The following is a 72,089-nucleotide window of genomic DNA, read 5'->3' on the forward strand; positions in this document are numbered from 1 at the left end:
TTTGGGGCATTTCCTGTCACCGGCACTAGGCCTACCCACTCAGGTGAGATACCATTTTTATCGGGAGACCTGGGGGAATTCTGGGTGGAAGGACGTTTGTGGCTTCTCTCAGATTCCACAACTTTGCAGCACCAAAATCTGAGGGAAAAGTGTTTTTTTTGCCAAGTTTTGAGGTTTGTAGAGGATTCTGGGTACCAGAACCTGGTGAAAGTCCCCACAAGTCACCTCATTCTGAATTCCCCTCAATGTATAGTTTCCAGTGATATATGTAGGTTTGCTAGGTTTCCCTAGGTGTCGGCTGAGCTAGAGGCCAAAATCCACAGCTAGGCACTTTGAAAAAACACGTCCGTTTTCAGTGGAAAAATGTGATGTGTCCATGTTGGGTTTTGGGGCATTTCCTGTCGCCAGCACTAGGCTTACCCAAACAAGTGCGGTACCCTTTTTATTGGAAAACTTGGGGAAATTCTGGGGATAAGAAGTTTGTGGCTTCTCTCAGATTCCACAACTTTGCAGCACCGAAATCTGAGGGAAAAGTGTTTTTTTGCCAAACGTTTAGGTTTGCAAAGGATTCTGGGTAACAGAATCTGGTGAGAACCCCAAAAGTCACCCCATCCTGGATTCTTCTAGGTTTCTAGTTGTTTTAAAACATGCACAGGGTTGGTAGGTTTCCCTAGGTGCCGGCTGAGCTAGAGGCCAAAATCCATAGCTATGCACTTTCCAAAAAACTCGTTATATTTCAATTTAAAAATGTGATGTGTCCATGTTGTGTTTCCTCTCAGGGGCATTAGGCCTACCCACACAAGTAAGGTACCATTTTTATCAGGAGACTTGAGGGAACAGAACAAGTGTTATTGCCTGTTATCTTTTCTAAATTTGTTCCTTCCAAATGTAAGACACTGTGTAAAAAAGGCATCTATTTCAGAAATGCCCTGTAATTCACATGCTAGTATGGGCACCCTGGAATTCAGAGATGTGCAAATAACTACAGCTTCTCAACACCTTATCTTGTGCCCATTTTGGAAATACAAAGGTTTCCTTGATACCTATTTTTCACTCTTTATATTTCACCAAATGAATTGCTGTACACCCGGTATAGAATGAAAACCCATTGCAAGGTGTAGCTCAGTAATTGGTTCTGGGTACCTAGGGTTCTTGATGAACCTACAAGCCCTATATATCCCCGCAACAGAAAGAGTTTATCAGACATAATGGTATATTACTTTTGAAAATATGACACTGCAGGAAAAAGTTACAGAGTAAAGCATGGAGAAAAATGGCTGTTTTTTCACCTCAATTTCAATATTTTTTTATTTCAGCTGTTAGTTTCTGTAGAATACCTTGTAGGATCTACACAAATGACCCCTTGCAGAATTCAGAAGTTTGTCTACTTTTCAGACATGTTTAGCTGTCTGGGATCCAGCATTGGTTTCACATCCATTTCTGTCACTAACTGGAATGAGGCTAAAAGCACAATAAATAGTAAAAATGGGGTATGTCCCAGTAAAATGCCAAGATTGTGCTGAAAAATGTGGTTTTCTGATTCAAGTCTGCCTGTTCCTGAAAGCTGGGAAGATGGTGATTTTAGCACCACAAACCCTTAATTTATGCCGTTTTCATGAGAAAAAAAAAACACGCTTTCCTCTGCAGGCCTTTTTTCTAATTTTTCTGAAAAAACAACATTAGCTGTATTTTGGTTAATTTTTTGGTTTCCTCCAGGGGAACACACAAACTCTGGGTACCTTTAGAATCCCTAGGATGGATAGCTTATGTGGACAAAAATTTATGAAGGCCTAACCGCGAACCACCCCAAATAACCAAAAAAGGGTTCAGCACGGGGGGAGGGCCCAGCAGCTAAGGGGTTAACAGTACTAGGCATATCATTGACATGTTTACAAACAATATGTACCATGTATATGGTGTGAGGAAGGTAAGTGGCTAGCCTACTGATCCCTTAGGCCATGTATCTTGTCCATGCTACATTAGGATGTACCACACCTATAGGGGTGCAACATACACTGTTTTGTGCCTACATCATGTCAATTGTAATGTCTTGCCTATTGTTATGTTGAGGCCTCTACTTTGCTAGACTTACCTTTGCTAATCTGAGGTAATTGGGACAGATTTTGCAATGGATCAGCTCATTTCTACCTCACTTTATAGTGTAGCTGGGGTTTCATTTGACAAACAAATGTTGGATGCAATGGGATGTTTTGTGAGTCAATTAGCTGCACTCTAGGTGTGTGTGTCTATCATGGTTATATTTCTAGTGGATAATGCCAGAGTTTCTTCAGTCCCAAGGTGTTAGGTTACACATCTGTACCTTTGTAAGTGATGTAGGTATTGCGATGTATTCATGTTAAAGTTTATACTCATCATGAGTATAGGACTAGTATGTAGCTTTAATGCACATGATTAGTGTCCATTATATTGAAGGTTTTAGCATGCTCCTTGTGGTTATCTGTGGGTATTTCCTGTGTGCTAAATAGGCCCATATTGCTGGACATGACATTTATGTGTCAACAGGTAACATTAGTGTGTTGCCAAACTCTTTATATCCCTTTTAAAGTCACTTTTGCTAGAAGTTTGTATGACATGCAATGTTGTATTATGAGGCTCACAATTTGGGTATGCCACATGTAATGATTTCATCTGAGGTATTTGACAATGTGCATGTTATGGACAGTGCCACATGTTCAGTATATGAATGCATGCAGAGGTACATGCTGTATAGTACTAGAAGTGAGATGAGTTTACTTTAAAAAATGTGCCAATCTACAACAGTACCAGGTAAGAGCGTGCACTTAAGGGTGCTGTCGTCGTCGCAGATTCTGGAGTCTTTGGGTGAGCAGGAGCAGGGGGAAGACTTGTAGTTCAGGTTCCATGGCACCTTGGGACTAGTATTGCTTCCTGAAGGTGAGTGTCTCCTTTTATGCAGTTGGTTTCTGCCAGAGTTTCTGTGGTGGTCCGACCACAGCAGAAACCTTGGCAGCGTGCAACCTCGTAATCTGTCCAGCGGAAACATGGGCTTCGCCGGCCTGCAAGTGGCAACCATTGTCTGTGGTGGCCAGATCGCAGTGGCCGGGATGGCGATGCTTTGGCTGTATTATGTTGTGAATATCGCCATGGTCATAATTTGGTGGTCTTCTCCGCCAGTCTGTTAGTAGTCTGACCGCCACCGCCAACACAGGTCCGACAAACTCATAACGAGGCCCAAACTCTATATATGCAGGTTACCAAAGATCTTCTTCTCGTTAACATGGTTTATGCATTTTCTGCAAGAAGCATATATTGCCTTGGTGAGGATGACAATGCTTAATAGTGGTGAACAAGAAAAAAAAAAAAAAAAAAAACATAACCACTTATGATGACCAACACAAGATAGCAACAGTCATGAACTGTGTTACCTTCACTCTTGATGTTTACAGGCTAAACAGATGAATGAGGCGTAGTTTTTTCAACTCTTCAACTTCTTTTGATAATCATTTTTTTTATTTTGTGTGGAATTTAAAGGTATGAATAGCTGTACACCCTCCACCATTTGACATTGGTGATCTTTTTAAAAACATATAATATGAAACCATTTTGCGTTTCACACTAGTATCTGATGGGTAGGTAAGCCATTGTTTCTGCTACGTAGGGCTATCCACCTGTTACCTTTAATTTACATTGAGGGCAGCTTGTTCCATCATATGCTAATATTCTAAAACAATTTGAGAATATTTGCGACCAGGAGATATAAAAGTCTCTGTTCAGTGCTCTCATCAGTTTATAGTATAACATGTTTCAAGCACTGTTTCAGAGTAACTTCATCTATGTGGTCTTTTTTTAAAAGAGAACTACCTCTCTGTGTCTTATGAGATCTATGAAAATTGACCATTCTAGTTTGTGCTCAAGACAACTGAAACAGAAGGTGGCACTCAGTGAAACACTGAAATCGTATGTCCTGAGTAAGAGATGTCAGCAGATATAGGGGGTGATTCTGACCCCGGCGGTCAAGGACCGCCGGGGCCGGGGTCGGCGGGAGCACCGCCAACAGGCTGGCGGTGCTCCGCCGGGCATTCTGACCGCGGCGGTACAGCCGTGGCCAGAAACGGAAAGTCGGCGGTGTACCGCCGACTTTCCGCTGCCCATGGGAATCCTCCATGGCGGCGCAGCTTGCTGCGCCGCCATGGGGATTCCGACCCCCTCACCGCCATCCTGTCCCTGGCGGTTTCGACCGCCAGGAACAGGATGGCGGTGAGGGGTGTCGTGGGGCCCCTGGGGGCTCCTGCAGTGCCCATGCCAGTGGCATGGGCACTGCAGGGGCCCCCATAAGAGGGCCCCACTTTGAATTTCAGTGTCTGCTTAGCAGACACTGAAATTCGCGACGGGTGCAACTGCACCCGTCGCACCTTCCCACTCCGCCGGCTCCATTCGGAGCCGGCTTCCTCGTGGGAAGGGGTTTCCCGCTGGGCTGGCGGGCGGCCTTCTGGCGGTCGCCCGCCAGCCCAGCAGGAAACACAGAATCACCGCGGCGGTCTTCAGACCGCGGAGCGGTGTTCTGTCGGGGGAACTCTGGCGGGCGGCCTCCGCCGCCCGCCAGAGTTAGAATGACCCCCATAGTTTTTTTTTACAATGGAAACAAATGCTTCCGAACTATTTCATAAGAATACACAAACTAAATGGAACACCCGGTCCACAGCTCAAATAAACCCTATTACCTGGTGTACCCATAAATCACATTGGGCTCATGCAAGGATTGGTTTGGGAATTTTTACTGTATTATTTTCGTGACTGTAGGATTGTTAGTGCTGCCTGGATTTAACATACACTTCCAGGGTTGAGCAAAGTTTTTCTTAGAACTATGTTGTGACCTCACCAGGACTACTTCCTCCCCAAATCAAAGGACACTTTCTGGTATAAGCCAAATAATCTAATTATATCAATCAATTTACTGAGGTAGATAATAAAAAAGAAACGTGAGAACAGAGAACTCTGATTTGTGGTATACAGTGGATAAAGTAGTTTGTAAGTGAAAGAGGAAACTGCTAAATTACCATTTAATAATTAGAAGATACACCACTCTAAGATTTTCCCCCGGATGCCTAAGCAAGGATATGGTGAAGCAAAATAGAATGGTTGTCTATATAAAAAGTAACAAATAGTTTTAGCTACAACAAAGGAGGTGCTATTGTGTTGATTAGAATCTCCTCTTTACTTGTCCATAATGGTTACCACAACTGGCTAACCTCTTTTATGTGAACATAATCTGCTTGGAAAGGCTCCAGGTCATTATTTGTCTCCAACGAATGGCTGACATTTGTCCTTGACATTAATTTGCAGAAGTTTAGTGTTGAAGGGAACATGAAAGTTGGTTTATAATTCGAGCATCGCATTAAGGCAGAAGCATGATTTTCAGAGAGAGAACTCTATTAAGAAGAATACAGACATAATTTAATAACAGAAGAAATTATTGCAATGGGCATAGGCCCTAACGGCTGACAATTTTTATCCTTAAAACATGTGCACTGCAGGCATGAAGAAAATGCCCAAATCTGTAATGAACTGCTCTCAAATTTTATAAATGCTGAAGGGCAAAAACTCAAGAACTCTGTGACTGGAGCAATTGAATGTCCCATAATGTTCTGTCCAGATATAGAAATAGTGATACAGAAGATACTTCATAGTACATATTATTGTATTTAGCAATAAAGTGTCTATGTATTTTTCTAACATATATTATACATGGTGCATTCTTTCGAACCATGCAGACTACAAACTCTGAGACCAATACATAATTATAAAACCTTACAAATATTTTATGAATATAAAAAAATGTAAGGAAGGTTTTAGAACTTGTTTATCATAGAAATCCAAATACAATCTTAATTGCCTAAGGATATCTCTAGCTATATATGGCCTCATTTAAATATTCTGGGAGAGGGAGACCTGCCACAAATTACCATCTCCTACCCCATGCAAACCTCATAGTTCCTCTGTCTCAAAAGGTTATTAATTGTCTTCATGATTCAAAGGTATCTGGAGATTCTGGAAGTACTAAAACATTGGCATTAGTAAGAAGATATTTTTGGTGGTCACATTTACTTGCTGATGTTCAGAGGCATGGCCAAACATATTCAATCTGTGCCCAGGGTAAGGGGTTCTCCTATATCTTTGTAAAAACCTTGTTCTGCAAATACACATCTTACTTCATATATTTAACAGTTCAACTGAGATTGGAAAATTAATGTTAGGTACATAAGATTTGGAAGCAAGGAAAGTAAAAAAAACGTTTGTAATATTTCGTGGATAGCAGGGAATATGGTCCTGAGGGGCGATCATGGGGACCTGCTTTCGATGTTCTTGACCCATATTTGCTTTTATGTAAGGCATCCTGCCAAACCAGTAGCCCCACCACTGAGATGGCACTCTTGTGGAAGGGAGAGAGGTTGGCACTGAAGGAAATTTGCTTTCTGGTGAGAAATGGACACACACAGAGGAGCAATACTTCAAACCTGATTGTGCTGAGCGTCTTTCATGAATGCAAAGGTTAGTGGTCACAGCACAGTGCTAGACAACAGCATACCAAAAATAAACTACAATTACTAACAGACCAGGAAAGCTCTGCAGGCTGGGGAGACAGCAACCACCTTGATTATCTAGGTATATCGTCCCTGATGTCCCAAGCTATTTTTACTGGGCAATCATGACACAATGTTGCTGCAGGCTGGGACTTTCCATACGGCTATTGCATTTCCTTATCAAAATCTTACTGGTGTCCTGTGACTTTGTATGGAAGGATACTGCTTAATGTAAAAACATATTCCAGTGAGTATTTTTTAATTGAAAACACTGTGAACTCTTTTTTAAACATTTCTATTAAATCTTCACTGAATGGTGGTCATTATATTTACTCCGGATTACCCAGTGACAGAATCGGAGGGAATCTTTGGCTTGACAGTGTTGTTTATGCTATGTTTGAATATCAAATCATAAGCTATTAGAGTTATAATATGATTAAGGGATTGCAGAATATTGTCATTTTTGGTTATCTTCTAATGGTACAAGAATCAAGTAGAAACTAACTCATCTTCCTCAGAGAGTGCTTAATGATGAAGCTGAGGTAGTTATTCACATTGTAGGGATAAGTGTTGGCCCACATATGTTTAAGGCATTCATTCTATGCAAGTTTAGTTTTCAGGATTAAAACATCCTACACTAAAGTACAGAGAGCTGGTTACGTAGGGATTTTGCTGAGGTATATGTATTCACTGTTACAATTAAGTGTGAAAACTTTTGTGGCAAGTTACTATAGATATTGTTTGCCTTTGGATAGCCACTACACCCAGCAGACACGCATGATCAGCAGAAGGGATGTGGTGAAGTCCAGTATCTCTCTTTTCTGTCTCATCCCATTGCCCTTTTGCCTTTTCATCCTCATGTATGACTGACCTTCATATTCCTGTGCAAGTGATTATTGGTTAAGGTGATGAGAAACTTAATTGCAAATCACTCCTGTTGGATTCTGAGCACAGGCTGTTACAAAAGAAAAAAACAGAAATATAATCTAGTAAAATACCATTTAGCATAACAGCAGATTATGGAATCCTGGTTGACAACTGATGCTGTGCCCAATTTACCACAACCATTCAAAAGCCGTTGTTGGCCGACAAGCACATGCATGTGATAAGGTGCCCTCCACAGAAGTCTTCATTTGCCCTTAGCCCCTTCCTACAGTTCTTACCGTAATTTGGAAAATCATGTGGTTCTTTGAAGGGGCCCTTCCTTTTCTAGTGATAGTCTTCCTCCAGAAAGCTAATTAAATCTATGTGACCATTAATCCCTTTCAACATTGTTGCTTCAAGTCCTTTTAGCAAGTGTTTCTCCGTTTCTAAGTATTTCTGATTTATGTTTATGCCATCAACTCTTTTTCAGAGAGTTTCAAAAACATACAAAGTATCTGGCATGATGTTGTATTTGGCTTCTTTGATATGAATCGATACCTGCAATGTATTTTGTATAGCTTAATCTGATTTCATATAGATCGTGGTGTATGGACACTTCAAAAGAATATACCCAGTGGTTCAAAGCAAATGCAGTGTGCTGTATAAGATTGTTTTTGTCCAATATATGGGTGAAAGTGAAGTATCACTGCATTCTGATTATTTTGTTCTTTAAAGTGACTGAATAGGAACAAGGTTGGGACAGTCCTGGTGCTCAAGAAGAGCTTGTTTCAACTCATCAGTGTATATATAGAAAACTTGCAAAGGAACATCACAGGGGCATAAGAGTTCCCATTTTCTCCATATCTAATCTAATTTATTTCAGCGTTATTCGTGCTTTGTTACCTATTATAATATCGTTAGTATTTTAAATCATCCAATATTTAAACATCATTTGCTTGATCTTTGTACTGAGTATGTTGAAGTTGATTTCTTTTTGGCATTTAGAAATTTCTGACAGTCCAATTTTGAGGCTCGTTTTTGAGCCTTCGTGACATTTAGCTAGCAGGGATGGACTTATACATCAAGTTTTATTGACACCCATTTCACAATCACAGAGATCGGAGTCAAAATGGTTGGTGGCAAATTTGACAAGGTATAATTCAACCTGTAAAATGCCTGGGCAAAATTTTAAATATAAGGTGAGCCGTCCATCAGGACTAATGTAAGTGAAGCACTGGTCCATACTCAGAGTAAGCGTTGTGTACAAGTTATTTCAAGTCAGTATGGGCGTGCGTGCAAAATCTATGCATGCCATACATTTTGAATGTAAAAAACGTTACTCTAACAACATCAGTAGTTACACCAGCGATAAGAGCTGGATCATATCTAAGATGCAGGAAGCCCAGTCCCTTCAAACAGTTTCTTACATAATTTGGCCAAGGATTGATATGGATTCCTGTTATAGCTGACTTCTTCCAATATTGCTCTCCGATATGATTCCCCGTGATGACTGTGATTTAAATGTAGTCAATATAGGCCGGGGGCAAGGGCTATGGTATCGTAGATGGGTACCATGCCCAATACCCGAAATAAAGGGAGAAGCGGTGTGCCACGGCTCTGGTGCAATAAAGATCTAAGGACGGAGTTTTCTATCTTTTGGAGGTGTTTGCTTTTATCATACCACTATAAGTCCATACCGTAGATTTCTGCTGCTACTGACTTTTTATATACTTGGAGAAGGATACACAGTGAATGACAGCCAATCCTGTGCTTAATCATCAAAATAAGGTTGGCAGACGGCGGCAAAGTAGGAGCTGCCTTATCAACGTGATTTCACCAAGAAAGTTTGCTTTTAAAAGAGATCCCTATGTAGTCGTTTTTCCTAATAGATTCGAGCTCTTGACCATTGATCCTTTTTGGTGAATTTATCAAAGGTAGAGATGTGCTCATTGACACTATTTTTGTCTTTTGCGTACTAATGTGAAAATCTTTAAAACAACAGTAACTGGCTAGCCTGCTATGGAATTAATTTTGTGTACAAAATACTTTACTGTGTCATCCACGAACACGAGGATAACTATATTTTATACAACACAGCTTCAGAACGTCTGTGTCCCTTTCGAGGAGAAATTATGCAATATCAATCAGGAAGAGGGTAAAACAGTGTTTGGGCGAGAACACGTCTCCAGCATGCCCCCAAACAGATACCATAATAGGGGGTGCATTCTCCTCCACTTCCACAGGCACGCATGTCATGTAAGATTTTTGACCACTTGTACTTGATCGACTCCTAGTTCAGGAAGTGTTTTCCACATTGTTGTTCTATTTACCAGGTAAAATGCAGATTTAAGGGTAATGAAGGGCAGATGTAGCAGGGGCATAAGCACTTTTGTGTACTTGACGCACACCATGTATAATTTTACAGCTTGGTCAATGGTACTGATGCCCTTATGAAATTCTGCCTGTGCTTCTATCAGGAACGGTTTTAATCTTCTAACGTCTGCAGCCTGTTTAGAAGAATATATCCAAAGATTTCCCCAGCACTGTCCAAAGGTGATATTGGCCTGTAGTTGCTTGGTAGCCGCTTATTTCCTTTTTTATGCTGGAACTATGATGGTGAATTGACATGAACGAATGACATTATGTTTTCCCAGGACTGAATTGACTATCTTAACCACGGATGCAGACCTGGCCTTGCAGTCGGTCTGGAACATGTCAACTGGCACACAGTCGGGGCCAGGTGCTTTACTGGCCTTCTGTACCAGGCTGTGCTTTCGAATTCTGGTAGCAAAATGAGTACGTTCCCCACTTTGACAGTGGGTCGTAGTGTTCTGCTGGTGGTGGCACGTGGTTGTGCCTAACTGGTTTTCCGTATAGATCGACCTTTTAGAGAAAATAACAACCACACCATTGAGCTGCATCTTGCTCCAAACTCTGTCTTCTGCTGGCAAACATTACATGTAAACATTTCCTCTTCTATCAGGGAGTTCAGAAACAATCAGAAAGAAATTGACTCATTGTCAACCTTGACATCAAAAGTAGTGAATGAGAACATTTGCACAGGACTCCCTCATTTTTCAAGCTTTTTTATTTTTAGTATGCATTCTGAGTGTGCTTCTTAAGTAGGTCATTGGGTAGTATATAATAATGTTAAGTTCATTGGAGTGTCTCTGTTCTCTTCCAATAACAAGAACGGTGTTTCTGTCTCATCAAATATCTCCATACCTGAGACCTTTTATAGTGTTGATGGGGTCTGAGGACCGAGATGGAGACCTATAATTCACATACTATCCATGTTGATGTTAGGAGGCCTTTACTACCAGTGATGTGGTTCAGAAATAGTGAGTTGTGTCTTGCTTTTTTATCTGGAGTGCAGTGGTGAGCTGTAATCTGTGCAGGGAAGTGGCAGAGGGGGAACACCTGCACACATACACACCCATTCACAATACTCACTCAAAAAGACACATATATTAAAACATACAAATACACAAGCACCAAACATTACAAAACATAATAAAAGTTACTGGTTTCAGCGTCTTGGGGGTGGGTGGGCGCAGAGATCCCTGGATGGTTGGGAGGTGGCAGTCCCTATCTCAACACAGAGTGGGATGAGGTCAGTGAGAGTTGCTGCCCCACTCCACTCTGTGATGAGGTTTTAATGAGAGGCACGCGGTCCTGGATACTTCAGATCTTAAACTGACACTCCCAGGTCCGAAGCTATCAGTAACTCTCACCCTCTCACAGAAGCTGTGACATTCTTCACCTGGAAAAGTTCAGCTCAGGCAGCCAGAAACCTGCACATTTAGCACATGTTTATTGCCTGGATGCCTGACCTTACCATAAAGAGTGTCTGTCAGGCTGACCTTTGCTCTTCTTGTTTGCCAAAAAGGTGCAGGGCCCTCTTCACACATAAGGATGAACGGCAGCCCCTGAAATGAATTTAGTTTTTTCAATTTTGCAAACAAACAGATGTTGATTGCATTTGTGTGAAAAGGCCAAGGGTCTCTTGGTAGCCCTGCCCCCAGATTCTTCACATTCCTAAGGGGGTTATTTAGGGTTTGATGAAAGAGAAGCTCCATCATAAATCAACATAACTTCTTCTCCATTGAACCTTTGGTGGTCCCACCCCATTCAGAGGTAGTGAACCCACTAGCTTTTCTTTGGTTGAACGTTAGCTGCATTAGAAACTTTTTACTGGTAGTCCATCCTCTACAGGCCTGGTAGATCAGAGTGGCAGATGCCTATACTATTTTGGACAAGATATTTACCACAGATTTTCCTGAATGTGACCGCCATGTAAAGCATGAATGTCTCTGGCAGAAAACAATACTACAACTATACCTAAGCCACAGTTAGAAAACATAATTCTCTTAATGGAAATGGTTTTTTCTCTTTCAGAATCCACACCAAGCTTTTGGAGTTTGTGTCAAAAAAAAAAGAGAAAAGAGAAAAATTGCTGTCCAGGCCACAACAACATGGCAGCCCATCAGGCATTCATATTTTTCAAAAGTGCATCCACTGCATAAATGGATGGGCTTCCACCAAAGAGATCCCTGCCAGGAAGAGGAGGGGCTTTGAATGAGGTGTGTGGTCCTTTCCCTCAAGACAAGAACGTGAAGGCATTTGCCGACTCATCAGGCTGTGGTGCGTCTGCAAGTCTTTATTTGAGTCTTAAAGATATTGTTCACTTCATGGGCTCCTGAAGACACTAATTACACTTCTCATCTATATATGGCAGTTGCATTTCTTCAAAGAAATGCAGTTGGTGGTTCTCAACCGAGTACGAGTAGGGAGATAAAATGAGAGGCTTGCAAATAGCTGAGAGTTTGTTTGAGTATCTAGTAACTAGGCATCACTGTTCTATACTTTACTATGTTGCTTAGATTCTCTTACCTTTATGACGCCAATCCCCCTATGTAAGAGAGCAAGGGCTGACAACAAATGTAGGCCACATTTATCAAACTTTCAAGCAGAACAGCAAGCCACCTAGCCGCACTGCACTGGGAAAAAGGGTGGGAATGTGCTGTATTTAACATTATATGGTGCATTCCAGTCCTTTACCTATGCTGGCATCCTTTTAGCCGCCTACCACCAATGCAGGCACCATTGTGCCGTAGTGCAAGAGTGCGTGCAATGCAGGTAGGATTGTTTTTGTGCAGGATGGTATATATCAGAGGAACTTTCCTCTTTCTGTGTGTGCTGCACAATGAGAGAGTTAAAACAAAAAGAAATAAAGATATTTCTCCTTGCTATGCCTCACTTGGGGAGGCGTAGCTTTTTAACACTTTCTACAGCCTACCAGTAATGGTATGTCTGAGAATGAGCCACAATCCTTGGGTGGATGCATGGCAACACTGGATTCACCCAAGGATTGCTTCCCTGGTGCAGAGTAACAAAACACATTAATTTGAGCTCCATTGCGTTAATCTGCATTTATCAAGCCATGCAGGGCCACTCAAGGTGGCCTTGCGTGGCTTGATAAATCTGACTTAGTAGTGCATCGTCCTTGTGCAACTTTGCGTGGTGCAAGGGCAATGCAACTCAATGATAAATATACCCATTAATGATATACCTGAACACTGGGCCACTGCTCCTCTCACACCAACAGTCTCATGTACCATGAACCTGAAAAGGAAAAATATAAGGTCACATGGCAGGGAAAAGAGAGAAAGGATGAAGACAGGAAGGGGTGGGGAAACAAAAGGACAATACATAGGCAGACAGCAGAATTGAAAAAGGACTGCGCATTGCAGGAGGAGAGAGACGCTGGCGATGAAGATGAAAGGACAACTAAGGGATGCAAGATGTTTCCGAACCAGAGGAATGACCAACATTGTGGACACTGAACAGGATTAATGCACTGACCCCGGTATGGAAGAGGAAGAAGAGGACGACGATGATCCCTGGAATGAGGAATGATGGTCACCTCTGATGGATGTCAATGAGAGTGCCTCACTATGATGTGTAAGCTACAACTTTGGTGTAACTCTATACAGTGTGTTTTCCCACCCATGAGTGACACAGGTGAACCTGGTTCAATACACCAACAATGAATGTGAAAAACACGTTATCGTAGCCCTGCAAAACACTATTCAATGTGTTGTTGAAAATAGAGATATTGTCTTTAGGTTACTAATAGTCCCTGTGATGGTATTAGAGACACCGTGGTAACAAACCTATTTTGTTATTTACAATATCACAGGCACACTCTACTCTGAAGAATGAACAATTTTAGGTAAAAGTATTTATTACTACAATACATTCAAAACAACTAAACAGAAGATTATTTAAACAGTAAGAAGGCATATTAGAAACAACAAAAATAAAATAAGAATAAAATTAACAGTTCTAACATGGTTAAAATGTCATCTTACAATGTCTACTTGTATGCACTACACTAAGACAGCATGAAAGGTAGAGCAACATGCAGTCTAGAGCTTCTTAGGGAGGAGAGTCATGCTGCATACCTTGTTGACAGCAAAGCCTGTCTTTATCATTGGACGCGTGAAGGCAGAGTTTGCTGCATAGGGCAAACACATGCTGCGATCTGCCTCTGTACTAAGAAGAATGAACACTTTTAAGCAAAAGTATTTAATATTACAAGGACAATCTTTTCTCAGTACCTATAGAACAACTACACAGTATATTATAAAAGGTGCACAAAGGCACATTATGAATAACAAAAAAAAAAATAACATTTCTATCATGATTAAAATGCATACAGAACCTAACACCCTAATGTCTACTTCTATGCGCTACACTAAGGGAGCATGGATTGCAGAGCAACTTGCGGTCTAGTTTCTCAGGCGAAACAGAAGCACTACATAGTTGGCTGACAGCAAAGGCTGACTTCATCAGCGGAGGCATGAAGGCAGTGTTTCCTGCAAAGGGCAGGCACATCGTGCTGTCTTTCTCCAGGACTCAGCTTCATCGGCTTCAGGTGAAATGTAACATCTGTGAAGTGTGCCGGTAGTAGGTGAGACCATCTCTAACAGAGTCCTGCGCAATAATCTAGGAAAAGGACCTCTCCTGTGAAGTGGTTGGTGGTAGTACTTATATACTAAATTTTAAAAATAGTGGAATTTCTGGCAAATGTTTAGGAATGTCTGACATACATATGTGAATCAAAGTGTGTGTCCAAGACATTTCCATATGATTATATAAGATAAAGGGATTCCAACTCAGACTACAATATTTCAGCTATATGTCTGTACTTTATTCTTAATTAACCTTGACATGGTGAAGACTAGACATTTGACCCAGATGAATGTTACATCCGGTGTTCATCTATGTCATAAATTGGATGGCTTGATGTTTTCATAGTTCTTAGAAAGATAAGGTCAGACATCACCACATCACATGACAGACAAGACAAAGATCCCGCATAAATTGAAAAAATGGAGGCTTCCATTTTTTAAGATTTAGAAGATGGCACCTCCCTTTCTCCAAGATGGAGTTGGGGTATACATAAAATGAAGACAGTCTTTAGAGACATTATCTCAAGTCCTGGACGCAGCGGCTATCCTGGTGATTTTGGGTGGAATAGGAACAAGGCAGGAGGGAGAACAAGAATACACAACTGTTTCTTTTTTTATCGGGCAATATATTTTCTTATATACTTTCTATTTAAGGCCTGATGACCTTCAGAAGCAATGTAGAAGAGATGGTCTGAAGCATAAGAGACCAAGTGAATGTTATGCGCAATTATTTTTTTTGTTATGCAGAAATAGTGTTTGTAAATCACATGTAGATTGACACATCTACAAAACCAGGAGAGAACTAGCCAATAGCTGAAGTTAACACATGAGAACTTGTTAAGGCTAAAAGTTGAAAAGCCATTGACTTACAAACTGTACACCTTTAGGATTTCCACCCATTGGTCCCCTGTGGAACTTCCTTATTTTAATAAGAACAGTGGAAGTTGTCAGCCCCAATAAATGACTATCTTTAGAGTTGTTGATTTTAATTAGACAGTTTAGAAGCCATCACATCCAAATTTGGCACTGACCTGGGTTTTGCTGTTTCCTTTTGAGGGCACTGTTTGCTGGCACCTGACTGTCATTACCTGGAAAAGAAAGGAAAGAGAGTCAAGACCTATCAAAGGCTTATTAGAAGTCGGTGTGTTTTTCAATTGATAATCTCCACTCATCCTAACTGATAGCATATTTTCAGACCTAAGACCTATTATTGATAAAATACCATTGACTGAAAACCAAGTGTTAATATTCGATCAATTGATAGACAGGACAACAAGTGTCAACACCAGAGCAGTACGCGCTCTATTGGCGACAAAAATGCAAAAACCCAGCACTCTCAAAGCACAGTAATTTATGCATTGTGCTGATATGTTGTGGTTTAACCTTTTGCATTGCAGAGTTCAATCCTGAAAACTTATTTTTAATATGCTTACAAATACTGTTCCTTTGCAATGTATTGCTGCAGGTTTTCAGAGTGTGTTAGAGTGTGGCCCCTTTCCAGGGCCTTCCAGAGACTTCCCCTGCAACATGCCTGGGCGTGGTTCTGGGCTGGGCCAAGACTCTATAAAAGAGAGCCAGCCCAACTCCCAGTGCTCACTATTCAGAGGTCCCGGTGCAGAACAGCAGCTTCTTCCTGAGCTCCTGTCCCGGCAGCCTATTTGAATCTTCCAGTCTTCTGCCCTTCATCCTTCATTGGTGATCATTGTTCCAGGCGGTAAGACGGTGGTTGGACTGTCCTGACACCGTTATTGAGAATTTTCATATTCTTGATTTAATTCTTAAATGAGTAACAGATTACTTGCGCGCTACCATTTCTTGACATTTATATGGTAGTTTACAAATAGGCAACACTCGCGATTTGTTTCATAAATGTTTGACTTTGTTATTCATTGCGTGCTACCATTTCTTGACATTGGCATGGTGGCTTAAGAATCAGCAAGACGCGCGATTCGTTTTATGGTGTTTAAACATTGTTGTCCATTGCGCGCTACTATTTCTTGACATTTACATGATGTTTTCTGAATTGGTAAGACGCGCAACTCGTTTCATGAGGATTTAACTTTGTTGTTCATTGCGCGCTACCATTTCTTGACATTTACATGGTGGCTTAAGAATCGGCAAAAGAAGCGCGATTTGTTTCATTGTACTTTGATCTTGTTATTTATTGTGAGCTGTTATTTCTTGACATTTACATCGTGTTTTACGAATCGGCAAGACGCGCGATTCGATTAATGATGATTTGACTTTGATATTCATTACGTGCTACCATTTCTTGGTATTTTACATCGTAACACTCGAATCGGCAAGACGCACGATTCTCTCCTCGAGTTTATTTCATGTTGTTTATTGTATGCCACTATTCTAAGATATTTATTATGTAATATTCGAGTTGACAAGTTATGTGATTTGGTTCCTGAATCCATATTGTGTTATTCATGGTGCACAATCCTTTTATGGTGTTTACTATAGATATATATATGTCTGCAATATGCGCAATTTGTGTTGAAACATTTTAAGAGTACACAGAAGGTGAGAGTTTCTAGATACAATATTGTATGGTCCTAGTATACATTCTCAAAACAGGATTTATATGACTGGTTTAAAATTTAGTCAGAATGTTTTTCTGATTCTCATGTAAAGGAAAGTACTTGAATAAGAAAGTTTTCATTTAATTAATCTTGATTCCCCTACAGGTATCCGTCCATCTTAAAACTTAGTAATTTTAAACTTAACTCTTAGATTGTTCATGTTTTCAGAGTGACTAGGCTTAGAATCATAGTCTAGTATTGATTTCAGGAGATATAATTTTCATATTGTGTGTTCTAACCTTTTTCTTACTACAGGTCTCCTTCCCAGCTGTTCCCTTCCTAATCCCCTCTTCCCCTCTTGAACTCTCTCAGTCTCTGTGATTTATCTATCAGAGTCTTGGAGCTGTTCAGTGGTGGACATGTTGGGAACGTGCACAGACCCTGAGGATCTGGTGACTCTGACAACAAGACACTTTTATACAATAACAATACATTTTCATACACAAATGAAGTCACACCACCCCTGTTGTATGCTCCCATCATGAATTCTCTGTCAACCCCAGCACATAGGTACGTTGTAAGGCAAACTCTGCAGCCCAAGCCTGAAGGCTAATAACTGACAGGTCACAGTTGGAGTAACACTTAGCCAACAACCAAACACACAAGCTTAGATCAGACCCCACAGATAGGCAGCAACACTACAATGGTTCCTGAAGATTGGCCCCAATAAAGCACAAAAGGCTAGAGGGAACATGCATTCCCAAAACACCATAAAGTTATATCCCACATGTAGTTAGGTATACTGAGTCTATCAGGACCGGCACACACAGCAGATGCAGTGACCATGCACCCCTCAGGCCTGACAGCTGGACACGTACTCACTGGTGCATACAGTGTCCATGGCATGTCGAGGCCCACCTGCATTTCGTAGCTGTAAATTTTTGCTGTGACTTCTTGTCAATAGTTTGCATATTTCACCAGGGAAAGAATGTTTTATGTGCTTATTGCTCCCAGATAAATGTATAACATGTGGGCCATTTCAATGTTCAATGAGAGACAATCCTCAGACCCAGGTGCTGTAACTGCTCTTCTGACCATAATTTTTAATTAAACTGGCCATATCCTGTTTTGCCAGATGCCTCTTGCCTCTTGTTTTTTGAGGTAAAGCCTCATTCAAGCAACATTTTGGTGAGCCAGCCAGGAACGGATTGGTTCCTCAAACTTGCCTGGACGGATTCACATTTTCGCAAGTAAGAAAGATGAGCAGATGCACCAATTGATTCAAAGTTCTGCTGAATCCGCAGGGTGAAGATCTGTCCTGAAGCTGCTGCCACGAAGGTAGGAAACTACATAAGAGGATAAGTCCTAGTATTTGGCATGTGGCAAATTAGAAAAATATCATAAGCACCTTCTTGATTGTCAGCATCGGGAAGGGTGATCGTTTGGACCGCTGGGCATAATACAGGTGGTACGCTTGATTCCTGGGTGTAATACAGGGTTTCTTGGCTGCTGGCCGCATGAATTGCTGGATTTGATATAGATGGTATGCATAAGGCTCTGGGTGTGATAGAGACAGATCTCTGTTTTAAGTTGTGCCTTCGCTTGGACTACTGGGCATGACGCAGTCAGTACGCATAGGCCCTGGGTGTTATATAGGGCCCACATCTCGATCTTATTAGGCTATCCTGGTTTTCTCAGTGCCACTGGTTTCTTAATGCTGGTGATATTTCAAAGAAGTGAAAGTTGTGCTTCCCTTGGACCACTGGGCATGACACAGATGGTACTCAGGACCCCTAGGTGTGACATAGGGGGAATTCAGATGTTAGGGTGCTAGAGTGATTGGAATCCTAGAGATTAGGCATAGCTGTGTTTTGTCAGTTTATGGTCACTGAAGTAAGTCCTTTCTTTCTCCATACAAATTGTTGCAATATTTTCCCTCCGAGCTGGTATCCGGAAGATTATCAGGCTCCCCTAGCTTCACGCAGCTCAGGATAATGTGCTCTAGGAGTGGGCAGGGCTAAGGTATTGTGGATAGGCCATTCCCCTGATTTTTGGAGCCTAGCCAGCATCTCCCCTGACAGTTGAAATGGTGTTGTTTGGATATTATGATGCTGGTAGACCAATGTGACCATGTTTGCCTGAAATGTTGAATGTTGTTTTATTGTTGATGTTTAATGTATGCATGAAGAATGTGTTGATTTGCACAATTGTTGTTTTATGCCAAAGTAAGGCTTGCTATTTTATTTCCAAATTGCAGGCTGTTGCAAACTAACAATTGCTCTTTTCTTAGGATTGTGTCCTTCGTGCACTTCTTTGTTACATGTTTTGATGCATTTGTGAATAACGTTTGTTGGAAATGGCCTTTCTGCAGGGTTATCTCCAGACTTTTTGCCTTCCTCCTTCTCTTTTTCTGACCTCATTTTTGCTGGCTTTAGGACTCTGCACACATTACCAGTGCTAATCAGTGCTAAAGTGCATATGCTCTCTCCTTAAAACGTGCTGACATTGGCTCATACCTGTTTGGACTACTCAATTTACCTATAAGTCCCTAGTTGAGTGCACTATATGTGCCCAGGGCCTGTAGAATAAATGCTATTTGTGGGCCTGCAGCACTGATTGTGCAACCCACTTAAGTAGCTCCTTAACCTTGTCTCAGGCCTGCCATTGCAAGGCCTGTTAGTACAATTCCACTGCCAATTCGACTTGGCATTTAAAAGTACTTGCCAAACCTAAATCTCCCCTTTTACTACATGTAAGACACCCCTAAGGCATGCCCTAGGTAACCCATAGGACAAGGTGCTGTGTAGGCAAAAGGCAGGACATGTACCTACGTAGTTTACATGCTCGGGTAGTGTGGAACTCCTAAATTCGTTTTTACACTGCTGTGAGGCCTGCTCCCTTCATAGGCTAACATTGGGGCTGCCCTCATACATTGTTTGAGTGGTAGCTGCTGATATGAAAGGAGTAGGAAGGTCATATTTAGTATGGCCAGACTTTTAATACAAAATCCTGCTGACTGGTAAAGTTGGATTTAATATTACTATTTTAGAAATGCCACTTTTTTTCTTACAATCCACGTCTGGTTGGGTTTAGTTGACTGCTCCTTGTGCATTCACTCAGACACACCCCAAACACATTATACTCAGCCTCACTTGCATACATCTGCATTTTGAATGGGTCTTCCTGGGCTGGGAGGGTGGAGGGCCTGCTCTCACACAAAGGACTGCCACACCCCATACTGGGACCCTGGCAGACAGGATTGAACTGAAAGGGGACCTGGTGCACTTTTAAGCCACTCTTTGACGTGTCCCCCACTTCAAAGGCACATTTGGGTATATAAACAGGGCCTCTGCCCCTACCAACTCAGACACTTCCTGAAGAAGAAACTTTTAACCATAACCTACATCCTGCCAAGAAGAACTGCCTGGCTGCCCAAAGGACTCACCTGACTTCTTTCTGTGAAGGACTGCTGCCTTGCTGTTGCCCTGCTGCCTTACTGCTCTCTGGCTGAGGTGAAGAAGTGCTCTCCAGGGGCTTGGACAGAGCTTGCCTCCTGTTCCCTGAAGTCTCAGGACCAAAAAGACTTCATCTCTTTAAGAAGGACTCCTTGTGTGGCGAAATTCGATGCACAGCCTGCCAGAAATAACGCACAGCCTGCACCGCAGTGAAAATCTCACTGCACACCGAACCGGAACGACGCTGCCGACTTTGCAACGAGAAGATTGACACAGTGCCAGCGTAGCAACCGGTAATTCGTTGCGCGTCTGCTGTGCAGTAGAAAAGTCACTGCAACGCCCACCGGAACGATGCTGCTCCTGAGGCTTCAACCTGCCAGCGCAGGAAATCCGCGCACCGTCCCCAGGGCATCTGAAAACCCCACAACCCGAAGAGGATCCATGACCAAGCATCGGAAATCGATGCACAGCCATCCCTGCGTGGAAACTAAATGACGCATCACCGTGTGCAGCCCGAGAAATCGGCGCACACCCCTTTGTTTCCACGTTTCTCATCCTCTGCGGCCCTTTGCGGAGATTTTTCATGCGAACCAGGTACTTTGTGCTTGATTGAGACTTTGTTTGCTTTTGAAAGACTTAAGGCACTTTATATCACTTTTCAGAGATATCTCTACATTTACTTACTGCATCTTTGATCGTTTTGACCTGCATTCATCCAGATAAATATTATAAAAAAATTCTAAACACTGTGTGGTGTATTTTTGTGGTGCTATATGGTGGTATTGTATGGTTTATTGCACAAATACTTTACACATTCCCTTCTAAGTTAAGCCTGACTGCTCAGTGCAAAGCTACCAGAGGGTGGGCACAGGATAATTTGGATTGTGTGTGACTTACCCTGACTAGGGTGAGGGTCCTTGCTTGGACAGAGTGTAACCTGACTGCCAACCAAAGATGCCATTTCTAACAACGTTGCACTCATTAGATCTATGAATCCCCGTGTGTATATCCTCCCCCACCAGATTAGGTTCAGTATTCCCCTTGTGTATATAGTCACCATTACCAGGGAGAACCAATAGCTCCCTTGTACACACTTCCTGTTGCCAGAGATTTGTTTTTTAATGCGTGTATTGCTCCCAGATAAATGTATAAATTGCGGTTCATTTCAAAGTTCTATGAGAGGCAGTCCTCAGACCCCAGTGCTCTCCTGGCTGTAATGCTTAATTAAACAAAACATTTCCTGTCTTGCCAGATGCCTCTTGTCTCTTGTTTTTTTAAGGTAAATTCACATTCAAGCAAAACAAGCTTCTTCAGTTATTTTTCCTCCCTTCCCTCCACACTCTCCTTTCTAACACTCGTTCCTATTTTAGCTCTTGTGGCACATGTTAGCCTACTCTAATATCAGTAGCCCACTGGATTCATGCCAGTTTGAGGCTGCTGCATTTTCAGCATAATTATAGATTTGCTGCATTTGCCACATAAACCATCATCTGCTGGATAATCTGCAGATTTGAAAAAAAAAAAAAAAATCAGCATAAATGGTTCAAAAGTCACTGAAAACACAGCAGCATGTGTTGTCAGGCAGTGGATGGCCCATTTCTAAGAAAGACTGATCTTGTTTCTGTTGCTTATTTCTATCTTTGGGTGTCCAAATGGTACTAATGAGGTGAAACATTTGCCCAGAATGTGTTAATGTGTAATAATGGCACAATAATGATGTAATACTAACTTAAAATGTATAGCTTTATTCTGCATGATTTGACCTTTCCTGATGCATAATTTAGTCAGCCCTGCTGCATAATTTGGTCCTCCCCAGCTGCAGTATTCCAGTTATTGTATCAGCCCAAAGGACCCACCTACTAAAATGAAAAGAAAACTCAAAATAGGCATAGCCTTCTAAACAGGCTACCATTGACTGCTCCAGGTATCACACTTGACTGACCCAAGTATCACTCTCTTGAATGCTGATGCTGTTACTACTAACTTGAAACTGAAGCAAGGCAGAAGCAAGGCATGCCACACACTCTAGAGTAGATGCCATTCTAATATGGACCAGGTGCAAGACATATGAACATCCAATGATTCCCTGACTCCTGCAAGGGGAACTGAGTTTAGCACTGTTTCAGTATTAGGACATGTAAACCACACCAGTACATGTCCTACCTTTTTAAATACACTGCACCCTGCACATAGAACTTCCTTGGGCCTACTTAAGGTGTGACTTACATGTGGTAAAAGGGAATGTTTGGGCCTGGCACATGGGTGCACTTGCCAGGTCGAAATGGCAATTTAAAATTGCACACATAGAAACTGCAAAGGCAGGCCTGAGACATGTTTACAGGGCTACTCATGTGGGTGGCACAATCAGTGCTGCAATCCCACTAGTGGCATTTGGTTTACAGGCCCTGGGCACACCTGATGCACTGCATAAGGGACTTACTAGTAAATCAGATTTAACAATCATGGATAAACCAAACACCAGTTGTTAGACTTTTCATCCTTGGCGTGGTCTCCCTTAATTTTTTGCCTCTGTTTCCCAGGTTGTTGATGTGTGCTGGACTCTGTTTGTGCTGTTTATGTTACTATGGGCACTCTACCACTGCTAACCAGTGCTAAAGTGCAAGTGCTCCTATACAAAATGTGTATGTAATTGGTTTATCCATGATTGGCATATTTGATTTACTAGTAAGTCCCTAATAAAGTGCACTGGAGGTGCCCGGGGCCTGTACATCAAATGTTACTAGTGGGCCTGCAGCACTGGTTGCGCCACCCACCTAAGTAGCTCTGTAATCATGTCTCAGATCTTCCACCACTGCAGTGTCTGTGTGTGAAGTGTTTGTGGATTCCCTGTCTGGGTCAGTTTGACAGTTGAACTGGTTGAACCTTTCACTAGACAGTGAAACAAAGGGAGCTGGGGTGTAGTCTGCATTTCCTGATGAGCCATCTGTGCTAGGAGAGAGGGAAGGAGTGGTCACTCACACCTGAAAGGGCTGTGCCTGCCCTCACACAATGCAGTCTCCAACCCCCTGGTGAGTGTTTGGGGCCTGGCCTGGGCAAGCCAGGATTTCACAAACAAGATAGACTTTGCTTTGAAGTAGGCCTACTTCAAAGGGCAAAATGGGTATAAGAAGGGCACCCAAAACCACAGACTTTAGAACACTTCTGGAAACCAAGAGGAACCTCTGCCTGGAGAAGAGCTGAAGAGCTGAGGAAGAAGAGCTGCCCTGTCTGTGACTGTGCTTTGTGGAGTTGCTGCTTCTGCCTGTGCTAGAGGACAAAGACAGGACTTTGTGTGCCTTCCATCTTGTGAAGAACTCTTCAAGGGCTTGATTTAGAGCTTGCCTCCTGTTATGGAAGTCTCAGGGACAGAAAAGACTTCTCTCTGGCAGCACCTGGAGCCTCTGCTGAGACTCCTACTCTGCCAAGTGGTGCCCATCCAGTTCCTGGGGCCCTGAAAGGAGAAGCTGGCAGGACAGAAGTGAGAAGTCCGTGCACAGACCCCAGTGCGGGGAAAAGATCGACGCAACTCCGATCTGTGGCTGAAAAATTGACGTGCCTCCAGCTTTGTGGATGAAATAGATGCTCGTCTGTTGTGCGGCTGAAAGATCAACGCACGCGGCTGGAGAAACGACGCTCAGCATTGTTGACGGAGGCTGATGAGATCGCAACCTGTGCTGCGTGCCTTTCGGATCATCGTGCTGCTGGATTTCTGACGCAAACATCGCTGGGCGTGTAAAAACAGCGTAAGGCCTGCCCACACCCGAGAGTGCTGACCAGATCGACGCATTGCTCTCCTGCGGAGAGAAGAAACAATGCACGCTGACCCGTCTGAAGGAGAAACGATGCAAGGTCTCGCTCAACAGTGATATTGATGCATCACCAACCCTTCTTGACGCACACTTGCCCGCGCAGGGTTATTTTTGACGCGCCCAAGGCACATTTTCACGCTAACAGTGTCAGTGTTGTGTTTAAAATTACATGAAGACTATTTTTGCATTTTTATTGATAACTTGACTTGTGTATTGTGGCTTTTTGTCATTTTGGTCTTGTTTTGCTGAGATACATATTCTCTATTTTTCTAAACCTGTCTTGTGTCATTTTGTAGTGTTTTCATTGAGTTACTGTGTGTGTTGGTACAAATACTTTACACCTAACACTCTGAAGTTAAGCCTGCGTGCTCATGCCAAGCTACTAACTCTCCTCATGCCAAGCTACCAATGGGGTGAGGGAGGTTAGCTGAGGGTGAGTCTTTTTTATCCTGACTAGAGTGAGGGTCCTTGCTTGGACAGGGGGTAACCTGACTGCCAACCAAAGACCCCATTTCTAACACCAGTACAATTTACACTGGGAGCACTTGCATGCTAGCACTGGTTAGCAATGGTAACGTGCCAAGAGGCCTAAAGCCAACAAAAACAGGTCAGGCAAAATAGCAGGAAGAAGGCAAAACGTTTGGAGATAACCCTGCAAAAAGGGCCAGGTCCAGCAATATCCATCAAAAACATCATGTTACCAGTTGGAAACATTGTCAATTAATATGAGAATTGTGTGTATTAGCAGGAAAAGGTGTCATACTAAATAACAAACTGTGCGAGATAAAACCATACTCCCTACGAATACTGTACTCCCTATAAAGCAATGCCCATGTTTACTCCGTTCAGTAGTATATTACCTTTCGAAATATTGTGCAATGCAGTCATAACCATCCGAACATAATTGCCAGACAATGCTCATGTAGTTTTGTGACATGCAATATGGCCTTGGAATATACAGTAAAATGTATTTATCATAGTTGCCTGTGGAATATAAACAGGCTTACTGAGTACCTGGATTACAAGGTGTGGCCATCCTTTTCTACTGTAAATATTTAGAGTGATCTTAATGACAGCAGTTATTCAACAAGGGTACTTTGAAACACTTCCTGACTATTATTTTGAAAATAAATAGACTCTGCAAGGTTGTACACCGTGAATGTAGACTGTTCTGTATTCCCTTTTTGTTCAACTATTGGTTCAGTCTTTATAATGCCTAAAATTGTTAAAAGCTTTAATGTTCTTAATGAATAGAAATGTATGTTCTTGCTAATGCCGAAGTAGCTCACAAAGCTGCCCTGCCTAACCCTTTAAGGGTCAGGCAGAACTCTGCTCGTGAGAATACACAGATTCACTCAGAACTGGATTCGATGATAATGTTCCAGTCATTTGTTTTTTATAAGACCAATTGTTAATTAGAGGTAAGACTTTGGAAGAGTTTGGTTTGGTTTGCAAAATCGCACAGTGAATATTAAGTTTCAATTCTGTGCCGTTTCCGAAGGACTTTTTAGTTCTTGTTGTCGTTGTTGGACTTATGGGTCTCCTGGTTTCTCTTTATATTATTTTAAATTATTTTTGAATATGTTAAGTTTGTGAGTGATTAAAGCAACTGCACAGAATGGTCAAAATGTTGTTTCCGTTACTTTTGTGGAAATACCTGTAAGAACTGTCAGTGAAACCTTAAGATATGAAAGGCAGACAACAAAAGCCATTGGTTGGTTGGCAGGTCAAAAGTGCTGAAGTGGATAAGTTAGAAAGATGACAGAATTTGCTGCAAATGACTCAGTTTGGATGACGGAGAACCCCTCTAGATTTGGGAATCTTAACTTGTCATTGTGTTACATCTGTTTCAACACTGCTGAGAATGTTAAGAGCTTACCAGCTTACAATGTACTTCTTGTATGTCAGGGTGGTGTCTGGCCTTCAGTAGACCCTCCTACCACCCCGCCCTCATCACAATCTGCGCGAGGAAGCAAGCAGATAGGCCTTCTGCCTACTAGTACTACAATATCCTCACGCAGTAAGTGAGAAACTAGTGCAGAAAATATGACTAGGGAAACAAGAGAAAAGCGGTAAGAAAAAGGAAAAGGAAAACTGCCATGAATACACTCTGTGCCACCGCCTCTAACTACCACTTTATCGACCACCACTCTAACTACCTATTACCAATGGTCCACATCTTTGTTTTCCCTGTTGCTTATACCTTTGGTTTGATGTGGGATCTGAGTAAGATTTCACGCGTCTGGAAACCTGCCTCCCCCAGCACCTTTCTTTTCCGTCACTCTTCCCTGACCCATTCACCGTGTGCACTGAGATTAATAAATAATAGTAATTTCCTATCCACATTGCACTTCATACCACAATTTTGCAATCTGTAAACTCTGTAAATTACAAATATTTCTATTACACTACTTTTGGTGTTCAGTTTAGAAGGAATGGAAGGCTGTGCCTGTCTTATCTAAATTTCAAATATTGAACTTCGCAACACTGTATTTGTCAGTGGTGAGTTTTCAGTTCACTCAGGCAGTCCAAGTCTCCTCTTTACTTTCATCTTCCCTCACCACTCTTGCCTTTCCCAGCCATTGCAACAGCACAGTTATCTCTTCCTTGCAGCCCTTCTCTCCCTCATTCTGCTTTACTGCTTTCTTCCTGTTATTGAGGTCACTTGCCTCCTCTTCTGGACATGAACTTGATAACGTTATTAAAAGATACAGCTTTTCCCATTACCATTGTTCCAGTGACTCAAGAGGTGAGTGGTTGCTCTCTATTGCCCAGGCATGCAAGTGTTTGGCAAGAAGTGTGACTAGAACCTCTCATGACCAATAACGTCTTTTTGATGTTACTGAGAACAAGTTCTTGGCCTTGTAGCAATACACAGATGATTTTATTCCTGCATCTATTGTCTTAGGGAACTTTGGTGCTACTACATATGGCGGCTCGCAGCCCTAGCTAATATTTTTCAGCTATGCAAATCTATGAAAATTGCAGAGCTACCCATAGTTTAAAAAATCGATGGCAAAGTAACAGCACCCTTCTGTGGTATTCTGTGCCACAAGGGGTTGCTATGGCAATGAGGTGCCTGGCACTCCGTCAGCTGCCCACCTCATCCCAGGTTCAGAGTGCTTACAAGCCTTCACTTTCCTAAAAGCCTGGCTCCCCCCCAGCACATAGAAATTCCCAACCTCCCAAGGATCATTCCATTCATGGCTCTACCCCCTATAATCTTCCAACTGCCCTTCTCTGCAGCCTCTGGTGCCAAGTCAATTAAATGTGTCAATTGGGTGTAAGTCAATTTCACCATGTTTAAAGTAGAGAGTGGGCAATTTAGGACTGGTTAGCAGTGGTAAAGTGTCCCAAAAGCCAACAAAAACGAATTCAGCAAAACAGGAGGGGAAAAAGCAAAACCTGGGGGGGGAAGATGGGGGGCACGATCCAGAGGGGGCATGGTCCCACAACAGACACATTTTAAAACAATGCACATGTTAGATTTGTGCTGTATAGTTCGGCCCAAATGCAAACTTTGAAATGTTAAGTGAAATTTAAAAAATCACAAAATTTGCACCAAAAAGGAGGCACTATTATGTGTCACAAACCCCGGTCTAGTTAGTAGCTAGGGCTTTTTGTCAAAACCAAAGGTTGGAATGTCTCACTGATGGAAGGCCGTCTTGTTGCAATGTAGTGCAAAGCAATACCTAGAACTATTTGAGTTTAAGAAGGACAATTTTCCAACACACGCCGAAAAGTAAATACTATAACCAGACTTTGGGCCCCTATGCAAGGATTTGTAGTGGCACAAAGTCATGATAAATTTTCCCCCTGATTTGATAGCATAGCCTGTGCCCCAACATTGCTATGCAAGACCAACGGCTCGTTGCAGTTGCCGATAACAGCGTGGATAACGGATATACTAACATACATTGTGCAAGTTTTGTTCACATATATTCTTTTTGGCAGCTTTCTATTGATTTTTCCCCAGGTCATACACTGTACAGAACAAGAAACCACTTGTAGAATAATATAAGATAACGTTCAGTTATGTTCTTCTGCAGCAGAATAACCCTATTGTTTATTTTTTAAATTACTTCTTTATAGTTTTCAGCTTCGGTGGAAGTACTATAGTTTTTCTCTTACTTAGGATTTAACGTTTCTTGGACATTATTCGTTTTAATTGGTTATTTTTATAACGTATCATTTTTCTATTTATCTTTTATCCTACGCTTCCTTAGTTTATCCCCATGTTATGTAGTTTTAGTTGAACAGATTTCTATCATGTTTGTTTGGGAAGAGGTAATATATTATACCAAATAATATACAGGACACCTACAGAACGATACTACATCACTAGCATGACTTGATAAATGTGTAGCCTTTGTGAGCATTTTTAAAAACCGTCGCAATAAACGACCTTCAGATGTATAATAAATGACACGGTGTTCTGGAGTGCCTGCAAATTACAGGTGGATTATGGTCATGCCTGGGAAATATTTTCTGTAATGGAAACCCTGAATTCTGAAAAGATACAGACAGCAAGCTACTTTTTAAAGTAGATTGACTGCAAATTTAGTGTGATAAACTTACAACTCGAGCAGATAGTTTCAGAGATACAATCTAAAGCAAATTATCTTTAACATAGACTCGAGCTCACTGTTTTGGCACAAAGCTAAATAAGTCAGACACCTGTATTTAACGTTACATATACTACACAAATACATATGCATGTGCAATGCTATTTTCTGATAATAACTTTACATGAACATCTAAGTACTGTTGCTCTATGCCAAATTTATAATGTTCTTCCCACTTTCCAGACTCCTAAAAATAAAACAGGGTTTCTTTGAGTTTTCAGCTAAAGTAAGACCTTGCAGTACTTGTAATCGCCTTCTTGGCCGCTGGACAAACTGCATGAAATTGATAAAATGCATTCTGCTGCTCCATGGTGCCCCAGCCCACGAGACTAACAACCTTGTACATTCAGTAAGATCCCCATATCCAGCAATGTAATTGGAAAATAGAGTTTTCTGCCTGAAGCCACCTGCAGGACATAGACAATGGCAAGATTATTTTACGCTAAGAATTCGGTCTCATAAGAGAAGGGGGGCTTTTTTTGCACTGGCCATTTTCACTTTTCTACTTTCTACAAAACAGTAGGAGTAGTTAATGAAATATGAAGAGAAATGTACATCTGTAGATAGTAATCCCATAGAAAAAGTGAAAAACAACATACTCGGACGGAATATTTTACAAAGAGAAAGAAAGTGTTAATTAGCAGACAGTTCGGTAAAGACATATTTGAGATTAATTTCATGAAAAAACAAAACTGAACACGCAACGCAAGTTTAACACAATAATCTGTTTAACCCTATCCAGTACAAATACTCCATGAGAGTTTATGACTCTCTCTGCAGTATATAGCATAAGTGCCAACCGTCTCTGTGCTTGAACTTGATTTCTGGAAGGTGGATGCAGTTCTAGTACATGTGATGATACTATTTTGGGGCGAGGTAGTCACGCACTTAGATGACTTCTTGTGGTGGTGTCTGGTTTAGTCTCCCAGACTAGTCGTCTAGGGATTCTGACAATGAAGAAGAATGCACGGTCTCAACCTATTTTCCTAGCACTGGGGTTACTTTTGACCACATGCCAAACTGCAGTGACATGGAAGAACTGTATGACTCCACTGTGAACCATCTGGTTCCTGCTTATGAAACAAGCACTGGCACTTTATGTGTGTAACCCACAGACGTCCTTGAAAGAAGAACCTCTAATGAAGTAATAACCTTGGCTACAACCATATGGAAGCTGCGACTAGGACCACTTTCTTGAACAGACATTTGGCAGAGTCAGATTCTAGCCTCAAATCAGAGTGTTAGAAGATGAGGTTTGTTTTGTAAGAGGTAAATGCACAAGGCACACCCGGAAAATAATGCATAGTAGATCATTTTGACAACGAGCCAGTAGCTTTGTAATAGCTACAGAATGCTTATATGAATACATGTCATTAGTTTGTGAACAAAAAAGCTGTAATTACATAAACATGATATCGTTACAGAAATAATGCAAGTGAACATGCAAGGGTGAATACTGAATTGCTCTATGTCCATATGACGGGCTAGGGCATCCAAAAAGCTGACAGCCCCTAAACAGAAAGCCCTGTGCCAGCAATTAAAATATTGGAATGTCAGCAAAGTAAATACATCAAGGAGTACACTGTATTCTAACACTAGAACTACTTGAGTACTGCCACCAAAATCTAATGATAAAACAAAAGGAACAAACTATGGCAGTAGGGCATTGACCCAAATACATCTCTGTCCCTCTTGTACAATGGATGGCACAAGTTCCCCCACAACTACAGCTATCTGTAGTCAGACCTAAAATGTTTACATCTACAGAGGATGGCGGTAGATAATGATGTCCAGAGTGTCTGTTTGGCGCCTACCCTGTGTGTGATGTACGTTAATGTGGAATCACAACGTTTGAATCTGTGTCATAGCAGACGCAATTGCTTTAAGTCTTCCTCCCTGCTGCTAAATGTTTCTCACTCACGTTAACTATGGCAATTATATCACCACTTTGGCTACCTACCTTTAGCGAGATATGCTTCCATGGCATGCTTCTGTTACAGTTAAATAGATTTGTGCAGATGTACCATCGATTGGACCTAGACCTTCCCAATTTTAAATCACAACAAAGTTGTGTATGCTAATCTCTACCTTGTTTGGTAGGTGCTTGACTATATTAGGTATTAGGACACAGCATTTATACATACATTGTTCTTGTGCCTTGGGTCAAGTCATAGGGGGTAATTCCGACCCTGACGGTTGACTACCGCCAGGGCCGGGGACCGCGGATGCACCGCCAACAGGCTGGCGGTGCATCCATGGGCATTCTGACCGCGGCGGTACAGCCGCGGTCAGAAACGGGAAACCGGCGGTGTCCCGCCGGTTTCCTGCTGCCCTAGGGAATCCTCCATGGCGGCGCTGCAGGCAGCGCCGCCATGGGGATTCCGACCCCCTTACCGCCAGCCTGGTTCTGGCGGTTTTGACCGCCAGAACCTGGCTGGCGGTAACGGGTGTCGTGGGGCCCCTGGGGGCCCCTGCAGTGCCCATGCCAATGGCATGGGCACTGTAGGGGCCCCCTAACAGGGCCCCACCAAGATTTTCAGTGTCTGCCAAGCAGACACTGAAAATCGTGACGGGTGCAACTGCACCCGTCGCACCCCTTCCACTCCGCCGGCTCCATTCGGAGCCGGCATCCTCATGGAAGGGGGTTTCCCGCTGGGCTGGCGGGCGGCCTTCTGGCGGTCGCCCGCCAGCCCAGCGGGAAACTCAGAATTACCGCGGCGGTCTTCTGACCGCGCAGCGGTATTCTGACGGCGGGACTTTGGTGGGCGGCCTCCGCCGCCCGCCAAAGTCAGAATGACCCCCATAGTCATATACATCTTTTCCGTACCAAATGTCTAATTATTATTAGGATGAAGGGATCAGATCGAACACTTCTCATTCCTAAAAATATTTCTGAGGATTTGTCCTTACTTTTAAACAGACCCGCCTTTTTAAAATTCATCCGACTGAAGGCATATCATTTGTTTATCTCTCACAGCATACATCTCAGATGCATCTCTATCCCTGGTAGCCCTGATGATAACCACAAGATTCTTGTACTTGGTTGGAACATTACCTGTTAGACATGACAGCCTTAGGCTGGTTACCCTAACGTTTTGCCTGCGTCCGTCCACTGTTTGGACACTGTTTTTGCTGGTTTTAAGACTCTGCGCACTTTACCACTGCTAACCAGTGCTAAAGTGCATATGCTCTTTTCCCTTAAACATGGTAACATTGGGTCATACCCAATTGGACTATTTAATTTACTTTTAAGTCCCTAGAAGAGTGCACCATGTGTGCCCAGGTCCTGTCGATTAAATGCTACTAGTTGGCCTGCAGCACTGATTGTTCCACCCACTTAAATAGCCCCTAATCCTAGTCTCAAACCTGCCAATGCAAGACTTGTGTGTGCAGTTTAACTGCCAATTCGACTTGGCATTTAAAAGTACTTGCCAAGCCTAAATCTCCCCATTTTCTACATATAAGACACCACTAAGGTATGCCCTAGGTAACCCATAGGGCAGGGTGCTGTGTAGGCAAAAGGCAGGACATGTACCTATGTAGTTTACATGTCCTGTTAGTGTAAAACTCCTAAATTCGTTTTTACACTGCTGTGAGGCCTGCTCCCTTCATAAGCTAACATTGGGGCTTCCCTCATACATTGTTTGAGTGGCAGCTGCTTATCTGAAAGGAGTAGGAAGGTCATATTTAGAATGACCAGAATGGTGACATTAAATCCTGCTGACTGGTGAAGCTGGATGTAATATTACTATTTTAGAAATGCCACTTTTAGAAAGTTAGCTTTTCTCTGCACATAAATCTTTCTGTGCATAACAATCCACATCTGGCTGGGTTTAATTGACAGCTCCTTGTGCATTCACTCAGCCACACCCAAAACACAGGATACTCAGCCTCACTTGCATACATCTATATTTTGAATGGGTGTTCCTGGGATGGGAGGACCTGCTCTCACACAAAGGACTGCCACATCCCCTACTGGGACCCTGGCAGACAGGATTGAACTGAAAGGGGACCTGGTTCACTTCTAAGCCACTCTTTGAAGATTCCCCCACTTCAAAAGCACATTTGGGTACATAAACAGGGCCTCTGCCCCTACCAACTCAGATACTTCCTGGAGAAGAAACTTGTTACCAGAACCTGCATCCTGCCAAGAAGAGCTGCCTGTCTGCCCAAAGGACTCACCTGACTGCTTTCTGTGAAGGACTGCTGCCTTGCTGTTGCCCTGCTGCTTTGCTGCTCTCTGGCTGAGTTGAAGAAGTGCTCTCCAAGGGCTTGGATAGAACTTGCCTCCTGTTCCCTGAAGTCTCAGGACCAAAAGGACTTCATCTCTTCAAGAAGGACTCCTTGTGCAGCAAAATTCGATGCAGAGCCTGGCAGAAACGACTCACAGCCTGCACCGTGGTGAAAATTTCACTGGACGCCGAACTGGAATGATGCAGCCTACTTTCGCAACGAGAAGATCGACACAGCGCCAACGTAGTGGTGGGAAGTTCGATGCACGGCCCACTGGATCGACCCATAGCCGAGCCGGAACGACGCAGCCCGACTTCCAGAAGGGAATCAACGCAGCATCTGCTGTGCGTTAGAAAATTCAACGCAATGCCCACCAGATCGACGCAGCTCCTGTGACTTCATACTGCCAGTGACGGAAATCCACACACCATCCCGGGGGCGTCTGAAAACCCCGCAACCCGAAGAGGATCCATGACCGAGCACCGGAAATCGACGCACAGCCAATCCTGCGTGGAAACTAAATGATGCATCGCAGTGTGTGGCCCGAAAAATCAATGCACACCCCTTTGTTTCCACACTTCTCCTCCTCTGCAGCCCCTTTGCGGAGATTTTTCACGTGAACAAGGTACTTTGTGCTTGAAAGAGACTTTGTTTGCATTTAAAACACTTAAGACACTTTGGGCCATATTTATACTCTGTTTGCGCCGGATTTGCGTCGTTTTTTTGACGCAAATTCGACGCAAAACGAACTCCATATTTATACTTTGGCGTTAGACGCATCTAGCGCCAAAGTTTATGGAGTTTGCGTCATTTTTTAGCATGGACACCTTCCTTGCGTTAATGATATGCAAGGTAGACGTTCCCGTCTAAAAAATGACTCCGAGGCATGTGCGCCGTATTTATACTCCCGGGCAAAAATGACGCCCGGGAGTGGGCGGGTCAAAAAAAATGACGTCCAGCCGCTTTTGCGTAGTTTTTTAGCGCCTGGTCAGGGCAGGCGTTAAGGGACCTGTGAGCTCGGAAGGAGCCCAGAGGTGCCCTCCCATGCCCCCAGGGACACCCCCTGCCACCCTTGCCCACCCCAGGAGGACGCCCAAGGATGGAGGGACCCACCCCTGGGACATTAAGGTAAGTGCTGGTAAGTATTTATTTTTTATTTTTTTGTGGCATAGGGGGGCCTGATTTGTGCCCCCCTACATGCCACTATGCCCAATGACCATGCCCAGGGGACAAAAGTCCCCTGGGCATGGCCATTGGGCAAGGGGGCATGACTCCTGTCTTTGCTAAGACAGGAGTAATTTCAATGGGGGTTGGGAGTAAAAAAAAATGGCGCAAATCGGGTTGAGGCGAAGATTTTGCCTCAGCCTGACTTGCCCCATTTTTTGACGCCCAAGCTCCATTTTCCCCTACGCCGGCGCTGCCTGGTGTAAGTCATTTATTTTTACGCACACCAGGCAGCTCTGCCGGCTAACGCTGGCTAACGTCATTGAATAAATACGGCGCCCGCATGGCGCCACAGAATGGCGTTAGCCGGCGTAACATTTTTTGACGCACAACTGCGTTGGCGCAGTTGTGCGTCGAAAAGTATAAATATGGCCCTTTGTATCACTTTTCAGTGATATCTCTACATTTACTTATTGCATCTTTGATCGTTTTGACCTGCAATTATCCAGATAAATATTATATGTTTTTCTAAACACTGTGTGGTGTATTTTTGTGATGCTACATGGTGGTATTGTATGATTTATTGCACAAATACTTTACACATTGCCTTCTAAGTTAACCCTGACTGCTCAGTGCCAAGCTACTAGAGGGTGGGCACATGATAATTTGGATTGTGTGTGACTTACCCTGACTCGAGTGAGGGTCCTTGCTTGGACAGGGGGTAACCTGACTGCCAACCAAAGACCCCATTTCTAACATTACCTTAATTACAATCGGCATAAGGAGACTTCCAGGATCTATAGTGAGGAAAATCAATTATTTCACCAAGCCCGAACAAAAAATATCTTACCAATTGTTACTCACAGTGAGCTCATTATAATTTATTCTCTGTGATTTTCCTGTGTTTTATCACATATTGCAGAAGTGGGCACTTGAAATGACTACTGTGCTGCCAACCAGAGCCAGACTGGGAACCTAAAGCAGCCTTGGCAAATTTTGTCAGACTGCCCTCCATAATGTTCAGAGGATGCACAAAGAGCGAGCTGACTACTCTGAAGGGGCTTTAGGGGGTCTCTTCCCAAAGAAAATGTGGGAAAAAATGGCAAAAACTGTGCATTCTTCCACATATTTTTCATTTTATATTCAATTGCATTAGTTTTTAAAGTATTATAAATGATGACCTTACAGTGCATCAGGACAGTAATCTTTATTGGGGCTCTTCAATGATTTCCTCACCACAACTGTCTGGCAGTGCCTCTCATTTCTCTATAGTCTCTTTCTCATATTCAATGGTTTTATAGCACCTCTCTGCCGAGCTTAGGGTGTTGGAACACACACACACACACACAGACAAACACACACACACAGACACACACACCCGCACACACGGACATGCACAGACAATTAATCATATCTGTATAAATCAGTGGATAGAAAATGTTATATAATGCAAGGGGACTACAAAGTGTAGGATTCACATGTATCCATATTAGAGGGCATTTTCTAAGAGTGTTTGGTCTGGGGGAGCATACACTTAGGATTCCAAATGTAATACAGTGGTTAGGGTTGACTTTACTGATAACAACTTATATCTACCCAAACAAACCCTTCTTAGCAAAATTAGGATAATCAAAAACTGGGAAAGCATAACTTTCTAACCTGTACCATGCAGAATGCATGCACATCTTGGATGGCAGTTCATAGCTCACTGTGATAGATTATGACTGTAACCTATGAAATGCACAGTAACAAAAGGATCTCTGTCGCACAACCAGTATCACATAAAAGACTGTTATGTGATCTGCATAATGCATGTTCTTTGTAGCAGACATAATATCCCTCTGTGCTACCTCAGATGAGTCAAAACTGCAACTATACAGAACTCAGATTGCCATCCAATAGGTACATTAATCACCAGAATGATTTTGCATTTAAATTCTTCCTCGAAAACTGTTGAATATAAAAGGAACTCTGCAGTGCTTTTATAACTGCTGAATTGCTGCACAAATAGCCCCCCAGAAACAAGAGTGGCCTCCACCCTTCCAGCCTGTCAGGAAAATGTCTGATGCCATGTGCGGCTAGTGCAGCCTTGCTGCAAACACTTGTGTTCACCTTTGCCTGAATTTAAAAAAGTAGACAAATCAAACACATGTTGGTTTGTTTCAATTTACTGCTCACTGACATTTGCTATGCTTTACTGATCAAACCGAATCAGAATATCATTGCATTATCATTTACCCTGAAGCCACAATTTATGTGACATGCTTCTTAGTGGAACTACATTTTTATGATCAAAAAAAGCCCTGCAATTTAAAGTTGGAAATCTACTCTTCTAGCTTTACTTGTACATATGGCATACATTTCTACAGGTTTAGAGAGAATGCACAAAATCTACAATACTGATAGATTTCTAGGAGTACTCCAGTTCACATGATTTCCAACATGAAATCTTTGCACTGACAGAAAAATCCATAAGGGCAGGTCATGCAAAAATGTGTGTTTCCACAAAAAAAATATTTTTCCGGCAGGGAACATATAGTTCCTCTGGAAAAAATGTTCCTTATACCCCCTTTAATTATGGTGATGTTCCCCTACATTTCGAGCCATTCCAAAAACACAAACACTTGGTTTTAAAAGACACAAATTTGCTTGTATTTACAGTGTGGAAAATACTCATAAGAGGTAGTTAAACCAATGTAAACCAAAAAAACTAGGATATCATGGATGTTCACCTATTTCTGCAGGCTGTTCCACCCTGAAATGACCATGTTAGGTCCATACCATAGATTTGTAATGATAGGCAATCCTATATATTATTATATTTTTTTACCATCGCAATTCCTTCCTGATTCATTGAATCAGCATGCATGATTAATGAGTGTGCATTCTTTTTTTACACTTGGGTTTAAAAATATGGTAATGGACAGCAACCTTTACATTTCAAGTAAAGAGATACAGTCATTGTGCTTCAGAGTTTTATGTCAGTCTCAGTCTTTTGTAGCAGGCATTTAATGAAATTCGTATTCAAGCAGCTCCCTCGATGTATATAGCTAGGCAGTGTCTGCCTCTTGCGATTTTTTCCCAAGAGTGTGACTCATTATTAAACATGTTTACTCATGCATTCACGTACATACTATATGTGTATATACATATATACAGCTTTACTTGCAAACATCGCCATCACTGTTGGAGCAGCTCACATTTAGACTTCATCCTTTACAGGTCATTATTGCGCATATACGTATTTACATTTTGCATTATATTTACTGTGTGCCTCTAATAAAATAAACATAGATGGATAGTTAAATACTTTAATGAAATGTAACCACTGAAAGATTGAAGCTTTATAAACATGCACACTAATGTTCATTTTAAATGCTTACATGTTCTGGATCTCATTTAGCACACCATCATGCAACACCTCAAGGAGATATGCTCTGTTAGCAGAAAGGATAGAGTGGCTGCCCGAAAACTACATAGGGAGGTGAAGAGGATTTCTAAAGCCTCTACTGAAATAGGTGAAAAGATTGCTGCTGTTGAGACTCAGTTGACGGAGGTGGAAGTGAATGTGGTGGCACTGAAAAAAACTATCCTCACCAAAAGAATCTCAGATCATGGATATCCAGCAGAAAAGAGAGGACTTTGAGAACCGGCAATAGATGAATAATCTATTTGTTTATGAGACTGTTGAAGGTGCAGAGGGCAATGATGTGTAGTCCTTTGTTATAAAACTGTTCAGGGAGGCCTTGCTGAAGTTGGAGAACTGGAACTAGGAGTATTTCCCAGAAGACCAGGGCAAATATTGCCTATTTTGGCATCTCATGCAACTAATAAAGTCTTGTCAGGAGAAAGGCATTGAGGCATATCTAATGAATCCTTCCTGTTTAAAGATCATTTACAAGAATGTGACCTGAGTTTTTAACTCAGAAGTTAGGGCCAAGGAATATTTGGAGGGATTAGACTAATGGGACATGAACTTTGTTACTAGGTTCTGAGGCTGCCTTTCATTGGGGCTATCCTTTAATGGGTATAGAGGGCTTGGTCATCCTTGGGTCTTTGCTCTAACTGAAATACAGGTGTGCACATTGCAGGGGTTTCTGGGTGCTAAGTCTAGTTCTTAATTTCTTTTTTACTTGTTGCTGACTCTTTAGTGGTACTGTTGGTACTTAATTTTTCAGATGTCTTTCTTCTCCTCCTTACAGAGCACATATTATCTTTCTATTATATCTATGTTTGAAGGTCACAGAGGGCATTGGGTTGCATAGCTGCATAGGAAGGGCAGCATGCAATCCGACATTCAGACCGGAACAGGTCTGGCTGCTTCAAATGGTTTGGGGGGAGTCAGGGGAGGGCAAGGGGCAGGTGTTTTTGTTGTTGTTGTGGGGGTGGGTCATGGAGGGTCACAGGGTGGGGTCCAGATAATGGGAGGGACACAAGAGGAGGAAAGATAAAAAGTGGACACAGTCATTTGAAGTGTAGGTGCAGTTGGATCACTGCAGGATACAGATATGCAATGTATGGCCAGACATGGCTAGATAGCAAAACTTGCAAATGTCACAAGTAGGGAAGCTACGTATTGTCACAATTAATACTTGTGAGCTGAATTATCTTCTTAAATGGAGGAATGTCATAGAAGGCCTGAAATTAGATAGGGCTGCTATTATCTGCATGCCAGGAACCAATACTGAAGGTTCAAGTAATGGTCTACTGGAAGTGCTATTTTATACTTTATTGGCATATACTACAAAAAGAACAACTTCAATGTGGGGTAACAGTGTTTGCCCACTGAAATGTTACCGAGGTGAGATGGAAACTCACAGATACATATGGGTGCTGGGTGTTGCTAGACTGCTTGGTGGGCAGTGCAGCGGCTACCATCTGTTTATTTATGGGCCCAATTCGGATGACCCAGCAGTAACGGATTTCATTAATGTTGAACTGACCCTAAGTTTTAGCATGTACGGACAGAAAACTCTGGCTCAACAGTTAAAAGCTAGATGTGAAGTGTTGAGCAGTTTGGAGGTACAACTTATTCGAGCGGCTGCGGATGGTGGGGACCTGCAGGAGATAGTTCAAAGGTTCTGGGAAGCTAAAGCTCTGATCAATAATATCTGCACAGGAAGTGCTGCCAGTGCAGCAGAGTGTTATGAATACACTGAGAGAGTAGGAAAATTATTGGCATTACGGATAAGGCAAAAGACTGTACAGGGCAATTTTCAGGAAATCAGAGATAAATCAGGTTAGGTCTGGCGATCATGGACGTTTTTAAAGAATTCGACAGGGGACTATGTCATGCAGAGGTCACACCCACTGAACCTGGTATAGTACAATATCTTAAACCTATAAGGGGAGGATGGCTAGATGCAGACAAGAAGGTCCTCCTAGATGTCTTGTACATACTAGAGAAAATTAAGGAAGCACTGAGCGCATTACCATCTGGGAGAGTGGCAGGCCCAGGTAAAATTCTGCTGCAATTTTATAAAACCTTTTACTCAGTAGCGGAGGTGGATTTAGCTAACCAATTTAGGGAAATGCAAGGTGGACTCCAGACTCCAGTCTGATATGCCTCCACATTATTGTAGGGTTTAAGAAGAAGGGGGGGCCACCAACAGAGGCAGGAACCTATAGACCCATTTTGGTGATGTGAAACTGGATGCCAAGATCTTAGCCTCCCGGTTATGTAAAGTTATTAGCAAGCTGGGATCCCCATAGCAACTTGGGTTTATCCCAGCAAAGGGAAATCCGATCACACCAGACCAGTAATTGCACTGTGCCATGCATTCACCTGAATCCAGACTGCAGAGAAGGCACTGAAGCCGATGCTGGGCCTTCACTCCCTGTCAGGAAAATGTAGGACCCAGAGAAGGCAGACCTAGATCCATTGACTTCCAGAGGTGTAGAGGGGGAAGTGATAAAATAATAAAAGAAACTTGCAATACAAAATATGTTGTTCCTGAGACCCGCTGGGACTGCTGAGACGAGTGTCTATGAGGCAGCATTTCAAGTTTCCTTAAGACGCAATACTCTGGGAACAACAAGAAGCAATTACTATCAATGCACTAGCAAGCCTCTATGCACTTCATCAATGCATTACATTAGCAACCAATGCTTACACATTTCTTCTAAATCATAGCATTGAGTGGAATAGCCAAATTCCCAGATAAGAATCTTAGTAAACTCTCAAGGAAGATCTTGAAATACAAATTGGAGTTTCTGGCACTCCCTGAGTAACTCAGATCATAGATTAGAATTACGGTCAATCTCAAGATAACAATGGAAGTATGACCCTCCAAATGTATTTTCAAAAACAAGATCACACTCAGTACATGGTTTGGAGTTAAAGGCACTCCTACGGTATGTTCTAAAATAAGATTACACTCGGTGCATGGGTTAGAGTTAAAGACACTCCCAGAGTATACTGAAAAACAAGGTTACACTTGGTACAAGGTTTTGGAGTTGGCACTCCCAAGGTTGCATCCGATGTATAGGTTTGGAGTTACTGACACTCTAAAGGTGTGCTAGAAAAAGGTTGATACTTGAAGTTACTGACATCCCCAAGGTATGCTAAAACAAGGTTATAATAGATACATGATTGGAGTCGGGGGCCCTTCCAAAATATTCAAGAAACAAGGTTATACTCGGTACATGGTTGATTTCAAGAGTACTCCCAAGATATTCAAGAAACAAGGTTATATTTGGTGCTTAGATTACATACAAGATTAAGAGGGTCATTATGAGTTTTGCAGTCTCATGACCACCATAACCACAGTGGCGGTCAGACCACCAATATCCTGCTGGTCTGACTGCCAGTTTACGATCCTGGTGGTCGGATCACCAGTGGACCAGTGATCACAACTTCACTTTCCGTGATCCCTTTTTCAAGACGGGGTTCGCACCATTAAAAAGCTGGTGTGAAGCCAGTGCTGGGGGCCACAGTGGGCCCATGCACTGTCCACTACCAAGTCCTAGGCAGTGAAGAAGTCCCCCTTCCCAGCATCTTCGGAATGCACACCATCAGCCATGACAGACAGTGCACATTCTGAGGGTGCTGGGGGCCCCCTTTGTGTGACAGCATTGGCCTTTGCTACCTGATTCGGAGGTGTCCATAGGTCAGCCTAGTAGAAACCTTGTAATAGGGCGATAATCTTGCACAGTACATAGGGGTCCATTGAAAGCAATGGTGTGCCACCTTTTAACGCCTATTGTGTGCAGCTGTTAAAAATAGCCACACAAAAATGACGCAGTAGAATCTCTTAGATTACACTGGGCCATTTTTGCAGTCCCCCTAATGGGGAAACACCACCCTTGCATACATTATGCCTGGCGGAAGCATAATGTGGCTCAAGGGGTTGCATAGTGGCTCAATGCATGCATTGAACCACTTTGTAATTAAGAAGCGGCAGGAGTTTGGCCTTGTTGGACCACATTAGCGTGTTAATGTTAGCCTCTTAAATCTGGGCCAAATTCTTTAATCCATGACCCAAACAGTTCAAGGTAGTATTGTTGTGTAGCCATTTTAGTTTTAGCTCCATGCACATTATTTAAGCACACTGGGCCTGCCACTGTGCACTTTAACCTAGATATATTTTATTCAGCCTTGTTTATTATTTTAACAATAGCCACATTTCCGGTCTTGTTTTATTTCTCTCTATCTAGTTATTCTTTGCTTATGCTAGCACTGTGTTCTTGAACAAGAACTCTGTGCTTCTTTCAAGGCTACAGTGAGATAGATTGCCGGCAAACGTAGTAAACATTTTGTCACTGGTATTCATAGAAACACACACATTCTTACATAGGGACATTTTCCCAGGACATCAGTTGTTTTATTATAAAAACAATGCCTTGTCCCATACACGTTAGAAGGAGATTCCAGCCAGAGAACCACAACTGTATGCTCATTGCTGTAGGCTTCGCTACAGATGTTTTTGCAGACTTCAGGCCTTTGCCCAGGTATGGGGAATGATGGCTCCCCAGGGGAACCTGAAGGGCAGAACTAGAACTTAACATGCTGTGCTCTAATATAGCCTAGGTAAGAATTAGTCTACTTGACTTTAGTGATAATATAGTAGCGTTATTTTTATGCTTTACTCTCTTTGTCACAATTCTAATTCTGTCAAGCTTTAACGTCCTGGTAATTGCAGTACATGCTTTATTGTCTAAGATGCAGTCACTTCATTAAAACCTTCTTGAAACATACACTGCCTCTGTTTGTCAGTTTTATATATGAGACTAATATAACTGAGAGAAACGGATGGGACCTGAGTAACCACGATTTCCTTGAGAAGTCAATTGTGTCATGCGCTCGGCTGCCCCATCATCCCTACTCGTGGGTAGAGATGAGGCACTGCTAGTTAGCCGGAGCAAAACCCAGATTGGGGTGACAGGTGTCACCTGAAGTGGGTTGACTCAGTCTCCAACACCACAGACAATTCTGCCCCTCAAATCAGGTAGTCTCATTAGAATAATGAGAGCCTACGCAACATGGTGCTGCCAATGTTTAGTCAGGCTCTAATTTTCAGGTCCTCTTGAGTATCTCTGTCTCACTATATACAAATACACCTCAGTACTATATAAGAAGACAACCGTGGTATTGAGGATTTCCTCCTCAGCTAAGAAGGGAACACGTGTCTGACACGGGAGGTTGTTCAAGCTTGAACTCTGAAAGGATAATCCCCATTTGGTGTGCTCATCTCTGAAGAAATTTACCATTTAATATGGCGAATCCACAACAGGTTGCAATTGCAGTCAATATGAGACCGCTCCTTACTGCACATTTATTGGCACATGGCCTAACGGCTCAGGGGGTCCAGTTACATTTGTTGTTGACGCACATGCAGCTTATAAACAGAACTTTTCTATTATTGGGTCACATTTCCAGCAGTTGATGGGAACACACATATATTTCATCACTATACACCTGCAAACGTACCTTCACGATACAGAGCATATGCACATTTAGAGATACCTCTATCTTATCAAGAACTTAACAATTGGCTTGATGGCACCCTACCCCACCCAATTTTGCACGTTACGTCCTCTAAGTAATAATGGTCCTACCTGGCCTTTACTGGCCACTTATATGCCTCACCCAGCAGCCGCAAACCTAACAGTAGCTGAAGTCTGTCGCTTATGTGCTGATCTGACGGCAATATACAGACGATTAGTACAGTTTGTAATGCAAACATTAAACACAAACCCAGCATGTGCTGCACCAGCCCAACCACATGCAGTGACGCCAGGCATTAACCCTGCAACTGTACATTCGATCATGTGTAAGGTACCCACCAAACGAGAAGAAATTCTGTTTTGGTTAGCTCAAAAAATAAATGAGCTGGAAACAGTATTCCCCCATACAGGACCTCATTATAAACAAAGAATATTAACAATGTGCCATTTGGGATGGTTCCCACAGTAGATAACTGTAATACCTGGGGCACGGTATTTGCCACGCTCTATACAACCACACACGGTATGTCAGCACTTGCCAATTTACATGAAGTGTTGAAACAAATTCAAGATGAATACGGGGCTGCCCTCGCCCTGGACTTGGGGATGCAACTAATGGTCATCTTTGCCTCTGTATCCTCCATTATATTAAGTAACCTTAAAGGGGAGGCAGTCGCATTAGCAGTGCGCATGCGGCTCTGAGACATTCTTCCACAGGATCAAGAACACGAGCTGCCAAAAATTATCACGGATACCTACTTTAGTATTGGTCGAGATAGTCTGGAGGCCAGACCAACAAAACCACAATTTCAAAGTAAATCTAATAAAGATTTTACCAAGCAAGCTCCTGGGGGTAATAAGAAACGCTGGGATAAAAAAACAACAAACTCCTAAAACAGAAAGTGGAGAATATAGACACACAGAGACCCCACAGAACAGATATAGGCCCTCATTATGACCCTGGTGGTCAGCGGTAACATGGTGGAAAGTACTGCCAACAGGCTGGCTGAGCTTTCCACCATATTATAACATTGGCCGTTTGGCTGAAGCCAAACCGCTAATGTACCACACCGACTGCCACGGCGTTAATAGCCGCCGGGCTGGAGAAAACAATCTCTAGCCCGGTGGCTGTTACTGTACCACCTGCAGGATAGTGACCCCGCATACCGCTAGGTTTCCGTGGCTTCCTTACCGACACGAAAACCATAGTGGTAGGCACTATCAGTGACAGGAAATCCCATCCCTGTCACTGATAGAGGTCTTCCCCACCCACTCTCCAGATACCTACCACCCCCAGTTCTTTCCAAACCCCCCCTACCTTCATGGCCACCCTTCACACATATTCATACACACACCCATACCCACATGCATCCACCGGTGGATACATCCATTCATACACACATCCGCACACACTTTCATACATACATGCAGACACACTTTCACAGAACACAACATACACGCACTCACACCTACATATATGCACGCACATTCAACACGGAACACACACCCGCATACACGCACACATGCATAAACATTTACACCCCCCCCACACACACACAACATACCCAACCCCCTCCCCTGTCGGTGCACCCACTTACCTGTGTTCAGGGGGTCCTGCGACAGGAGACTGATCAGGGCGCTGCTGCCAGCAGCAGTGTCCGCCAGCAGAACACCACCAGGCCCTATTATGGGTCATAATACGGCTGGCGATGGTCTACTGCCATCCGCCGGTATGGCCACAGCCGGATTTCCGCCACTCTTCTGGTGGAAATCTGGCTGTGGTCATATTATGGCAGACGGCTGGTCGGCACGACAACGGTCTTTTGGCGGCCGTCGCTGTTGCGGTAAGAGGTTTTTACTGCCAATATCATAATGAGGGCCATAATCTCAGGAATAGAGATAATATAAAAACACCTGACAGATATCAATATACTGATACTCGCCAATCTCATTCCTTTCAGGACTCATCGGAAAAACACAATGAGAGAGGTGCACGATCAGAGCAAAGAGCTGAGTACGTGAAACCAAGACAGGAATGACATGGCTCAACAGAAGTTTCTGTTAAAAAGGAAGTGAAATGTCCCCAACAAAAACCACAATTCAAAAAGAAAAAGGTGGAAGCAGTTGCAGTTCGACATGGCATTCAAGAAGAGGGCTCTATTGAAGAACAAGGAATGGGCACTAGCGCTACCAGACAGCGCGGCAGAGGTGACAATAGGGAATGTTCTAGAGCATCTGGAGGTGAAAGCAACTAATGACTTCTTACAAGTAGAAACTGCTGACATGCGTGTCTCAACCACTGTTAGGGTGTAAAAGTAACGTTACAGTTAGAAGGAGACATTCAACGCACAATAGACGTAATCTTTTGGGATAGCGTCATCAACATATATGATATTTTGTTGGCCAAACAGGATTGGCCACCTGAATCTGTCCTTACATGCCCATATGGGGAAGATGCTATCAAACCTTCTTTCTCGCCCCTTGTTTCCGAGGAGCTGTCAAAATCCTACACCATCGGTCGGGCATTTGCGTTACATCACAACCACGTAGGATGGGGCAAAGATTCCCCCTACCATGTAATTCCTATTAAAAATCAACCCCAACCTCGACCCCAATATCCAATCAAACATGATGTGAAACACCTATGAGGGAAATCCACACACAATTGGAGTACCAGGGCGTTATTGAACCCTGCGATTCACCTATGAATAATCCCTTATTTCCAGTAGCTAAACCAGATAATTTATACAGAATAGTCTTAGCTTACAGACACTTAAACAGTCATACACGCACATACGCTAGACAAAACTCACATAGCACAGCGCTCATGAGCACCATAGTGCGTAAAAAATACACAGCAACACAGGACATTTCCAATGTTTTTTTTCTGCCAAAAACACCTGAGAGTAGAGACTTAACAAGTTTCAGCACACTATGCTCCCTGAAACAAATTCTGACGTGTACCCCAGGGGTACAAGAACAGAACAGGACTGTTCACGGCTCGTGTGACTTCAATATTGCACGACATAGACCCTGAAGCATTGTCCTATGTAGATGATGTCTATCTCATGGATGATGAATTACTGCATCATTTAAGACGGGTAGCATTGTTGTAGGATTTGCAGAGTTCGGCTACAAATTCAATTTAAAAAAAACAAAAATAGCCTTCCTTAGCATCCTGTTTCTAGGATATGAGATGTCAAGGGAAGGAAAAAGTCTAGCACCACAATTCTTGGAAAAATGCTCACAGTTACAACCTCCAAATACCATTAAAAAACTCCAATCTCTAATGGGTTTCCTAAATTTTGGCAGAACTTACGTTCCTGATTATGCATCACGCATGAAACCTTTCTATGACTTAATACGTCCTGGCTTTTCAAGTAAATTTTGGACAGTCAAAAACACACACATTCTCAGAGCTTTGCAAACAGACATGCTTGCACCACAACATTTACACACAAGGGACAAAAGAACACATTTGGTCAGCAACGTAATTGCTGGTGCCATTGGTTTCACCTAGGTAACTTTAAATGATGGTGAGACAGTCCAAATAGCGTATAAATCACATTTGTACTCAGCAGCAGAACAACGCTTTGCTCCCACTGAGAAAATTCTCACTGCTGTTCAGATGGCTGTCATTAAAGAAAGACCACTAACCCAAGGCAAAGGCATTATGGTCATTTCGCCTATTCCAGCCCTTGAGGCTGTTACCAAAGCCAGCGTTCCAAGTGCTAAAGCATTACATCCATTTTGGATTCAATGGGCAACTTCTTTGACAGCCACTGATGTAGACTACATTTTTGACCCAAAATTACAAACTCAAGAATTGTTGCAATATAAACTAGAATACTCAGTTCCAGCAAACACACTGCCTATTGATCAGTATCAAAGAGTCATGTATATTGATGGCTCAGCACAACCTGCAATTGGCACAAAGCATGAATACTCCGCTGCTTGTGCAGTCATAAGTGGCTATATGGAGGATAATAAATTTTGTCCCAACATACGTTCACGCAAACCCTATGGGATTGCACAACACAACTAGCAGAGCTAAAGGCTATGGTGATGGCACTGGAACATACAGATCCTGCATAGTTAACACTGATTGTTTATGATTTGTACTACTGTATCCAGTCCTTCAATGAATACCTGCATTACTGGTTCAGAGATTCTAAAGGTAACACCATTAAACACAGACATCTGTTGGGGAAGTAGCAGATCTGAAGGAAATGCTACCAAATGTCCATGTTGTACATACACTTGGACACCAGCGTGTTGGAATACACGTTGCTGGAAATACACTGGCTGATGAAACCGCAAAGTCAGCAGTAGCTACGGCCACTGTTGCTGCGGTAACCCGCTTAGGTGAAAAACCTGGAGAACGACATATGGGCTGCTGTGAAAGCTATGGCTGAAGGTCCGCCCTACCCAAAAGCATTTCCTGCTGAATATTCCTACTGAATGGGAGACTGCTTTAATGCTGAGGTACAATTGCCATAGGTAGGGATTCAATCTATTCCAAACAAAGATATAAAATCAGAGTTGATTGAAACAGTGCAGGGGGGCTGCATCTGCCCATGCTGGTGAGGTGGCTACAATATAATTGTTGCAAGCACATTATTGGTGGCCAGGTCTATACAAACAGGCCAAGCAGTATGTCCTTTGCTGTGACATTTACCAACAAATTAAAGTTTCCACTGCTAAACGTCCAGTGCAGACACCCCTCCTAATTTCCAACAAACAATGTGTGTACATGGACCACTGTGGTCCCCTAACACCGGAATGTGCATACAAATACATTTCAGTCACTGTTGACTCCTGCTCTAGATTTCATTGGGTATGGCAACAACGCTCGGCTGATACTCTGACTGTTATTAAAGATTTGTAAGTCTTTATCGGTATATATGCAGTTGCGGCTTTCCACTTGGACAGGGCCCTACTTTCGCCTCAAGGGTATTCAGGGACGCCATGGCTTCATTAGGGGTCCAACTCCATTACTCGTCTCCATTTCATCCTGAGGGAAATAGTATAGTGGAGTGACTAAACCGTGATTTAAAGCAGTCATTAACAGCCAGGTTATAGTTGGCTTAATCACCTGTATGGAGTCTGGAGAGCACTTAACAATCTGCCTTGAAGGTCCCTGGGGGGTCGTAGTTCATATGAGTGCCTGCTCAGAACTCAAATGTATATTCCAGATCTTGATGGTACTGGCATGGAGGCGGTAGAAACACCCTTTGACATAAATGAACATGTCACTCTCTTACAGGAATTACAACAGTTCCATGACGACAAAGCTTCTGCCAGTGCTGGTTCCACAGGAATTAAGAATGTGCCAGAAACACCTACCAGCTGAATGCCTAAAGTTGGGGATCTAGGACGTGAAAAGGTCACTGTGATAAAGGAGTTCAGCCCTTCTTATCGTGCACCGGTCCCATTCTTGGGCATACATGGTACCAGAACTGTCATTCTACCACCGTTGGCTGGTGCTAAAGAAAACCGCTTTGTATCTATCGACAATGTCAAGTCACAACATGGCGCCGATCCTGCATAGCAGATCAAGAGAAACAGCCAGTAGTTCCCAAATCCCTCTCAATACTGGTCAAGAAGTCCCTCTACAAGTTGTGAGCAGCAACACTGACACCTCTCTGAGCTTGGGTAGGGCATTAATTCCACTGACATCTGTTTCAACAAACAATACAGAAATAATTAATCGATTTGACAGAACTTCAATACAGACGGATGGCGTAATTTATTCGGAACCACCACAGGAAACACCCACCGGTTCTCCACCAACAAACACGGCTCCAGCTTTTGCACAAACTGCTTCTGTATACTTTGCTGACATCAACAACACCGTTTTGGACTCATTCACCTCTTCTACGCCTGAACTGTCAAAAACACGTAAACTAATAAACTGGCTTAGAACAACTTACTTTATTCTTCCATGGAACTATCTGTGCCTTTCCTTGACTATATTGGCTTTCCTACTTTGGATTGGTTTTGTCATAACATTCTTTTTATTAATAGATGGTCATTTTCTTCCTGAAAGATTAACCGTTGAACTGGTCAAAGAGGTCCTGAAACCAAATTTTATTTCGCACAAGGTCCACAGAGACTTGTCCTTTGTGAACAGTTCCGCTATACCAATTCCTGATGGGATTGTTTGGGATAAAGTAACATTTGATATATACAGCCCCACAGAGGTCATTCAAATACCATTTGTGTTTAAACTTTCAATGAACAATGTAATAATACCCAGAGTTGTTTCTGATGATTGGGATGTGAAAACCGTTGATTCTATGATGACTGAATTGCAGTATTATACTGTATTTTAAAATTATTTTTAAATCAATTTAAAGAGAATTATGGTGATATGTTTTGCTATAATTATTCTTGACACCATTTCATTCACAGAGCAAGTACCCCAAGGACTGTTTGTAATTACACACATCGGGAACATTGCCCAACTCTACCACAGGGAGTTCTAAAACATACTCTTCAAAGTTTGCATATTTCTCTGGGCAGAATGTTAAAAATGCTAAGTCATATTAGTTTAAATTGCCATCAATGGAAAATGTACACATATTATTTAGAGATACGTAATTTATTTATATAAATAGGGGGAAGGAAGCTTTGTTTAGAGCATGACTGATACCCGTTCAAATGATATTTTTAATTGAAACTGTACAACAAAAAAGTTTTTTAGGCTTAGCAAAGATTAAGGAAGTGAATGCACCCAGTATTCCTGCCCTTGCAAAATTTCACAAATCGCAATAATATATAAATGCAACTGAAGATCAGCTCGACGAATGGGTCCAGAATGGCACGTTTAATGCTTCACTGTCACGTCCTGGGGGGTGGTTATTGTGGCCAATAGATAGCAATGGCTGTCATAAATGTTTTAAAAACTCCACAGAGGGTTTTAGAACTAGTAGGCCGGACCCTCGCTATATATCATCCGAACATGCGGGTATAGTAACAACATACAGTGTAGGGAAACTATGCCACAAATGGTTGAAGAGTTCCTCAATAGATATTGTTATAGAACACCACAGTTTCCAGTCTAATAACACTGATTTACAGGACTTTCTGTTAGGCCCTAGAAAACAACACTGAAACCGCTTCTTGCATGAAGTATATAATGAAATTTGGAAGCTTTCCCAACAAGAAGCTGTTGCCCAGTTAAGGCAAATAGACCAGAACAACTTACAGAGGGCATTAGCTGTTGTGGATAATGGGATTAATACCAAGTCAAACTTGGCTTGTTGTCTGAAGGGAGTTCCAGTCCCCTTGATTAGACCTAAGCTCCAGGTGCTTTCAAATAGCAGCTATGTTATCCTCAATGATGAAGACAGTTGTGGGATGCGAGCCAGAATAGTTTATGTTGTTTCGGTCTCTAAGATTGTTACATGCTGCGGGAATGTTCTTTTTCCTCCCACTAGACAAAAAGGGGGAGCTGACATTTGGCCCCGTATTGCTACTTCAAATGTGAATTTTGACAAGTTGAGCAGACTCAAGGCTTTATTGTTCCAAAAACATGCAGCACTCAAATCTACAAGGGAGACCTACACACTTCAAGTTTCAAGGTCATCAGCTGAGATACAGTCTTTCAAGTACAAACTCTCCGAGACACTTTGGTGAACTTGTGGGATGAATATTTAATGCATCCAGTACTACTGGAATTGCAATTTTTTAAAGGCTTTTGGTTCTAGTTTCATTCACATCTTCTCCATATTCGGTTTAATATCATCAGCCATCCACTCAATATACTCCAAAATGTTCGGGGGATTTGCAATAACTTTGTCTATAATAGATGGCATTTTGCTATTGCTACTTTTTCTGTGCAATGGCTGTCCTGCCGCAACAAGGAGGAATGAAAGCACTCCCACCAGCACAGCTGTGTTATAAACGCATGATGCAGTACGTCGGAGAAACACTCCCGGAGCAATTGGAATGCGAGTGGTCCTTGTCATTCAGACCAGTTTTGCATTGTGTGCAGCCCGTGTTTCGGTGACTCTGGTGCTTGTTCGAACATGCACTGAAAGTTTATCTTTCTACGCAGCGCTTGCTTTCATTGGACACTGATCTGTTGATGTTCTCGCTGAGGGTTCATTACCGGATATGCGCGTTGAGGGTGTGTTTGCTATGGGAAGCTGCTTATGAGTTGTCCTTCCTGGAGAATGTGGCTCTGAACTCATTACTGGGCACACATTGGAATTCTGCTGCCTTGACTGAGGCTCAGGCTATGGAACATGAATGCTCTTTGGTCCTTTTTGGCGATGCGTTTCCAACTTTAACAGCTGCCGAAGTGGAAGATTCTTCTGTCCTCAATTCTCTTAAATTCTATTGGCAACTTCCAAAATGACTCTGATTCTTGAAATTTAGCTTTTTTTTACGTCACATGTTAACATTTTAAATTGTCCTTTTTTGTATGCTCATGTGTCCTTTTAATTTGTCGTTACAGATATTTTTTACATATATATCTTAGGTTGAGTTTTTGTAGCTTTTATACATAATCGGGCTTTGAATCACCTTCAACCGGCAAGGGGAGGGTGTTGTGTAGCCATTTTAGTTTTAGATCCATGCACGTTATTTTAGCACACTAAGCCTGCCGCTGTGTGCTTTAACCTAGTTATAATTTATTCAGCTTTGTTTAATATTTTAACAATAGCCACATTTGCGGCCTTGTTTTATTTTTCTCTACCTAGCTATTCTTTGCTTAGGCTAGCATTGTGTTATTGAACAAGCACTCTATTCTTCTCTCAAGGCTACAGTGAGATAGGTTGTCGGTAAACGTGGTAAACGTTTTGTCTCTGTTATTTATAGAAACCCACATATCCTTATGTAGGGACATTTTCCCAGAACATCAGTTGTTTTATTAAGAAAAAACGTCCTTGTCCCATACACGTTAGAGAGAGATTTCAGCCAGAGGACCACGACTGTATGCTGATTGCTGAACTCTTCACTACAGCTTCTTATGCAGACTTCAGGCCTTTGCTCAGGTATGGGGGATGATGTCTTCCCAGGGGAACCTGAAGGGCAGAACTAGAGCTTAAAATGCTGTGCTCTAACGTACCCTAGGTAGGAATTAGTCTACTTGAATCTTGTGACAATATGGTAGCGTTATTTCTATGCTTTACTCTACTTGTCACAGTTCTAATTCTGTCAAGCTTTATCGTCCTGGTTATTGCAGTACATGCTTTATTGTCTAAGATGCAGTCGCTTCATTAAAACCTTCTTGAAACATATACTGCCTCTGTTTGTCATTTGTATATATCAGACTAATGTAACTAAGAGAAACGGATGGGACCAGAGTAACCACAATTTTCTTAAGAAGTCAATTGTGTCATGCGCACGGCTGCCCCATCATCCCTACTCTTGGGTAGAGATGAGGCACTGCTAGTTAGCCGGAGCAAAACCCAGATTGGGGCAACAGGTGCTCATTCTGACTTCGGCGGTAACTGAACCGCGCACGCCAGCAGCGGTCTTTTGACCACCGCCAGGGTGGAGGTTCAGACTGCCAAATTACGAGTGTGGCGATTTGGCCTGTGCCAAACCGCCATTTCCCCGTTGCTACCGCCAGGGTGGTTGGACCCGCCTGGCCGGAGATGAGCATCTCCGACTCGGTGGGCCACCCAATACCGCTGGCGGTATTCTGAGTCCCTGTTCCGCAAGGGATTCTGTGGCAGTAGCACTGCTGCAAAATCCCTAGTGGAAAGTTTACCGGCAACAGAAATTTGCATTCCTGTTGCTGGTAGATGACTCCCCTGCCCACTCCCAGTAGTGTAGAGACCCCACCCCCAGGAGAGACCCCCACTCCTCAGTCAAAACTCCCACACCCCCGAACCCCATCCTGAACCCCGCCCACCAAATACACACACCCTGACACACACCCTAACACACTCACATCCACAACACCCTTATTCACTCGCACACACATGCATCACCACAATTACACACAGACACACACACATGCATACACACTCTCCTCCCACCCCCCATTCATTACACCCATACACATACTCACACACACCCATTCACACACCCCACCCCTCTCCCTTTGCGGAGGACACTTACCTCACATGACGAGGTGCTCCTCACTGAGGAGACGGGACCCAGCACTCCCACTGCCGGACCCACACTGCCATCAGGACACCGCAAGGCCGGATAACAGGTCGTAATACGGCTGCCAGAGTCCTTTTGGTAGGGCGGGCCGGCGATGGGACCGCCTTTGCACCTCCGACCGACAGCAGGACTACTGGAGGATTTCCGGCCAAATTGAGGCGAAAGTCCTTCAGGACTCAGAATATGGCGGTCAGAGGACAGCCAGCGCTGTCGAATTGGCAGTGCAGGACTGTACACACAGACACTGCACTGGCAGGTCTGAGACATGTTTATAGGGCTGCTCACGTGGGTGGCACAATCAGTGCTGTAGGCCCACTTGTAGCATTGGATTTACAGGTCCAGGGTACCTCTAGTACACTTTACTAGGGACTTTCTAGTAAATCAGATATGCCAATCAGGGATAACCACTCACAATCACAATTTATACAGGGAGCACTTGCACTTTAGCACTGGTCAGCAGTGGTAAAGTGCCCAGAGTACCAAAAAACAGAAAAACGAAGTCTATTACACAGTCAAAAGGTAAAGGAAGCAGAGGCAAAAAGACAGGTGATACCACGCCAAGGATGCAAGGTCTAACACAGATGTACAATTTTATGAATCTCTGAAGATAGGGCATTTTGTACTTCTGTCAGCCATCTTAATGGCCCAGCATTACAAGCTGGTATGCAGTCTTCATTATATCCCTGCAAAAATAGCCAAATGGGGGAGAAGCGCTACCACAAGCTGCTGTAGTCAAGATGCAGATATTGTTCATATGTTAGGCAACTGTGTTAAATTGGATGCATTGAAGCAAGGGCTAACTGAGTTCCTAAGGGCTGTTTCGCACACACAGTTACACTTATCACCGCAGCGTATGCTACTCAGTGTAGATGACCAAGAGGTTGGTAATGAGTTTCAATACTTTGTATTTTTTGCCATGATAGTTGCCCTCATTTGTATCCCCACAAGCTGGCTTTACCCAGACCCTGCAACCTATAATCAGTGGGTAGTGGATCACTTTCCATTTTACCTGGAAAAGAGCTTGTACTTATGCAAAGGTAGGACGGTGAGAAAGAGGGACACTCGGATCTGGGCTCCAGTTGTGGAATGGCTGGTAAATAGTGACTCTTTACAGATAGGAAGGCTAGGCAGATATTCACTGTTCTGCTGCACTCTTAAACAATTGTGGGCATCGCCTGGGCCACTGGCTTCTGTCTGCTCTTTACTCGCTATCTTTTGGTCTATGAGAAATGACAAGGTATGGACCTGTGTAGTGATTAGAGTATAATTGATAAAAAAAATTGTACTTGAATGTCCTGAGGAATGAACTGTTGGATTCTTCATATAAACTATGGTTGTATTTGATTTTGCTTCTCTTGTGTAAAAAACTGGGAGAAACAATATTGAATAAACCATTAAAAAAATAAAATGCTTACATGTATTCATCATTAACATTTTATATTTACATTAAGTTGTATTTGCAGAAGTAAACATGTATTCCTTTCTCCTGTTCAACATTTATTTTGGTAAATATATGTGTGTGCACACATAATCATGTATTTGAAATGCACAATCAATTGATTAAAGTTATCCTGACTAGAGGCGTTAAATTTAAAATGTATTTTGCTCAGATAGAATGATCTTTCTTTGCAGGTGCACTTCAAGGCTTTGTTAGCTACAAAAAAGGAGTATTGTTCTATGTATTAATAGACGATAGTAGGCCCCAAGAAGAGAACTCTTAGCATGAGTCTTGAAGATTTAATGAGTAGCTGAAATCTCCTATTCATTGCGTACCAGGAATGGGGAATGTAAAAGGTTGCAGTAACTGTTCGAGTTCTGTGAGCTGAGTAATTTAGATGATGTTCCAAATTGAACAGGATGGAAGAAAAGCTGATTGCTTTTTGCAGGGAAGGAGAAGATGACATTGATGTTGAAGGTTCTGTTTCTTTTAATTAATGGTTATATTGTTAAAAATTGAGGCATATTCCCTTAGACCTGGAGGGATACATACCTCTCTGCTTCCTTTATTTCTTCAAGCATAAAGCTTCATGCTAAATATTTTTACTGAAGCCAACGCTTTGCTGACACCTTCTTGCGTTTCTGAATTTCCTTAAGATTTCATTCCAACTATCCTCATTCCTGATTAAAAACTTTGTTTAACTGGCTTTAGAATCATTTCGTGTTTAGGAGACAGAGCTAGGGTTTCTTTATAGGACATCTTTTTCTAACTCTCAGTTTCTGTATTGCTGTGAGTGTTAGTGCTCTGTATCTAAATTAGATGAGACTCAACCAATTGTGATAGTTCAGCTTGCCAGCTGTAATTCTGTATCTTTTTAATATTATTATGGCTTGCATAAATATTATACTGATTATTGATTGAAAATAAATGACTTAACTTCAATAACCAATTCTGGGTTTGATCCTCATTATGTGGCCAAACAGGCTTCAGAGAAATCTATATTGTTTGATATTGTTGATTCCCTCAATGTTTCAGTTAAATTAAATAAAGATCTATCGAAGGAGAGATTTTGAAACATGCTCCTGCACGCTCTCACTGTGAATTCAGTTAACAATTCTTTGCCAGTGGTGAGTAGGTGTGTTTGAAACCATTTCACTTATATTTCAGAGAATCTCATTTATTTTTATTGCATTTTCCTATTTGTCTATTCTTCTTTGAAGGGCTGCAATTGCTCTGTTCAATCTTTGAATGACTGCCTTTTATAATGTTGAGCACATTTATGTTGTACATCCTATGCAATGCTATGCTAGGAATTTGTAGAGCATATGGCTACCTGACGGGCCTCCCAGCACTGGAAATCAAGTCCAGCAACCTTGTGCCTAAGACGAAAGCAGGTCATTTAAAGAGGTGTGTTTTAAGTAATTTCCTGCATTTGGGGTATGTGATCAGTCTCAGTGATGGAGGTGTAGAATTCCAAATCTTTGGAGCCGGGCAGACAAAAGAGTGGCCTCCACATTTTGCTCTCTTGATCCTAGGTACAGCAAAAAGTATTTGATTGGAGAAGCGTAGTAGTCTTTTAGGTCTGTAGGGCGTAAGTAACCGCTGTGTTAAGAAGGATCTTTTTTTATTGTGTATCACCTGATCATACAGAGAGTTTTAAATTTGATTCTTTTGAGGAACTGCAGTCATTGCAGCCATTGCAGCCCTGCCAAGGATGCAGAGACTGACTGAGACTTGGTGATCTTTCGAATAGTGCGAGCTTCAGCATTCTAATGGTTTGAAAAGACTTGATTACATACAAAGGACTTCTCAGGTAAACTAAGTTACTGTATTCAAACCGGAAGAGCGCTAAACCCTGCACTCCTATTCTTCCAGTGGCCAGTGGAAGCCAACTCAGGACCTTCCTTAATGTGCTAAGAAGACTGAAGCAGGCATTTACTAGTTTCTTGACTTGGACCTCAGTGGTAAGGTGGCAATGGATCCAGAAGCCCAGCCTTTTTATTTCAGTTTTAAGGAGGGATTGGTGACCTAAGTAGACAGGCCAGTGAAGTTTGGTCCATAGGGTGGGGTTGTTTCCGACCACCAGGGCCGCTGTTTTGATATTGTTGAGTTTCAGGTTGTTACTCGAGATCTAGTCAGTGACATTTCTGAGGCAGGCACTAAGCTTGGTGGAGAGAGGTGCTGCGTCTGGTGTTAGGGAAATGGTTATTGGCATATCATGGGTGTTAGAAATGGGGTCTCTAGCTGGCAGAGGAATGCACCCTTGTCCAAGTAGGAACCACGATCCTTGTCAGGGTAAGTCACACACAATCCAAATTATCTTGTGCCCACCCTCTGGTAGCTTGGCACAGAGCAATCATGCTTAACTTAGAAGGTATTTGTGCAATAAATCACACAGTAAAACAGTGAAAACACCACAAAAACACACCACACAGGTTTAGAAAAATAGATATTTATCTGAATAAAATAAGGTCCAAACGATCAAGACTCAATAATCACAAGTTGAAATATCACTTTTGCAAGTTTAAAAAGAGTCTTAAATCTTAGAAATCAACAGTTGTGTCTTGATTACACAAAGTACCTGGTTTGTATAAAAAATTACATGCACGGAGATCGCAGAGGAAGAGATGTGTGCTAAAATATAGTGTACGTCAGATTTTCCGATGTGGTACAACTGATGCGTCATTTCTTTCCACTCTACAAGGGGCTTGAGTCATTTTTCAGAATGCAGTCTTGGTTCCTCACTGCAATGCGGGGATCTTTTTTTTGCCCGGGGCGATGCAGGGAAATTCTGGGTGAACTAGAGGAAGTCACAGGCATTGCGTTGATCCGGTAAGGCAATGCGTCAAATTTTATGTTGCATGGCAGGCGCTGCATTGATTTTCCACTCGGGGAATCGGCTGCATCATTCTGGTTAGCTGTGCATCGGTCTGGCAGGGCAGTGCATCAAATTTTCTGTTGCAAGGCCCGCGCTGCATCGCATTTCCACTCAGGAAGTTGGGCTGCATCGTTCTGGTTCGGCTGTGTGGTGATTTCTCAGCCACAAGGCACGCTGTGCATTGTTTCTGGTAGGCTGTGCATCGATTTTCGGCTCACGAAGAGTTTTCTGAAGAGATTAAAGGGGTAATTCTGACCCTGGCGGTCTTGGACTGCCAGGGTCACGAATGACGGAAGCACCGCCAACAGGCTGGCGGTGCTTCCCATGCCATTCTGACCGCGGCGGTAAAGCCGCGGTCGCCCCGCCGGGGCCGGCGGTTTTCCGCCGTTTTTGCCCCGACTGGGTGAATCCGCCAGGGCAGCGCTGCAAGCAGCGCTGCCCTGGGGATTCTGACCCCCGTACCGCCAGCCTGTTTCTGGCGGTTTTCACCGCCGCCCACCAGAGTTGGAATCACCCCCTAAGTCTTTTTGGCCCTGAGACTTCAGAAAACAGGAGGCAAGCTCAATCCAAGCCCTTGGAGAGCACTTCTCAGCAAAGTCAGAGGGCAGCAGGGCAACAGCAGAGCAACAGTCCTTCTCAGCAAAGCAGTCCAGATGAGTCCTTTGGACAGTCAGGCAGTTTCTTCTTGACAGGATGTAGGTGTAGGTCCAGAAGTGTCTGAGTTGGTGGGGTCAGAGGCCCAGTTTACATACCCAAAAATGCCTTTGAAGTGAAGGAGACTTCAAAGAGTGGTTTTGAAGTGCATAAATACCCCTTTCAGTACAGTTCTGCCTGCCAGGGTCCCAGTAGGTTCATTGTGTGAGGGCAGACCACTAGCCTTTGAAATGAAAGTGTCAGGCCCTCCACCCTTCCAGCCCAGGAAGACCCATTCAGTATGCAGATGAGAGCAGGTGTGACTGAGTGTCCTGTGTTTGTGGCTGTCTGGGTGAAATGCACAAGGAAGCTGTCAACCAGCCCAGCCTAGATGGTGATTGGAGACAGGCATGTGCATGTCCTGCTTTTTACCTACATAGCACCCTGCCCTATGGGTTACATACGGCCTACCTTAGGGGTGACTGATATGCAGATAAAGGTGGGTTTAGGACTTGGCAAGTACTTTTAAATGCCAAGTTGAAGTGGCAGTGAAACTGCACACACAAGCCTAGTAATGGCAAGCCTGAGGCATGGTAAAGGGACTACTTATCTGGGCGGCACAATCAGTGCTGTAGGCCAACTAGTAGAATTTAATCTACAGGTCCTGAGCACATGTAGTGCACTTCACTAGGGACTTACAAGTAAATCAAGTATGCCAGTTTTGAATGATCCAATGTTACCGTGTTTAAGGGAGAGAGCATATACTGTTTAGCAGTGGTAACATGCACAGAGCCCTAAAAGCAGCAAAAACAGAAAAGTGGAGAGAAGAAGGCAAAGGCAAAGGCTGTCAGGTCTAACAATCTCCATATGATACCTGTGAAAATCCATGCCCCAATATGATGTCTGCCAGAGGTTGTATATGTATGCTAAACAGGGTGGGGCCTAGCGATGAGCCCTGTGGCACCCCATGCTCCATGCCACTGTCTTTGAACAGAAGGATTACTCCAAAACCTGAAAGCTTCTGTTTTTAAAAAATTAGGTTAGCTATTTGAGCACATTGTCAGCAATTCCAGAGTCTTCTAGTCTTCTGACCAGTGCCAAATGTGACACTGTGTAGAAAGCGGCACTTAAATACAATAATATTACTGTCACTGAACCATTTGAGTCTAGAATTGCTTTGAGGCTTCAGTCACAGCTAACAGAGCAGTTCCTCTGTTGTTCATTGCGCTAAAGCACATTTGGGTATGGTGGAGAAGACTCTGATCTTCCAAAAATATGGATAGGTTTTTGTTGACTAATTTTTCCATGATTTTACTGATAGGTGGCAGCATGGGATAGCTGGCAGCATGGAAATTGGTCTGTAATATTCGGGGATAGAGAGGTCCAGTGAGGCTTTTTTCAGAAGTGATTTCCGCATGGCAAGTTTCCATGCCTGAGGTTCTATGCCACTTTCCTAAGACTGATTGATTATATTTGCCAGAACTGCCCAAAAGGCTTTTCCGCCTTTCAGGAGAATATTTGGAAGTACAGGATCTAGTTGGGATCATGAATTCATTGATCTGAGAAGGCTTTTTATGTCTTCCGAATTGATATTGAAAAGGGAGGTCAGATGCGCTTTAGCCTTCTCTTCCTCTAATGTCAGAGTATCATTAGTGTTACGAGCTACTACTCTAGGCATAGTTGGGCAGATTATGTTGACTTTCTCCATATGTGTGTTCTGTGACTGCAACGTGACTGCAGTAATCACGTTTGTTGTGAGGGTGCAGGTGATTTAGTATTTTTGGCTCAATTTAGGTTTTGGTGTTTTCTCATTGACACAGCTTGATCAGGTGCTTTATGTGTTTTTACCTACTTTTTAATTTCATTGAGTGCTTGTGCTGCAAATGAGGTGTTAGTCACCTAATTCCACAGATATTTTGCGATGATGGTTTCTGTTAGACCACCTCTAGCCTACTTGTGAATTCTTTGTGGTATTCACCTGCATTTGATGAGTACGCCATTTATTTAATGTGTATGTGGAGACCATTCCGTATTGTCAATCACATTTCAACATATATTAGGCCTTTTTGTCAAATTGAACCCACAAGAGTCTGACAAGTCAACAAATGGCAATTGAGTTCAGTTTTCACTGGCAAAGAGGCCAACACGTTTATTATGGTTTATCAAATTATTAAAACATTGATATTACACATCAGTGTCTTTCTTGAGGAAAGTACGCCTGGGTGCTTTTAAAACACTGGCTTGCAAGTTAATCTGTTTTGTACGAAAAGCCATTTGTTTCAAAACACACGCTCAAACATTTCTAGTACACTATAGCACCTGAGTGAGGAAAAGGGGAAGACTGATTTTAGGGCACATTAATAATAATAAAAGGTCTTATGGGGTCCTCTCTAAGTAATTTGTGAAGGATGAATGACTTTACAATATCTATGTTTCTGCAGCGTGAAATACAGTTTTTGCAAAAGCGATTTGGCAGAACAATTGGTACACTTTATGGAGCATAACACTGGTAAAACTATTCTCTCTTTCTGCACTTGTGAGAAAGCATTTTAAATATAAATGTTTGCAACGCACAGCCTGCGGCAATTTGATCAGTCAAGCCAGGATAAATCCCTGAAGTGAAGGCAATAAACTGAAAGCAAGGATGAGGCACGGTGTACTGAAACCTCCAGGAAGCCATCAGAGAGGATGCGCGTTTTCTGTCTAAAGAATTTTGTTTGCTGGCATCTAGCTGCAAATACAACACTTTTGCACACTTAATTAGCAAGTGAATCAATTCAACGCTTACCTTCTAACATAAAACGTAAATTGTTGCCAGGAGTATTGAATACAGATGCTTATGCGATATAGAATGTTATGGGTTCAAGGCACATCTGTCTTCTTCCCATTATTGTACCATTGCTAAAAATGCAGAGCTTGCTTCGTCTCCAGCTCTGTCTATCATTCAATACCAGGAGGACATTATTTATTTGTTATTATTCGACAAGAAACTAAGAACATAAAAACATGCATGTGCGTTTAGTGCCAAAGAATGTGAAATATACGACGTGAAATAATCTGGTTAATCCCGCATGTGTCAGGCTTTCAGACAATCACTTGAAACGTCTATTCTCTCAATTCATCAACTGATTCTTGTTCCTAGCATGTACACGCGACCGGCTCTCTTCCTTGCCACAGCCTTTTATTTCGATTGTTGTTCTAATGTATCTTAGATTATATTTTTTTGTTCTAATGCATCTTTAACATGTTGTGAATCCCCTTTAAAAAAACTCTGTGAACCAAACGTTTGTGTCCACTCTTTATAATTATTGCAACAGATAAAACATAATTGTAGAATTGTGACGCCATTAACTGTAACAGTCTAGAAACTGGTATACTCTTCAAGGTTAAACCTCTAAAATCTTTCTTTTATGCAGAAAGGTATGGCTGATGATATAAACGTTACTAGTCTCTGCCAGGAATGTCCACCTCTAGGGGCATGCCTGGCAGACTTTCTAATATTTTACTAACTTCTCGGGCATTGTGATATTTCTCTGTGCTCATTTCCAGTCTCGAGGACAACATTCTGAACTTTCCTTTCGTTTCACTTTCATGTTAGTTGCGTTGGCCAGGGGTGTTAGCCAGAGTACTTTTCCTTCCAAACACTACACTTACTGAAACCCTGATCTTATAGCACATATCCGAATACCTATTTCAGAGTTCTTGGAAAACATTCAGGACTTGACTTGTATTACAGATGCAAGTTGGTGTTTGTAGCAGCTAGTATTATTTTTTTCTCAGTGACTGCAATTTCTAGAATCCTCTCCTCACAGCGTTATCTCTATATTTCCGGAACAAAGATGGGTGAAAGACTCACCATACATGTTGGTAGAAATTGGTAAGACGACCAATAGTTTTTTAAACCTCTGTTTGCTTCAGTTCAGCATTGTTCCTTAATATAGTATACCTAAATGTATGGCACTGCGAATTCCCTGATTTCTGTGCTATAGCAAATTCTTGTTTCCTGAGTTTGAGCTCTTTAGTAGAATTCGCTTATTTGGAACAACGCTGTGTTTCAATGCATCTTTGTCCCTGTACTGTTTAGCAGTGACTTCTTTTTGTATTGAACTAGCACTGTCTTGCAGTGCATCCCAGTTACCCGAACTATACATTGTTCAGCAGTGTTCACTATTTCCTCAGTTGGCTCCATTCCACTGCCACCTTTTTTCTTGCACTTCCACTAATTCACAGCTCTTTCCTTCCTTTGCCTATTTCCTTATTTCCCATTTCCCGGTTTGGGCCCTTCCTATCCGTCATTCCTTAGTTAACCGTTTTCTAGTGAGTTAAGGTTGCTTGTTTCTTTGCCATGTGCTACCCCTGTTTTACCTTCTTTGCTATGAAGCACGTTTGCTCTATTGCTCTTACTCTAAAATTACAATTTATATTGTTTTCCATCCTTTCTGTTCCTTTGTGATCAACACAAAGAATGCAGTGATAGAAAAATGCTTGAAATAATCTCTGTGTTTTATGCCCATCGCACTACTCTGGGGAAAAAATGAGAAATATGCACCCCCCTATTTGCAATGCTTAATTTGAAACAGTCCAGCACGAAACTCCATGCCAGATCTCTTCAGAAAGGGAACAAAAGCCAAGGTGGCTTTAGCAGGTTTAGGTCTTAACATTGATGTATAGCTTGATTCTTTTGTCCCTTTGAACACTGGACTCACATCCTGACATACCCTTGTACTTTGAGCAGCTACTGCAATCTCAGTCTCTGGTGAGCACTCGGTCAGTACTAGAGCCAATTGTTTTGCACCCTCCATGCCATTCTAGATAGAGATCAGTCATGCGCAAATCAGTATTGGCCCTGCTTCATGTGAAACAGTACAACCAGATTGGCTGGCCAAGCCGCTCCAGGTGGAAACTATAAAACACATCTGCCCGATATAGGCCTAACTTGAGTCCTATGGACCAATTACCCCAGGACCAACGTAGCACTACAACAAACAACACGTGAAGGGGAAAATGTCTGAATTACTCTTAGCCACATGTTACTGTTTGAGCTGCATTTCTGGTCCATCATTGTTTGTCCACCGTGCCACTCTAACACACTAATAATACAGAGACTCAACATATGAAAAGTGTTCGTCATACTGCTCCATTTGGCTCAGTCCAGCTCAAACTGCCAGGATAGCTCTCTTTCAAGTAGAACACAGGCAACCCTATATTGATTCTGGCTTCCTTGTGCCTTAGCAATTACATTTCAGGAAACAGAAGAACAATGTATGGGTATGCCCATCATTCTTAGGGTATTTGTACCTACTCCAAGAAAGTAGTGGAAGAAATGCTTGAACTAATGCCAACCAATGTCGAACGCTTTGGGTTTTATTTCAATTCATTGCTTACTGACCATGTGGACTACCATACACAGACTCTATGCATATTTAAATCAGTTTTGGACCTCCCAGACCAGAGCTCCTCCAGATAGAAACACAAGCAACATAGGCAGGTTTTGCAACCTCAGGTCTGGTCAGTGAGGTATAACTTTAGTTCTCTGTCACAGATGCCTGGGTATACTCGTCACTTTTTGGGCATCTGCTATAAAAATAATAATAATAATAATAATAATAATAATAATAATAATAATAATAATAATAATAATAATAATAACATACATACAAACAGATACAGAAGGAATGCTTGAATTAATACTAGCCACTTGTTAGTACTCTGGTTGCATTCCAGTCCATCATTTACATAATCTATTCCACCCTAGACAGAAACCAGCCATATGGAACTCAGTGTTGGTCCTGCACCATTTAGGATGGTACACCCCAAAAAAACAGTCCCTTCCAGATGGGAACACATGCAACACCAGACTAGTTTCAGCCTACGCCACTGTTGCTTTGTATAAGATATCTGAAGTTTTCAGCTCTGTACTACATTTGGATGTTTTAGAGACAAATCAACAACAACAGTGAAAAAAGTACTGAAATTAAGTTTTACTGTTTAGAGCTCTTGAGTGCTCTATTCCACATTCCGTTCAGAATGAATGTACACAATTGTCTCTTGAGTGCCCGTTCTTTAATCTCAGGCTTTGCTTGTTATCTTGTGCAGAGCTTCCGTTTGGGTAGCTCTTTGAATCCCTATGTAATCTCGAGCAGCTCTGTTACTACTAGCCTTTATTTTTCATCTTCCTTGTTACAAACATCTGACAGATACTTGTCAAAATGATAGTGGAAATGCCAGAAAGGCTCAGTTATATTGAGAACCAGAAAACGAACTTTAGAGTAGATCTAAAGTCCAATATCAATGACCTGTGTACAATTCTAAAACAGATGAAAAGAAAGGTGGATCAAGGGGTGGACTGTTCAACTTCTATAAGATTCTAAAAGACATTAAAAATAAACGTGAAATTCATCTATTGTCTCTCTAACATCTGACCTTTTAGAGTTGTCAAGGAACGTCGGGTGACCTTAGTCCGTATGATGGTAGATCTTGAAAGTCTATCACCAAAATCTGGTCCCATTTCTAACAATTTTGAAAAAGCAAGGATGACATCACTGAATAAGCTGTGGTCAGAGAAACCCCTGAAACTTCCAACCTAAAGATAGAGATTAAATGTTCCTTTCTTGTTATATGTTGTTGAAAATTACCATCTTTTGCTTGGTATGCCCTCAGATTTGTTCTGTGACTGTTTCTGCTGGCTGTAGATCTCTGTGCACTTTACCACAGTTAACAAGAGGTAAAGTGCCTATGCTCCACATTTAAGCATGTTGAAAGTGGCCTGCCACTGAGTAACATATTTAACTCACCTACAGGTCCCTAGTATGTGGCACCCAGGTGAACCCAGGGCCTGTAAGGTAAATGTTACAAGTGGACTGAAGCACCCATAGTGCAATCCACTACAATGACTGTGTAAACATGACTGCGAGTCTATCAAATGTAGCCTGATTTTAAACTGATAAGTCAACCTGTCAAAATAACCCATTTTGATAGGCCTAAACCTTCCTTCTTACTGCCCACAAGGCACACTGGATGGTATTTAAACATAGGACATATAAAACTTTAATGTTAAACATGTCATTATAGTAAAAACGGTCAAAAGCAATTTTCACTATAGCAGGGCTGGACATTCCATAGGAAAGCTCTGGGAATTAATTTTTACTATAGTATTATCTCCGGCAAGAAAACACCTACAAAATTAATCTTGGACTTTTTGAAATATTTATTACATATCCAATTAACTGGTAAATGTGGATTTGTAGAAATATTTTGGAAAAAGATCTTTTAGAAACTTACCTTTTCCTTGTCTAAAGTCTCCAAATCCCTCCATTTGCATGACCTCCAGCTGTAACTTGGTAGCTAAATAACCCCTTAGATGAGGTGTGAAAACTGCTCCCAAAGCAGGACAAAGAATTGGAGGTGGTGAGGCGTTCTGCTCCTCTGACAGGAGGTCCTTTAGCCCCTGTGCTGTTCCCATGAAGTTGATTAACTTCAAAGAGGCATATTCTGTCACAGGTAAATGTTAGCTGTCATTTGCGAAGAGTTTTCATCTGATCCCCCAGTCAGCCAGGTACCAATCCCAGTGGGAGAGGAAAAGCACCCAGAACTGGTCCAGAGTGACCACAAAGGAGGGCTTGCCCTGGCCGTACCAATGGGGTAGGCACACATACTATGCACAAGGGGAAAAGGGATTTACCATGTTAGATTTAGTCAGCGAGGGACATTGAGGGATTGTTTTCAGTAAGGCACACAGGAAGTGTAGCAAAATGTGTGAAGGGTTGACCCTGGAAACTTTTACCCTTTTGTTTTGGGAGGGGCCAGAAGTCAATTCTACCCACAGTCTAGTGTCAGGCACCCACAGCTCTCTCATCAGAACACTTTTGAGAACTGTGTAAGAATAAAAGAGGCATGGACCTGCTGACTTTGACCTGGAAAGAGCCTAAGAGACTGGGCCTGCTCCCCTTTTGTGCCCATGACAAAAGAGTGGACTCCATTGGACTCATAAAGCTGACCTCCTGTTCAAGCTACAGGGGCACAACAGACTACAAGAGGCAGTTCCTGTTACTGCCCAGCTGACCACTTCAAACTGGACCTGCCCTGGACCCTGCTGGTGGCCTCTTCTGGAGTGTGTCTTGACCCTCAAGTGCTGTCCTCAAGTCCATGGACCCTGGCCTGGTGTTAAAAGTGTATGCCTCCCAAAACATTCTGAAACTGGTGACTCAGAATTTGTTTGCCTCCAAAGACTTCTCAGGAACAAGGACCAACCTGTAAAGCTGATCTGAGAAAGGTGTGTTGCCACTGTGCCAAAGATTCAGGTTCTCCTGTTCGGAGCTTTTCTATAGTAGCAAATCTGATTCAGGAAGACCTCTGCGGAGGAGGTATTTGGCCTTGTGGACCCTCTTCTCTTATTGCTTGCAGCCTTTCCCTCTCACAAGAATCCAAGCTCCAAAAAGGTGACAAAATCCAAATGTCTGAATCTTCACTGGGTGAAAGCACCAAAACTATCTGTTTGAGTGCGGTAAGTTCATGAGTGCAAAATTAAAATTTCATGCACTCAGATTTTTTCCACCAAAAGTTAACAGCTTCACCAAAACCTTGTCCATTGGCTATCAGACATCATGGAGCTCTCTCTGACCAAAGCCTGCTGCCTTGCCCCCACTGAGGGCTTTTGATTTATATTTCAGATAATGGTCCTGCCAACGTTTCGACTGAAAACCCATCTACCCCTGTGACTGTCCGTCTGCTGTATTTAGATGTTGGCAGTCCCATAAGCGAAAGCCTGCATTGGAACTGCCCTCTCTGTCAAGAAACACTGCCCACATCGATAGCAAGAGGTGAAAGGGTCCCCAGCCACCCTTCCTGCCATGGAGATTTGGATGTGCCTTACTGCCAAGAAAAAAGTGACAGTCCAAAATCCACTTCTGAGTTGGCAGACTGGGGGGAAGGGGTGAAAACTCACCTTATTCCCCATTCTATCTCACTCTTTGACTGACCACAACTTGGCAACACCTGTTGTCACTGCTGCCACTGACCCACTGAGAAAGCATGACCACCCCATCATCAGACTCGATGGTAGGTATACCATATCACCAGGGTACGTTGGGCAGCTACTGCATGGGAGTTCGGGACTACTGCAGACATATACATATCACAGTCAATGTGGCATCCGTATGTCAAGGAGACAATTGTGTCACACATGGCTAGGGAAACAAAGGCATAACACGTATATTGCACACCTACACAACTGTCATTGTGGTGTCATCACTCATTGAAAAATGAATGCTGGCACCACAGTGGCAGTATACTCACACTGGACAGTGGTGTCCATGTGTGCACAATGCAAGAGGACCTGTTGCATATGTAAGTCAGTAATTGTATGTGTGTGTGTGTGTGTGTGTGTGATTTGGCTGTTTGAAGTGGAGGGAGCTAGAGTGGGTGGTGTGGTTGTTTCTGTATGTGTGTTGATCGCATGTGAGACCAATGTTCTTGTATAAGTTGTTTTGTAAGTTGTGTTGCCATATGACACATTCAGGCGAGTGTTGTTGTGTGGCAGACGTTGTCATGATGTGTGTAGTTGTGCTTGTGTGTGAGTGTGTTTGTGTAGCTGAGTGTGTAGTTGTGTCGGTTGTTGTGGCTGTGTACTATGTGGTGCAGTGTCAATGGTGTGCATATGTTGTGTCATAGAAGTATGTCAATGTGCCAAAAGTCCATCGTTGCGGCTACCAGCCGTCTGCCATATTATAACCACAGCCGGATTTCTGCCAGAAGGATGGCGGAAATCCGGCTGTAGCCATGCAGGATGGCGGTAAGGTGGCGCTGCTGCCACCAGCAGCGCCATGCCAGTAGACTGCCACCAGCCATATGGCCAATAATACGGCTGCTGCTGGAGGCAGTGCCCTGTCCCGTCTCATGTCGGAGGACCCACTGAACACAGGTAAGTGGGTGCTCTGACAGGGGAGGGGGGCGAGTGTGTTGTGTGTGTGTGTGGGGGGTGTGGGAGTGTGAATGTTTGTGCGTGCATGTATGCGGGTGTGTGTTTCGTTTTGAATGTGTGTGCATGTATGGATGTGTGAGTGCATGTATGTTGTGTTGTGTGAATGCATGTCTTTGCATATGTATGTTAGTGTGTACACATGTGTGTGTGTGAATGGATGTATGCATGTGTGGATGCATGTGTGTATGGGTGTGTGTATGCATGTGTGTGTGAAGGGTGCGTGAAGGTATGGGGAGGGTTTGGAAAGGAAGGTGGGGGCTGTGGAAACTCTGGAGAGGGAGGGGGATACCCCTATCAGCCAACCCGCCAATGTCATAATATGGCAGTAGGTACCGCCAGCCTGTTGGCGGTACTCACTGCCATGTTACCACCGACTTCTGGGGTCATAGTGACCCCCGTGTGTGTCACTTACCACTTTTCCATAGCCCCTGTCATTTTATGAAACCCATTGGGTCCCAGCGCCATATCCCTCCATCAGCAATCTGTCACCAGTCCACCACTTGCAGACCTGTAACATCTAAATACGGTGAGTGGAACACCATTGACTTTATGATCTTTTCAGCTCTGCTGTCAACACAGCCTGGCAGTAACACCAGCAAGATCTAAAGCAAGCCCTACGTCTGAAGGTGAAACTTCAGATGTGGTCGAACTTGGTTTTTATATCATAGTTGTGCTCTATCTCTGTCTGCTTACCTTGTCCTGGATACTGGTCAAGAGCAACCAGGTGACCATTTTTGGCTTTGAAAGCATTTTAGCACTATGTTTAAATTTAAACTTAATTAATAACTGCAATTTCCCTTATTATATTTTTGTCATTGGCATCATTTTATTTATTAGGATCTACTGGTTCTAAATTGGTTTGGGATTTTTATTTTGAAGTGTTTTGACCATTTTACTTTATGTGTACTTTACAAATACTTTAAATGTTGTATTAAAGTTAGGCCAGGCTTATTTAATGACTTCAGTGATCACCTGAGAAAGATTGTGCTGTTTCATGAAATGGGCACTCACCCTTTTCAACTAATAACCCATTTTCTAACAAATGTTATTGAGATACTTGTTTCATCTAAAACTAGTGCAGAAATGGGGTGCTTGACAATCCAGCTATGGGCTTAATAGGGGCAAGGAATTAACCTTCCTTGATGCCAAAACATCCCTGATTACTACAGCGGATGAATGTGTTCCACTCCCCTGATGGCACTAAACCTTACAGCAGGTTTTGAACCTCTACACCACACTAGACTTCTGAATACACTGAGGGAGGTAATGAGACTGTTAGAATCTTCCTTTAAGATAGGTATGCCAGGGCTGGATCTAATACATGGATCAGCATCAGGATAAAAGTAGTGACATCTATAGACTGGTCAAGAGGTGGATGCATGATAACTGGTTTTGCATAACTCACAAAAGATTTTATTGGTGGTTGTTACGGATGCTAGGAAGGAAATGTGTACACAACAATGAATGTGGGACAGACTTCAAATTTAGATATCTGGACAACATACTATCACCCCACAGTCAATCAAAACTTTCACACACCATGAACTGTTGTGAATTGGTTAACCATGGGAGTTACTAGGCATTGTTTGTTGTTGTCAAATGTTTACTACTTTTACACTTTCAATTGACAAAATACTATTTATATAAATTTCCCTCCCTTTTGTAATTTCGAAGTACAGTTATTCTTTTTATTCCTGGCTAACTTAATCTTTGTGAGTATGACTGAAATTAAGTTGCTAGTGTCTCTACATCCGATGTGCCCTTTTCATTTTAATGATAAAGTGAGTAAAACCCTGCTGGGAATTTACAAACAAATTTTCCAAAAAGAAAATTACTCCACGTTGGCCCTTTAATGGAAAGATTTGTGCTGATCCGTGAAGCCAAGAAAACTGGGAGTTACAATTGTCTTGTAAATTCCAATAGAGATATTTGGTCTCCAATAAATAAGGGCAGCTGAAACAATTACACCAAATTTGGCAAAAGTTAGATTTTTTCTCAGGAAGCATGTTTTTTGTGATTCAGTGTAAATCTGCAGTTGTGTTTAAAGGAGTGCATGGTTTGAATTTAAAAAAGGTAAATCTGGACAGTTAGTCCTGCAAGAGTCCCACAGTACAGAACATTTTAGAAATGATGGGCTAGGAAACTCAGTCTCCATGTTCTGAAAATCTTTTGGGAAAGTAGTAGAAAGGGGCAGGGGAGGGACACCCTAACTACCTGCCACTTGTGTGTGGACACATAGGTACCTCATCAGGGCCAAAATTAGAATATAAGTTTAGGCTTGTGTACGGTGGTACTCCTGAAGGACTCAGCATAGCCGTCGCATGAGGTACAGTGTTATTCCAATGGGAGCTGCAGCGGAAGTTGCTGCTCAGTCTTCACCCTATGACATCACAGTACAGCCCCTATGGAATTAAATCCTCTGTGGCAGGTACTGCAAGGGCACCATGGTAGTAGAAAAAATAAATTTAAAATGAAATGTAGGTTGAGCATCCAAGGGTAGGTGGGTGTCTTTGGGGAGTTGGGTGAATGGCTTGGCCAGAGGCTAGACCCTGTGGCTAACCCCATGCTGCACTGTGCTGAGAATTCACTGAAAACGATAAGGTATACGTCACATTACAGTTAGGCCTTGTAATAATATAAAACATTATTGTTTTAAAAGAAAGAACACTGAAATAAATTCCCCAGTTATAGTGTACTGAGTTAACTGTAACTTATGCCCCCACCAGCACTGTTTATTACATGTTCAATGACATCATTGATGGCATCACTGATAATATCTCAAATTATATCACTGATAATGCCTGCGGCCAGGCTCTGTACCCTTTGATATGTTATGTTAGCCCAGCTTGTATAGCACAACAACTCACTCTCAAAGGAATATCCTGGCGCTGGTACAGCAGTTCTAAAGCAAGGTAGCTAATGGTACTTAACAAAACCATATTTTAGCAATTTTTTCAACCTTCCAAAATCGAGACAGGAAAGAATGAAAAAAGGTAGGCTATTTCTTTGATGGAGAGCTAAATAGGAAAAAACATCACTTCTGTACCTGTTCATTCTTGTGCACCAGGGGTTCAGGAGAGCTTTATCCATGAACCTCAACTTTTTATCTGAATTATATAATGAAAGCCTTGTACAAAGGTATGGGGGCCATTCCCAAAAAGTTTTTTTATGAGTAAGATACACATTAAACAGGTTACGCTTTCTTGCTGGTAGCTAATGCAATGCTCTTAGAATGGGTATAGAAGGTGAGCCAGGCAGGAGTTTGCCAAGAGGGCTGCAGGGTTTTATACCATGTGTAGTCTGGAGAGCTGGGTTTCATTGACTGCTACCAAATGTGCATTCCTATAGTCCAGTCAACTTGTGATGAGGGCTTAAATCAGAACATATCCTGTAACTCATTGTTAGCCACAGAAACACTTTTCTGAGCAGCTGTAGGGTGCCAAAATAGGCACCGCAAATGCAAGTCACCTGTTCCTTCATTGAGAGCTTACTGTCAACCAGAAAGTCAAGGTTTTTTACCACTCCCTTGGTGCAGGGTGCCAGACCAAGTCCTTTGGCCCACCAATCTTCTGATGACAGACTGACAGATGCTAGAGTGGACAATCGTTGACCACAGACATTTCATGGCTTCACAACTTCTGACCACAGTTTCTCACTTTCACTACTTTCGCTGTCTGTGGCTAGGCCTTGTGCCTATCACACATGTGCAGTAAACTCCATGTTCCTGGCCAACCCCTCAAGGGTACTCAATCTCCCATGAACACCCATCCCACAATTTGTTTTGGCACCATGGTACTTTAGCGGGAGTCCTGTATTTTCACATGAGCAACACTGCCAACTAGGTAGATTAGGGTACACACAACTTGTCCTGATGA

This window comes from Pleurodeles waltl, chromosome 2_1, assembly GCF_031143425.1.
Source record: "Pleurodeles waltl isolate 20211129_DDA chromosome 2_1, aPleWal1.hap1.20221129, whole genome shotgun sequence".
Classification (NCBI taxonomy): Eukaryota; Metazoa; Chordata; class Amphibia; order Caudata; family Salamandridae; genus Pleurodeles; species Pleurodeles waltl.